General features: G+C 42.2%; 1 pseudogene; it reads right to left on the bottom strand.

Moving 5' to 3' along the window:
- Positions 1–16635: 16635 nt before the first annotated feature.
- LOC141128400 (legumain-like) lies at positions 16636–55175 on the bottom strand (annotated as a pseudogene).
- Positions 55176–72089: the final 16914 nt, after the last annotated feature.

Below are 72089 nucleotides of genomic sequence, written 5' to 3'. Positions count from 1 at the left end.
GCATGTGCGAATGTCCCAGTCGCGTCACACAGCAGATCCGGAACACAGAGCGCAGGCGCTGCCCAACCCAAAAGGTAGAATATAGGGATGGGTACCAAGGAGAAAGAAGCCTCCTCGTCCACCAGGGGTGCCCAAACGCCCAAACAAAATGCCATCACCACGAGGAGATCCACTGCCCCCAGTTGTTGATATTGCAATCACCAGATAAATAGCCAACACATTGAAGTTTTTTGTATTTTTATTTTTATCATATGTGTTACTCTTACACATCCTACAAAGATAATAAAACCTAAACATGAAAAGAAAAAAAGAGTTTAAATTAAAGCAAAGAGCTGTGTTCATACCCGGAGGACTAGTAGCTTTTTGATTATAGATCAACTTGGCCTCCTATTGGAGGATCTTTTTGTCAAAATCATCGCCTCTTTCCAGTTCAGAAATTACTTCAAGAGCAAAAAATTAAATGAAGGATGGGTCATAACTGTGATTCAAGCCTACGTGTTTGCAAATGGGTGTATATAGCAGACCAGCATACAGATGATCCTGTATGCGTCTGGCAAAAGTGTGCTTGGTCTTGCCTATATAAAAAGTGCCACAGGCACATGTAGTTAGATATACCACCCTTATTGTTGTTCGGCAGTCAGCATAGGTTCTAGACTTGTGATTACCTCTCTAGGTAGGGGGCATCATGCGCCCTCTTTAATCCACTGACACTAAACACAGTTTCCACATCTGTATGTTCCCGTTCCACCTATTGCTCCCTCCAGGGTGCCTGGCACTGAGAAATGGCTGTGTACCAGGTTATCCCTTACAGAATGAAATCTTTTATAGACTATCTTGGGTCGATTTGACACACATACTTTGTGATCACAGGATCTTCCACAAAGTGCCAATTCTGAGCGACCAAATTACAAAAGTAATCCTGGTGGGCGCTTAAGGTGGTAATTAATCTAGTAGTGTGGTATTGTTTTGAGTCCCAGTTTTAAAGATCAGTGATTCACGTGAATGGGATTTGTCCCTTTGGTATGCCTTCTTGAGGACTTTTTTTTTTTTTTTACTATATCCCCTTATTCTTAAACATCCAAAAAGAGCTCTAGCCTCCTATTCAAACTCCTCCTCCTTGGCACAGTTCCGACGCAGTCTAAGATATTGACTGAATGGAGTACTGCATACCAGGGAGTGAGGGTGAGCACTGGAGTACTGTAAGAAGGTATTACCAGCGGTTGCCTTACTGTACGAACTACTAATACATAGAGCCATCAGGATTAAGAAATAATGGCAAATCCAGAAATGGAATATTATGCATGTCTGACTGCATGGTAAACTTCAAATTGAATTGATTAACCAAGATATATGTCATGAAATCAGAAAGCTCAGCCATGGTACCTGTCCAGATGACGAGTACATTGTCGATATACCTTTGCCAAAGTAATATGTGGCGGAGATATATCGAAGCACCGTCATCTGAAAACACCCCCTCCAGGTACAGGTTGGCATATGATGGGGCACAGGATGTCCCCATTGCAACTCCCTGTACCTGGAGGTAGGAGGAACCATTAAAAAGAAAAATATTAGTAGTAAGGATATGCTCTAGCAAAGTAGCTATGAATTTGCAGAGTTTCCAGTTGTTCCTGTCCTGTTCCCGTAGGAAAGTTGAGATAACCTCAATACCCTTTTTGGTGGGGAAAACTAGAATAGAGGGCCTCAATAGCAACTAGAATAGCTCCCGGAGGGACAATAAGACCCTCAATCACCTTAAGTCGTTCCAAGGTATCTTTTAGGTACGAAGGTAGACACGCAACATGGGGCTGTAATTGACTATACATACCCATACTTACTAGCTGTTTCAGTATGACATCCTATACCCGAGATTATCGGGCATCCAGGAGGACTGGTTAGATTCTTGTGGACCTTAGGAAGGGCATAAAAGGTGGGCGTGTAAAGGTCCTTGTCAATAAGGGCCTGTTGATATGCCTGAGCCATTATTGCTTTATACTGGGACCTAGATTTGGTTAACTGCTCTATAGAGACTTGCTGATACCACTCCTTAATATTCAGGATTTTTTCACACATCTGAATGTATTGGTCCTTGTCCATCACGACCACATTACCACGTTTGTCGGACGGTTTTATGACAATCTGATTGTTCTGAGTAATATTGGAGAGGACCGTTGTTTGTGTGAGATTATACTTAGTTATTCTGTGACGTGGTAAGGAAACATTTTCAATTTGTTTTAAGGTTTGTTTAAGAAATGCCCACACAGCTGGGCAAGACTGAAGTTGGGGGAATTTTTTGGGATTTAGCTTTGAATTCAAGTGGTGTAGGTTCCACCTCTATTTCAAAGTCCTCCTCATCTGTAGGGGAAGGAACTGTAGATTCGACTCCATCTAAGCTCTCATTCTCGTCTAATAGTTGGATAAGGGTCTTAAGTGTCAGGAAGTCCTAGACCTAAAAGCCCTTATATATATCTTCCTCCCTTACTCCTATTTGTCCATTGTCCTTATCGAAGATATATTCATATGTCAAGTTTCTCGCAAATAAATGTAAGTCTTTAGTTACTGTAAATTGATCCATGTTTTGAAGGGGACAAAAACCGTAAAACAGTAGCTCTAGTTCTCCCAGCTTGTCCGCCAGACTCCTGACATTAGTGAACAAGCCACATAGTTTTTTCTGGATACATACTATCTCCTTATTGGGTGTTCTGAGGTTGCAAATAAGACTTGTTGCTAAACTTAATTCGGGTTGAGGGTCTTTAGTCAATCTACCACTTATGACCCCAATACTACCCTCTGAAATTTGTTCCACAATGGCTACATACATCTGGACCCTCCCCCCATTGCCTAATTTAAAAGTCCCTCTAACTTTTTAGCCAACCTCTCTCCCAGCCGAGCTGCACGTTCCCCATTAAGGTGCAGTCTGTCCCTGCTAAAGAGTCGGTAACCGACTGAGAAGTCGACCCAGTTCTCCAGGAACCCAAACCCCTCTTTTATACACCAGCTCCTCAGCCACTTTTTTACTTCCCTAATTTTCCGCTGTATTTCTGGTGTGGCTCGAGGTTCTGGTAGTATTTCTGAGAATACTACCTTGGAGGTCCTATTCCTCAATTTAGCTCCTAGGTCCTTAAAATCTTTTTTTAGGACACAATATCTGCCTCTGACTTTGTCATTGGTGCCAACATGCACCATGACAGCTGGGTCTTGCCCAGCCTCTCCTGGTAGTCTGTCCACCAGATCCGTGATGTGCCAAACCCGAGCGCCCGGTAGACAACATACTGTTTGGTGCTTCAGGTCTTTTTGTAACAAATTGCCCTCTCTGTCCTTCTGAGAATTGACTACCATGTTGGGCCAGTTTTTAGAATGATTCCTTTTGTTGGATTCTCCATTATTTGCAATATCGTAGTACATCATCTCCCCAATCTGCTCTTCAGGGATGCCATTCTTCTTGACAATTTGATAAGCTTGCACACGTCAGCCTGATGTCTGTAGTTTTACCAACCATAAGGGCCAGCCACCGGGATCACCCATTGCTTCCCCCATTACCTAGGTAATTGATGGGCATTGATGGTCATGGTGGCCAGGACAGCGAGGCTGAGGATTAGTGTCACTGGAAGCATCTTGGATGAAGTAACAGTACCCTGCTCCCCTCCAGTGGTCTGAGTGTTATGTCTCTGCCCTTCTACAATGGTGAGATTTACTCCCAGTATTTTGTATCTCTTCCCCTCCAACTAGGGTTAGATTTCCACATAGTAGTGTGCATTTACAAGGCCATAATGAAGGTTTTATTATAGCTGGAGCGCACATTTATCGCTCTATTCTGAAGTTAAAGTGAATGTATTTGAGTGAGTTAAAGGTTGAAGGGATGCCATGTTTTGGCTTGGTACTGGGCACATAAATGAGGTAGAATTTTTGGTTCAGTTACGTTGAGGTCATCACAGGGAAAGGCCAGCAGACCCAGAGCTCTGTGATCAGGGAATAAGATAAAGATATGGTTGTTAGGTCCACTCTTAATCACCTGCCCAGATCCTTTTCCCTTCGCTGCCTCTGTGTCACCTCTCAGAACCACCAGGAAGTTGTCAGGAGTAACAAATTCTTTTTGTGTAGTTTTTCAGCACCACTGTATACATGTCTGTCCTGTTGGACCAGTTTAGAATGATTCCTATTGCTGGATTCTTTTCATTCTCTGCAATATTTTAGTACATCTTCACCCCGATCCGCTCATCAGGGATGACATTTTTCTGGACACATTTGCCTGATTCCTGTAGTTTTACTAGCCACTGGAGGTGACCACCAGGATCACCCAGTGCTTCCCCCCCATTATTAAGGTCATTGATGGGCATGAATGTGGTCAGGGTAGTGAGGCTGATAATTAGTGTCACTGGAAGCATCTTGGATGAAGAAACAGTACCCTGCCCCCCTCCAGGGGTCTGCAGTCTGGATGTTATGCCTCTGCTCCTCCCACAATGTTGAGCTTTCCCTGCAGTAGGTTGCACCTCTGCCCCTCCCACAATGGTGAGCTTTCCCTGCAGTAGGTTGTACCTCTACCCCTCCCACAATGGTGAGCTTTCCCTAGGTTGTACCTCTGCCCCTCCCACAATAGGGATATTTACTAGCAGTTGTTTGTGCCTCTGCCCCTCCCACAATGGTGAGTTTTACTCCCAGTAGTGTTCTTTTTTTTCCCCTTCCCCCTCCTACAAAGCCATAATGGAGGTTTTACTATTATAGCTGGAGAGCACACTTATCGCTCCTATTCTGAAACTTAAGGCTGGGTTCACACTATTACAAATTCAATTTGCAAAAGCAGGAGATTGTGACCGGCTCTCTATGGAGCCAATTCGCATATCTCTGCTGCGGCTCTGGTGCAAATTTGCACCAGAGCTCTGCGCGTCTTTTGGTCCATTTTCAGGTCCAAATTCAACCAAAAATTTGGTTTAGAATTGGACCAGAAATGGTGAACAGGGACACATCGGACCCCTGCTATGAACTGCATGCGGCGTTAGTGTGGACCCAGCCTAAAGCGAATGCATATGAGTGGGTTATGGGGTTGAGGAAACATTGTTTTGGCTTGGTACTGGGCACAGACATGAGGCAGAATTTGGAATTCGGACAGGAAGACTTCACCACTGCAGCCTCAAGGAAATAAAAGAAAAAAACATGCTAAGAACTAGTTTTTGGATGGACTTGGCTTTTAAATACAATGCCTGGCTTTGTACACACTGACAGAACTATACAGCACACAGCTACATATAATAAGAAAGTAAATCTACAGAGAGAGATTAGATCATAGGAGCAGCAGGAGCATGAAGTTCCTACGAGAGCACATGGATCTCCTGAGTGGCAACAAATCAATGACAACTAGGAAGGAAGTTCAGTCTTCCTCTCTCCTCTTCCAGTTAAAGACACAACCATAAAGAGCTTAGATCGTAGACACTCCCAACCTTTGCAAAGCCAGACTCTTAGGTACAGTGACTTGTTATAATCGGTATGAGCTAATAGACAGCTGGACTTGGAGCCGAGGCCACCTCTGTGTAGAAGTAGTATGGTTCAGCCCTAACCTACACAAACCTCCATTATCCTTACTGAAGTTACATTTCCCTCCTCCTCTTCTTCTTTAAGATTGTCCTTTTATCATGCCTTGTGTTGCAAGTAGAATTCAAGCCTAAACTTAACTAGGTTTATAAATGGCCACCCCTCCTAAAAACTATACTGATTAACCTGTGTAAGAAAAATGTATATACTTACAGTACCAACACAAAGTGGCACATAATTGTGAAGTGGAAAGAAAATGATAAATGGTTTTCAAATGTTTTACAAATAAATGTGAAAAGTGTGGCACATTTTGAATTCAACCCCCCCTCAAGTCAATACTTTGGGCCCAAAGTGTCTATTTTTTGTGGCCACCATTATTTTCCAGCACTACCTTAACCCTCTTGGGCATGGAGTTCACTGGAGTCCACTTTTACTTCTCCATGGCGACATTACGGAGCTGGTGGATGTTAGAGACCTTGCGCTCCTTCACCTTCCATTTGAGGATGCCCCACAGATGCTCATTAGGGTTTAGGTCTGGAGACATGCTTGGCCAGTCCATCACCTTTGCCCTCAGCTTCTTTAGCAAGGCAGTGGTCATCTTGGAGATGTGAACCACATAAACACGTCGCAAGACTAACAACATAAAGTAGACCTGAAGTGTGCCCTGATCTGCAGGACAGTATGCCAAGAGAAGGGGGCAAAACACTTGGTTAGGGAGGTAATTATTTATTTGAGCTGATAACATCCTACAGGGCAAGCTTGCTGAAGGCCTGTGACATTTCTGCTTTCGGATTGGGGATGTATCAAGCAAAGCAAGCAAATTTCCACCTGCCTATGCTCTTGATGATGTGGTCCAAGACCCGTTTCATGACGCTGCTGATGCCGCTCCAATGCGGAAGGAATGTCCAGAAAAACGGCTGGGGTCAAGGCCTAAGTTAAGCAGGAAGATCCTAATGTGTCTGGTGAACTGATTACCACTTAAAGGGTTAGTAAGGAAAGGCAGCAACGGGCTTGACACCGAGAGGTCGGACAGATCTAACAACTGATCTAGAATGGCCACTGGGCACCAGGCATTGTGAGTCTGGAAAAGTTTGATATCTACCCCGGGACTGGACTGTTGCATTTTGGACGCCACAAGGTGCAGGATGAAGTAACTCTGGTGGCGCGTCAGACGGCGTCTGCGTAACAGCTGGCATCTGGGGCCAGTGACAGTGAACTCGCTCAGGCGTAACAAGCCATAGAAAGCCAGGTAGATGGCTGCTTGAATGATTAGGCTGGGCAGTAACCTGAAAGGGGAACGTGACAGGATGGTAGACATGTCTCTGAAAATGGCACTGGTGACAGGTAGGCACGTGCTACTGGTTTGGGGTTGTTGTCTATGAATACCGCATAGGATGGTTTTGACTGCATGGGCAGCGAACAAGGATGGTTTGGTGGGATCCTGTAAGGAAATTAAATGCTGCATGCCAGCTAAGTAGAGTCTAATGGTATTGTGTGGCAATACGATATGAAAGCAAAGATGTGCTTGAGATCTCCTGATACTGCCCCTGGGTTTTGTAGGACTTCCAAGCAGTATGGTAGGCCTTCAGGGTGTTGCAAGATAGTGATTGATTACCAAGGCGGGATAAGTGATGTGGTTGGGTCGGCTCCAGGTTCCAGCAAAAAGAATTACGCAAAGATAAAACAGGATAGTGCGTCGGCCCAGGTATTGTACTTGCCCGGGGATATAGATGCAGTGCACATTGAATTGGTGCTGTAGGGATAGTTGCACCAGCCTGCGCAGGAAGGACATGATGGCCAGCAATTTGAACCTGCCTTTATTTATGATATTTGTCGTGGCCAGATTGTCTGTGGCAAACGTGACTGTTTGCCGTGCCAAGGTGCTGCCCCAGACTGAACTCGGGAATCAGGAGGATTTCTAGAGGCCATGGTCCTGCAAACCAGTGATGACCAAAAATTGCAGCAAAATCTGTAGAGGCTGTGGCATCTGTGACTACCTGAGGTGAAGAAGAGGATGCTGATGGAATGTACATTGATATACCATTTCAGTGCTGCCAGTCTTCCACCCATACGGCAAACTTAGAAATTCGTCCCACATTGACAAATCTGCTATTGCTGCTGTATCTAGTTGAAGAATTTGGTTGGGATCTTGCACCTGCGAGAGGAAAGCTAAGAGGCGTGAGATGAAGGACCTCCCCTGAGGGATGATCCTCATGGCAAAGTTAAGCATGCCAAGCAAAGATTGTAGCTGCCTCTTGGTGCAGCCTTGAGTAACGGTATGAACGACTGACCTGTTGCGGGTCAACTTGTCGGGAAGCAGGCTGGCCTGCATAGAGCGTGTGTCGAGCGTGACACCCAAGAAGGTGATGGACTTGCCGGGCCTTACACTTTCTTTTCTGCTATGGGTACATTAAGATTATTAAATACCTATCTCAAGCTGTTTAAATCTACTGGGGGCTCGTCGGGTTTTTCGATAAGCAAGGAAGTCATCGAGATAGTGGATCACTTTCTGACAACGTGCGTGATGCGACAGGATCCAGGAAAGGGACTGGGCAAATGTATTGAACAGCCACGGGCTACTTTTAGAGCCACATGTCAACTTGGTGGCAAAATAGTACAAGCTTTTCTACTTGATTCCGTGTCACCGCCAGAAGTATGGCTCGATTGGGAGTAACTTAAATACGTCCAAGATGTCCACTTTGGACAGCTAAGCGCCTGCTCCTATTCAAATGATAGTGTGTATAGCTAGGTTGACTGACAAGTATTTAAGGGAAAACTCCTTTGAGGGTATGAGGGAGTTGAAACTTGGGATGTGAGAACGATGAGGCGCAGAAAAATCATACACTAAACAAAGTTTATTGGAAAACTTGCCCTTGACAAACCCAATAGGGCTGACTCTCCATACAGTGAAAGGTGACTTGGAAAAGGGGCCGATCGTGTACCCCCAGTCTAGTTTGGTCTGCAACAAGGTGCTGATGGGTGACTCATAGGTGGTGGCTGAGAGTAGGTTCTTGCACTCGTAGGTCATGTGGGGAAGCGTGATGAGTCCCGTGTGGAAACCTGTAGTGAACCCCTGCATGAGGAAGGCGGCCAAGGAGGGAGTCGAGTGTGAGGATAGGTAGAACCCGAGCCACCCTACGTGCACGTGGCCTAGTCATGAGGAATTAAGCTGCTTGATGCTGCACATGATTTTGGGATGTGCTTTATGGCATACGAGGCAAATGTGAAGGAGCTTGCAGTGAGAGTAGCTGCAAGTCTTGAAATTGAAATGATTACAGATAGCTGCACCCCCCAGTGCGCAGATTGGTCATCCTAACCTCTCCGCCTGGGATGGCTGTGTGAATGCCGGTAAGTTTTGAGCTGCACTAGAGGTGGAGGGATAGCCGGGGAGGCGTCTGCGACCTAGCTTGGAGCTTGGAGGACCATAGCTTGGAGGACCATATGCCGTATGGGTGGAAGACTGGCAGCACACAGTGGGGAGCGTAGGCCGGCGAAGTGGTGGCAGAATAGCTCTGTGTCGATGGTGCTCCAGTTGGTGGTAATTTGGAACTGAAAGAGTCTAGCTGCTGCCTTTGTCTAAGAGCCCTTTCACAGTGGGGCGGTTTGCAGGCTCTATTGCGCTAATAATAGCGCCTGCAAACTGACCCGAAACAGCCGCTGCTTTATATCCAGTGTGAAAGCCCCGAGGGCTTTCACACTGGAGCGGTACGCTAGCAGGATGGGATAAGTCCTGCTAGCAGCATCTTTGGAGCGGTGAAGGAGCGGAGTGTATACCGTTCCTTCACCGCTGCTGCCCATTGAAATCAATGGGATGGCGCGGCTATACTGCCGGCAAAGCGCCTCCTTTGCTGTGGTATTAAACCCTTTCTCGGCCGCTAGCTGGGGTAAAACCGCCCCGCTAGCGGCCGAATACAGACGGTAAAACGCCGCTAATAATAGCGGCGTTTTGCCGCCGCCGACGCTGCCCCCGTGTGAAAGGGCCCTTAGAATGACAGGTGGTAGTCATCGATGGGAAAACCCCCCCGTACTTGTGACCCAAATCCACTACTGCATGCAGATACAGGTCCAGTTCTTCCCTCCTGTTGGGATTGGCCATGTAAAGAAAGTCTCTAACCATCCCAAAGGATAGCACAAACTCTGTGACAGTGAGCTTGCAGTTAAGCCTAGGGTCCTTCATCTTCAGAACGACTGAGACGTCCCAACCCCAGGAATATGACTCGTCAGCCATATCGTGGACTGATACGAGGAGAGATGCTAGGTTAATGTTCTTGCTGTCAAAGATGACCTTCCTGATGCCAGCTGGAACGAGGTGGGCAGGGAAGACAGTCGTGCAGATGTCGGGCGTACCTGTAGGTGAAAGTACAGGGACGGTGATGGTGACCTTGTCTGGTAGGGGCACAGCTCCAGGGCTCCCACTCTGGCCCGGATGTCGGTGACTGCTGTTCACAGTGTGGTCACCAAGGAGTGGAGCTGAGGATATGGACTGCAGTGATGCCTGGGTGGGCTCCGATCCCGGATCTGTGGGGATGGTCTGAGACGCCATGTGCGTGCAGCTTGTCAGGCTTACTGGGGCCTGTGGCCTCTGCTGTGAGGATACTTTAGAGGTATATCCACCTGTCTTCCCGGAACCGGACCTGCCTATTATCATGCCCAGATATCTTCCACTGCTGGATAGGGTAGAATTTACACCAAATGGTCCCGTAAAATCAGATAAAATACCCAGGTTCGAGCAGAGCTCTGTTCAGGCACGTCTGCTCAGGTCTCCAGCTTGATGCCGCCCCCCCTAGAAGTGTCTTTAGAATGGACAGAATTCCAATGTTTGGCAACATTTGTAGATCTATCTTTTTCTATATCGAATAGATGATCGTATAGCCGACCTTTTAGGCGGCGTGTTGTGCGACCTACGTATTGGATGTGACAAATGTCACGTGTAATTAGATAAACCAAAAGTCGGGTATTACAATTGATAAATGACGATATGTCAAAGGTTTTACCATTAGTGCAGGATCGTACTTGTTTGCCTTTTTTGACGTAGCGACAGCAGTTGCTAGTGAGGTAGGATCACTGAGCCAGTGTAATTGAAATAACCATACACGTGTACTATTGCTGTAAAAGTGTTAAATTGGGGACAGTGAAATAAGCTGAAAAGAGGTTAGGCAGTCCATAAAGTACATATGGCATGGGTTTAGTCAGGTCCTCACAGGTAATGAATTGACATTGGTAATAATGGTGTTGTCTTCCTTATTGCCAGTTTAGTGAGCAGTTCATGGATCGTAATTCATTAGAGCATACACATAAAGCAATCACTGGATATTACTGAGTATTGAGAACATGGCCCTTGATGTAGATTGTGGTGCTGAGTAGCGGGACTCGGAGCCCCATGAATCAGGGTGCAGGCATTTAGCCAAGTTCATCAACTGTATGTTACGTAGGGTTTATCCATACATTACCAACCGATTGTAGAGGGGTCTATGCCGAGTCCTTTCCAGTGTGGCTGGCAACGTGACCAAGATATCCATGGTAACAGTGGGAATTCAAAACAGACTATAGCAACCACGTTGCATCTCTATGGCCAGTGTATTCGCCTCATAGCTGTGTCGTTCCGCCGCGGACCTTACCGGTCTTCTGGGTAGTTGCAGCCGTTGGCGCTCACTGTAACGGGCGTCCTGTCTCTCTCAGCTGTTCAACTCCCATGGTGCCGTAAAGCGTGGCAGCGCTGTTGACGTCAACACGTTTCGTTGAGGCTAGTAGCGTAGCTTCATCTCGGATGTTGATTGATGTGTAGACCACACTCCCTTTTTATTGCAGTGTTCTCGTACGGTCGCACCCAATCAGAAGTATAGATTAACAGGGAACAGTGTCTCCGTCTGGAGAAGGGTTACTTTGAGGGATTCACGCATTTAGATCAATGCACCTCTTAAACAGCCAGGAGAGAATTGATTAACAATAAAGAAATTCCTCGTGTTTCAATTACGGAGGACATGCCTTTATGGGACTTAATGTGTAAAGGGTATAGCACACAGTGGGGAATGATACTATGTACAGGAGGAAAGAAGAGGGGAAGAATAGAAGGTTAGGACAGTGTCACACAACAGGGGAGGGAGAAGTGGAAAACCAAACACCCATGGATGAGGAAACAATGACATTTTTTATATTCAGTCTAACAATCTATCATAAATTATGCATCAATTGATAACAAGTTACATTGGGTAAATTTATTAGATAGGAAATATTAGTACACCCTGGCCATGTAAAAGCAGTCATCCACAATTCCTAAGTCTCCATGAAGACCTGTAGGTTTAGTTCCTTATTATGGCATTGAAGATAGTGTCTAGATACAGAGTGCTTGGGAAAACCCTTCTTTATATTGGTAATGTGTTAATTTAAACGCACAGAAAGGGGTCGCATAGTTCTTCCAACGTATTGAATCCCACATGGGCATCGAAGTAAGTAAATGACCCCCTCTGTGGAATACGCGATTAAAGGTTCAATGGTATGTTCGCAGGCCGTACTGGTGGAAACAAAGATTTTGGTGCGTCTATGCAAGCAATCACTATACAAACAGACCCGACATCTTCTGCACTGATAAAAACCCGTTAAATTTTCGAAAAAACCTTTCTTGATGGTAGGAGGGTTGAAGATATTAGGTGCCAAACTACCTTTTGAGTGAGGGCGCGCCTCTGTAAATCACCTGGGGCCTGTCTGGTAATACTGCACTTAGCACAGGATCACTGTTCAAAATGTGCCAGTGTTTGTTGATAATTTTTTTTGATGCTACCATTTTGGACTGAATAGGTAATAAACGGGACAAGGGAAGTCCTATCATCACTAGGCAATTTAGCTGTTTCTTTAAGGAGAACTTCACTGTCCATGGCCTTAACCTCTTCAAGTGTACTTTTCAAAGTATTACTGGCATATCCCTTCTCTAAAAACCATTCCATTAGGATGTCAGCCTGTATTAAAAACTGGTCAGCATTGGTTCAGTTACGTTTGATCCTCATGAACTGACTTTTTGGCACCAATATGAGCCAGGATGTATGGTGACAACTGTCAGTTGGAATATAGGAATTCCTATCAGTGTCCTTAAAGTGAGTGGAAGTTATAAATTGTGATAATTTTCAATAGTCAGATCCTGAAAGTTAATACTGGATAAACTGGCATCCAAGCTCAAACGGATCCCCCTAGTGTTAATATTGAGGTGTTCCATGAAGGCTTCCAGATCTTCTCGACTTCCATCCCATAGGAGGAGGATGTCATCAATGTACCTTACCCACAGCTAGAGCTGGGGTTTCTGGCAAACATGGACGACATCTTCCTCCCACATAGCCATGAAGAGTTTGGCCAAACTGTGGGCATATTTAGCCCCCATTGCCACACCTCTGTCCTGGCGAAAGAAAACATGGTCAAACCAAAAATAATTATGTGTAGCTGCAAACTGCGGGAGCTCCACGAGAAAACAAATTTGCTCGTCAACAAGACCAGAGTCTCATCTGAGATAAAATTCCACGGCCCATAGGCCCAGATCATGAGGTATAATAGTATACAATAATGCCACGTCGGCTGTTACTAACCATATGTTGTCAGTGTGGTTATAATTGGACAACAAATTTATTACCTGACATGAATCTTTGAGATATGATGCCATCTTAGAAACTAAAGGTTGAAGAAAAAAGTCAATATACTTGCTTACCTGGGATGTAAGGGAATCTATCCCACTGACGATAGGACGTCACAGGGGGGCAAGTTAGGTGCTTGTGAATCTTGGGCAAATAATAAATGATAGGCGTATGTAATGATTTTTACTGTATTGGTATTGGAATTGCGTGGAGAAGGGTAGAGCAGGGAAATTCTAGCACGACCAGATGCCTTATTAAAGGCTCTTCTAAGGTGGGTTTTAGATTAACCCCTCAAAGTCGTTCACGTAGGACAGCTGGTTGTGTATAGAAATCCTCATCACGTGCGCAGTTACGGCGCAGTCGCAAGTACTGCGCATATGGGATACTGTGCACGAGAGGTTTAGGATGGGCACTTGTGGCGTGCAACAGGGTGTTGCCAGCTGTAGGTTTACGGTAGAGATTGGTCCCCAATGACCCATCGGGATTCTTGACAGTCAACAGATCAAGAAATGGGATCTGTGTGCTGTTAAAACTCACCATGAAACGTAGGTTCATGGTGTTAATATTGATAGCTTCAGCAAATTGCTTTAATAGAGATGGTGAGCCAGTCCAGACCACAAACAGATCGTCGATGAATCTGAACCGGCAGAGAACCGACTCTATGAAAGGTGAAAACTTGTCATCGGAAAAAATATGTCTCTCCCAGGCTCCAAAGGAACAAGCTTGCATATGATGGAGCACATGATGTGCCCATTGCCGCGCCTTGTGTTTGCAGATAGTGTTGGTCCTCAAATATGAAAAAATTATGCGTAAGGATGAAGGTTAAATGTTGTAAAATGAATTCATTTAGGGGCCAAGACTCCCTTCTCGTGGGGGATGCTCAAGTACAAGGGCTCGACATCAATAGCCACGAGGGACCTGGATTCCCTCAATGTGTCTGAGGAGGTCAGATTTGTTGCGGATATATGATGGTAAACCCGATACATGAGGTAGTAAGAAGCCATCTACAAATTTGCTGGCATTGTCGGTCAAAGACCCGATGCCAGAGACAATGGGTCTTCCCGGCGGCTGGGAGAGATTTTTATGTCTTTTTGGGCAATGTGTAAAAGGTGGGGGTGCGTGTATGTTTGGGGACCAAATAATTGAGGGTGTTCTTATCAATCAGGCCTTGCCAGAAGGCCCCTGTACAAAGTTCTCTGAATTCATTGACAAAAACCATAATACTGGTGAGTGGGATGGGTTGATACCAAGTAGGGTTATCCAGTACTTTAATGGCACATTATCTGGTATTGGGTATGTGACATTATCACTATATTGCCACCTTAGTCTGATGGTTTAATGATAATATCACAATGTTTTTGTAAATGTTGGAGGGCTCGCTGTAGGTCAAGTTTGGTGGAAATTCCTGCCAGTTCTTACTCTTGAAGTCTTTAATTGATGGAAAAAGGCCCAGATGGCTGGGCAAGTCATCAAATCTGGAAAATTACGTGACTTGGGTTTGAATTTGTTTGGAGCCTTGGAGGGTGTGGGCAAAAGGGAGGTAGATATAACTGTGGTCTCAGGGAGTGCATCTGTCGATTCTAATTGTGAATTCGACATGTCATCTGTGGCACCCTCGTCATATGGTAACATTAAGTCGCGTAAAGCGCGAAATTCCTCCATTGTAAAATGTCTGGTGCATTCTGTAAGTTTACATTCTAAGTTAGTATTTTGACGATTTTGGTCTAATAGAAACTTGTACGTTTGGTTCAAATAAATACAGGTCTTTGATGGTTTCAATGATGTGTATGGGGTCAAGGGGGCAAAACCCTAAACCAAGGTGTAAAACAGAAAATTCTTTAATTTGTTTTTCTGACCACACTTCCCCAATTAGGACTGTGGTCTGATTGACACCATTATTATATTACATTGAGTGTTGTACTATATTACTATCTTTATAGATACTGGATGTTGTCTCCAAACATTTTGACACCCCATAGTGTGCATATTCTATGCAATTAATGCCAGACTTACTTTACCCTTCTGATCTATGCATACCTGTATCGATCTAAGTGGGATCTGATCTCTGGGGCCCTTATTCCAATACCCTTATGGTCAGGGTAAATATGAACCCCTGTCACCTCTGCACCCCGTCTTGCTGCACTTTTAGGTTCACTTTGTTGCACACTTTTTTTCCCTCTTTTGGGATGCACCTGTTATCACATTCACATTTCTCACGGTTTGTTTTCACATTCAGCTCTCTAATGCACACATTTTGGTCCATAATTGTCCCTTTCTTGGTATAGGGATTCATATTATCTTCACTCTTCTCTTTCTTTTTTTCCCCCTTTTCTCTTTCCTCACCACTATCCCCCTTTTCCATTATCTTTTGCCTTTTCTTATCTTGTTTCTTACATTGTTCTCATTTCCCCTTCTCTCTCTTTTTTCTTTCCTCCTTTCTTTTTTTTCCTTCTGACCACTACACCCCCTTCTTCCACTTGTTTGGTTTCCTACTTGGCTATTTCTGCTTGGTTCTCTTTTCACACTTCACTGTTTATTACTTATTTTTTCACTATGGCCCCTGCTTTCCTTCACATCCGCACACAATTTTTTTTTATGACAATGGGCATATACCTGATGTTGCACAATTTTTATACCATCTCATCCAGACGCCAGCTACCTGGTGACTATATATGTCCTTCCCAATTGCCGCGGGAGACCTTGCTGGGTTGCTTTGTTCCTTGCATATACCGAAGCACTGGTAAGCAGCCCTACATATTTATTATACCTTTTTTCACCCCTCTCCCCACTTCATGATTTTGTAACATCCCCCATATGGAATTTCTATATATTATTGTATCTCTATTTCATCCGTAGATGTATTTCCTGATGAAGTGGCAAACCCGCAAAACTAGTTGAAATACCATGTCATCTGTATGCTTTTTTTTTAGTATCCCTTGTTGTTTTTGTATCTTGTATTAAAAAATTTTGTAAATTTTGTATATCTGTCTTGTATTAACGATGCATACTTTATTTACATATACCGAGATAGTCCACCTGCCTTCTTTTCTTTGGTGAGTCTGGGGTGGGACCCTCACTCCCAAATATCCTTTCTTAAATCTAATTGGATGATGGTACATTCTATAGATCTGCATACAATTTATATTGTTCTTTGAGGCAACCCACTCTTTGTATTTTCTTTGTATCCCAGCAGGAACCTTTTTTCCATGTTTCTGGAGGATTAACCTCCTGAAAATCATTTTGCCAGTCAACATACTGTTTATATGTTTCATCATCAAGCATGGCCACCTGCCATGGAAACTCTTCTTTGAGTAGGCAGTAGATGATGACACCAAACACCCACACATCAAGGCTGCCATCTACGACCAGTCCATCTGAAATGGTCAGGTTAAACTCTGGGGCCATGTAGGATTTGCTTCCACACCTTGCTCTAATCACTGTCCCTGTGACCTTAGTGAGTCCAAAGTCTGTGATGTTAACACAATAGCAGTCCTGGTCAAACACCAGAGCATTTTCTGGCTTGAGGTCCATGTGTACAAGTCCTTTCTCCGATATGAATTCCAGAGCACTGGAGATCTGCACAGCACACCTTTTTTACTGCGTCATCTGGAATTCCCACCTAGAACAAGTTCAAAAACATAATAGATGTTAATACAGTAGGGGAGAATATAAGGATAAATAAAGATTCAGTTGAAGCATATATGTATGGCCATAAAGTAGTGTATTTATTTATTTTAGGCTATGGATAGATTTTATTGTTGAAGGTGTCACCCCCAGGGAAATTTGCTTTGTCTTAATTACATTGGTTACCAAGACATTTAAAGGAAGTGATGCGAAATTTATATATTTTGTTTTAACTTTTTTTTTTTTTTAAGGATTAAATAAAGAAATGGCCATACCTAAAACTTAATGTACTTACGTTTGGAAAGATCATGGAGAACAGATCTCCAACAGGTGCCAGTTCTTGGTGAAAGACAAAGTAGTCAATGGTGGAGCAGAAGAAGCCAAAACATTGGATGATATTTTGGTGAGGAAACAGTAAGTATGAAATGCTGAATTTGTGGAGAAAAGACCACTGACTGGTTCTGTCCTTATCCATAACTTTCATTGCCATTCTTTGACCTGTGAAAAAAATGAAATAACTTAGATCAAGAACTAGAAATGTTCACTTGGTAATTTCTGTATGTTTTTAACTTGACAATATCCAACATTTTTATAAGATATGCTCCTCCCAGATTGTGAATGTATCATGCACATTTAAAGCTAATCTTCAGCCTTACCAGCACTCACCTGTACAGGAACCTCTCCAGATAGAGTCCATGTCATTTCCTGACTAGAGGACATCCAGCATCATTAGCATGGTATCACCCCTAGGCTGATTGTTCCTACTCCCTGCCTTTTTATTCATTGAACTCAACATTACATGTGATCAATATCTCATTTTGATATTTGCATAACTCCTAAGAAACAGCCCAATGCTTAGGTCTCTAAATCATTTTTCCACCATTAATATTTGAAACAACATTTTCTATTTATAGAGATGTAATAAATGTATGTATTGGGCCATATTTGCTCAATGCATTTACTTGCTATTCTTTATTACGAGTGTTGCACAGTGATTCTACTATAATGTTCCTTTTTATTTTAGAGTAAGTCTACAATTAGCGATCTCTAGGAAAAGGCCTTTAACTTGCAGATCGAATTTACATCCATGTTCATAGAGGATACTGAAATGGCGGCTAGATTGATTCACTGACCTGTTTTACTTGTCCTTCACCAAGATTACATTACCATATCCGCCTTTTCAAAACTCCTCCTCAATGAGGGACCCCACCCCCTCCCTTTTAGAATGTAAGCTCTACGAGCAGGGCCCTCCTGTACCTTTTGTATGGAACTGTACTGTAATTGTGTTGTCCCCCTTATACATTGTAAAGCGCTGCATAAACTGTTGGCGCTATATAAATCTCGTATAATAATAATGAGGGAGTACTCTTCAAAGTCTATCTGCTGTAGTCCTTGTGCATAGAAGGAGAACATTTTATCCAGAAGCCCTTCCACATTATGGTCAACAGAGGCCATAGAGTCCTGGGGAGCACAACATTAAAACTTGTTACATTAATAAGCAAAAAAGAACCTTTGAAAAGAAACTTTAGAAATGCGTTAAATATGAATACCGTTATCCGCAGTTATAAAACTATAAAAACAAAATGCCAAATAGACCTCCATATTTACATGTATAAGATTTGAGAATACATGTTGCACACTAAATTAGAGATTGAACACAACAGAAATGCATATAGCGAAAGAACCTTAAGCAAGTACCAAAAACAGAGGAAAACACAAGACATATATTGCATAAATAATTAGCAGGATATATACATAAATAACTAGCAGGATATATCCAATGGCTTCCAGTTCAATTGTGTGTGTGTGTGTGTGTAGGTGGGGGGGGCTCTCAAGAACCGGGTCAAAAGACTAATTTTATCTTTGTTACGTTCCTTTCCTGAAGGACACTTCAACATGTGGTGTATCTGCTGCCAGAAGCAGCTTGGTGACTTTTATATTTCTGGCAGACAAAGCGGACACTTCTAGCTACCTAGAATTACATTTGGGACCCTAGATAAACAGAGGGAAAAATGCCTTAGCTGGTGCAAGCTCCCCCTGTCGGTGGTAGGGAGAGTGAACTTAATAAAAATGATCTGGGTCCCACAATTGCTGTATATCTCTCAGAACTCCCCTATGTGTATCTCTAACAAATGGTTCAAAAGTGTGGATACCCAGATGCGGGATCTCATCTGGAAGCGGAAAGGAGCTAGAATCAGTTTAAATACCCTACAATATAGTAAGGATAGAGGGGGCCTGGCGGTACCACATGCCAAACTATATTTTCTGGCCTCCCAAATGCAGCAGATCATGGGGTGGGGAAGAGATGATGCCTTAGATGATCCTATTGTACAATTAGTAACCCGGGCCAACCCAGATTTGAAAGCCGGCTCTCATTTGGAAATTGATCTTCCCAGCATCCCCCCGACTGCCCCAATGGTGGGTCTCCTTAGAAAAGTGTGGGAGGCAGCCCGAGAGGCACTGAGGGTCAAGGGCCCCCTGGGATTCACCCCTCTGTGGAACAATCCAAAATACCCAGAACTTAATAAACTGGAGTGATCCACCCTATGGAAACGCAAGGGGATAACCTCCCTGACTGCGACTTCACCCCTGCACCCAACGGAGCTACTTCAAGTAAACGCCAGGAAGGGGCAGATTTCAAAAATGTACTCAGTACTGTTGTCTTCCACCCAGGACCAGGCATTGGAATCTCCCTATGGTTTCAATCTCGGCCTCCTATAGGCTATTGCAACTGTTTATTCTGCATAGAACACCAATGAAACTATATACATGGTGCCTGAGGGATTCACCCCATGTCCAAAATGTAAAACACAGCAAGGTGATTTCATTCACATGCTGGGGCGATGTCCAAAGCTCAACAGGTATTAAGATGAGGTCACACAGAATATCTCCCGGCTGGTTCAGGTACCAGTGCCCTCCACCCCTCTGTTATGTCTATTGGGAGCAATTGATGAGGAGATTTATCAGGGAAATGTACATTATGATTACTAGACTACTATACCTAGCTAGAAAGCTTATAGCTAGTCATTGGGTGGCACCTACTGTACGTACAGGGAAACAATGGATTGTATATAAACTCACTCCTGATTAGGGAGCAACTGGCCTCCTATCATCATAGGAATGCCGTGACCAAATTTGAAACTATCTGGCAGCCATGGCTGGCTGATCCGGCTCTCGCCCCCCCTCCCTTCCCACAGCTATTAATGGATAAACTATTGCAACTCTAATGCCCCGTACACACGGTCGGACTTTGTTCGGACATTCCGACAACAAAATCCTAGGATTTTTTCTGACGGATGTTGGCTCAAACTTGTCTTGCATACACACAGTCACACAAAGTTGTCGGAAAATCCGATCGTTCTGAACGTGGTGACGTAAAACACGTATGTTGGGACTATAAATGGGGCAGTGGCCAATAGCTTTCATCCCTTTATTTATTCTGAGCATGCGTGGCACTTTGTCCGTTGGATTTGTGTACACACGATCGGAATTTCCGACAACGGATTTTGTTGTCGAAAATTTTATATCCTGCTCTCAAACTTTGTGGGTCAGAAAATCCGATGGAAAATGTGTGATGGAGCCTACCCACGGTCGGAATTTCCGACAACAAGGTCCTATCACACATTTTCCGTCGGAAAATCCGATCGTGTGTACGGGGCATAAAAATGCGAAAAGTAAATGGAGAGGAGGGGTTGGGGAGAAGGGAGGAGAAAACAGTTAAATGTTTCAGTTTTGTTATGTTAAATACTTGGTTTAGCAAAATGAAAGAATAAGAAAGACTGTGTCCTGATTTGCAGGTTGTCCAACCAAGTGCTAAAAGTTTGCTTTAACGGTTATGTAATGGTGCATTGCAACATATATGGTCACATTTGAAGATATGTATAGTATGTTTTTGACAGACTGTTACTGTATTTGACCCTGTCAATGTTTTCTATGTATCTGTATGATTATTTGCTGCACCAACAAATAAAGTTTTGGTTGAAAAAACTGATTTCACCCATGTATTTTAGGACTTCTGCACTCTGACTTCTTTTAGTAGAGTCAATGGCCAACAGATCAATAAACATCCTTCGTATCCCAGTGGGAACTTCTCTCCATGCTTTAGGAGGATTATCCACCTCAAAATTCTTCTGCCAGACAACAAAACAAAACTTTTAAATTCTTCATCGTCAGGGAGGGTGTCCTGCCATGGAAACTCCCCCATGAGCAGAACATAGATGGTGACACCAAATGCCCACACATCAAGGCTGCCATTTACAGCCAGTCCATCTGGAGGGGCAATTTCATACATCTCTGGAGGTATGTAGGGTTTGCTGCCACACTTGGATCTAATCACTGTCCCTGTGACCTTAGCCAGGCCAAAGTCTGTGAGCTTAATGGAATGGCACTCCTGATCAAACACTAAAACATTGTCTGGCTTCACATTTGGGTGTATTAGTCCTTTCCCCACTATGAATTCCAGAGCATTGGAGATCTGAACAGCACATCTATTTACCACATCTTCTGGAATTCCCACCTAAAAAGAGAAAATAAAATAACTAAGAAGTCTGTTAACAAAAATCGAAGTTACTTACCGGTAACGTTTTTTCCAAGAGTCTTTCAGGACAGCACACGAGAGACCTCAGCTCCTCCCCTCTTAGGAAACACCGCCTCCACCAGACCTTTAAGTCGCCCCTTCACTCCAGCCCATCAGTTTTTGCACGAGAACCTCCGACCAGTCTAGGGAGACAAAAGAACACATAACAACCTTCATATTCCTGATGTTTTCACGTCCTAGTGGCAAGACAATATTTTGGGTGGGTACCGGTGCTGTCCTGAAAAACTCTTGGAAAAAACGTTACTGGTAAGTAACTTCGAATTTCCCTATTTTGTCTTTTAGGACAGCACACTTGAGAGGATAAGCAAGCACTTAACCTAGGGTGGGACTACTGCCTGTAGAACTTTACGCCCAAAGGCCTGGTCCTGGGCAGAGTATGGGTACAGTCTGTAGTGCTTAACGAAAGTCTTAAAACTTGACCATGTTGCTGCTCTGCAGATTTGATCGGGTGTAGCACCAGCCCACTCTGCCTGTGACGTTGCCATAGCCCTAGTGGAATGAGCCCTAATACCTTCTGGAACTTTCACCCCTTTTGCTATATAGGCCTGATTCATAGCCAATCTTAGCCATCTGGCTATAGTGTGTCTAGAAGCTTTGGAACCCATCCTTACCCCTGAAAAAGAAACAAAAAAGGAATTGGCTTTCTTAAACTGCTCCGTAACCTCCAGGTACTTTAATGCACATCTTCTGACATCTAACTTGTGGAAGACATGCTCCTGTTCCTTCACTGGATTTGAACAAAAAGTGGGTAAACAGATTTCCTGGCTTCTATGAAATTCAGAAACCACCTTCGGAAATAAGGCCGGATTGGTTTTAAAAATAACCCTATTCGGAAAAACTTGAAAGAAAGGTGCCCTCCTAGAGAGGGCTTGTAGCTCACTAACCCTCCTTGCAGTAGTGATGGCTACTAAGCAAACCGTCTTGAGGGTTAAAAACTTCACCGTACAAGACTCAATAGATTCAAAAGGGCCTGCAATACTAAGGACAGATCCCATACCGGAAAGGGGTGAGAGCTGACTGGTCTCTGCCTTCTTAAGGCTCTAAAAAAACCTGGATACCAAGGATTTACTGCTAGCTGTTGTTCAAGGAATACACTTAAAGCCGACACCTGACTTTTAAGGGTACTAAGTGCCAAACCCTTATCTGCCCCGCTCTGTAGGAACTCCACCACTGCTACTTGGCTGCAAACACTAAAGGAGCTCTCTGCGCACCAAGAATTGAATTTCTTCCAGACCTTCAAATAGATTCTGCGCGTCTCTTCTTTCCTAGAATTTAGAAGAGTTGTTACCAATCCTTCGGAAAACCCCTTACTTCTCAGCATGTCCTCTTCAGTAGCCAGGCAGCCAGATTCCACCTCTCCACCTGAGGGCAGCAGATTGGGCCTTGATAGAGTAGATCTTCCCTGACCGGCAATATCTAGGGTGTTTCCACCGCCAGCTTCTTTAGGACAGAGAACCATGGCCTCCTGGGCCAGTGTGGCGCTATCAAGATCATGTCCTCTAATTGGAATTTCCTCAAGACCGCAGGCAACAGAATGGGAGGGGGGAAGGCATAGCATTTGGAAAAATGCCAGCTCTGAGACAGAGCGTCCACCGGTTCAGGGAGAAGAAGAGGGGAGCTTTTGTGTTCTCTCCTGAAGTGAAAAGGTCCACACATGGGACCCCCCTCTTCTTTAAACTTTTAAAATCAGTGATGTTAGAATGAAAATACAAAGTGTTGCCAGTGGACAGATAATTAAAGAGAGTAAGCTACAGATAAAATAATGAGATACGTAACACCGACAGACAACCTTATGGGTTTTTTTTTGTTTTTTTTGTTTTTTTTTCCTTTTTTTCTATATACTTTTGCAGAAGACAGCCCCTATACCCACTAACCCAGGTAAAGCCACACCTTTCAATAGATTTTAGTGATCTTAAGATTTAGCCATTTTCAGTCAATGGATGGCGCTCTTAGGCAAAATCTCAAGATACTTGGTCAGCTGGAGGTCACCAATTGCCATAAAAGACAGTCGCAGCTGCCTTCCTCCCCCCTCGCCTCAATTGAGCCCTTTTGAAGTGACATTCCACTTAGTCCCTAACTTACACTACCAAATGGCCAGAGAAGAGACTTTTGTCAGAGAGCTTCTCTAGATAAAATTCCAGAGCTGGCTTATGGTGTCCTTTTTTTCTCAGAATGTCCAGGCAGTGTTCTGAAACTTTTTAAGCCAAACTGTATGTCAAAAGTTCACTGCCACATTAATAATGACAATCAATAATGTATTCTGAAGGTAAAAATCATTTTAGGCATAAAATATCTATTGCAGAGGCAGGTAGTGTTGTGGTTGGGGTTTGAACTAACTTAGATGGACTTGGCTGTGTAAGTGAAGGCTGGGGTTTGTACTGAAGATTTGTGATGTAGAATAATCATCTTAGAGTAGAGATTAGGTTTGAGGCAGCAGCTTTAGAGGGGGCAAACATCAGAGAGGGTTATTCACAACACCCATGCGCCCTCTACTGGAAGACTTTGTGTCACCTGCTGTGTCAGTGCCAGCTGTGTCAGTGCAGATTTTGGCAGACAATTATAGCATGTGTTGCTCTCTAGTGGGTATCCAAATTCACAGAGTGTACAACTGTCTCATGAAGTATGCATACAGGGAGTTGTCAGTTAAAGCACTGGTTCTTGAAGTGCTCAGCTGCTGCGGGGTAACACGATCAATCATCATTTTAAGTCTGATCTGTGAGAATCTCTTCTGTTAACTCATCAGATTCTGTCATAGAATGCATTAAGGTGAAAAAACACGGACCTTTACAACCCTTTTTAAAGAGGTCTCTTATTTTAGCAACTACAAAAACATATAAGATAAGATTGAAAAACGCACCTGTGACGCCAGACAGTCCATCAAACCAGGCTTCCTAGGGTACATGCCATGATGTTGGCTGAAAAAACATAAAACACATTTAGATACCTAGCTGAGGTTATTGTTCCTCCTAAATATTAGACATGTGCACTGACAAAAAATGTGTTTTTATCGTTTTTGTTACATTCTTTTTTTATTTTTTTGGAAATTCGGAATTTGGAAATTTCAAATGTCCAAACTTTCGAATTTCTAATTTTTGGATTTACGAATTGCTAATTTTTGGAATTTCTGAAAAATAAGAAAGAATCAGTAAAATTTGAAATAATAACTATTAAATTATAGGTATTGGAATTTCCTTACAAATTTGGCTGTTCAGCATTCGTTATTTCAGATAATTCGTAAGTTTGGATAAATTTGTACTGGTTACGTTCACAGCCAAATTTGAATGGAAATTTCAATACCTATAATTGAATAGTTATTTCAGATTTTCAGGTTTTTGAATTTTCAGATTTCATTCTTCTTGGATTTTCAAAATTCCAAATTTTTCTAATTTTTAAATTTATGATACTTAGAATATTCAAATTTCTGAAATTTTGAATTTCAGAATTTCCAAATTTCAGTAAATTCAGAAATTTAGGAATTAACAAATTTGTCAAAATTCGTTAAACGAATTTGGAACTAAACAAATTGCATGTCTATATACATGTGGCACAGACACAAGCAAACACCTGTCAGGTGTTCTACTCCCTCTCCACCCTCTTTGAAATTGCCACACAGTTAATAATCGAGTTTAGTGTTAGAGGCAAAGTAAATTGTTTGTCATGTTAACTACACACTGGAGAGAGGGTCAACCACAACTGTCAGATGTTTCTTAGCATCTGTGTCCTTGTGAGGGATACCCTGCAAAGTAGGAATTTTTGACACATTCTCTATCTCTAGCTATGTTATACGTATATGTAAAGTAACCAGCAATCAGCTGATTCCGGGTGGCAGGCCCAGCATTAGTGTTGCTGTGTCTGTGGACCGACAACTGGCGGACCTCCTGGCTTCCTCTTCTCATTAAGCTCCCAGGAATCATCCCTCGCAACACACATGTTGTGCAAGACACAACAGGCAAGGATGATCCTGGAAAACTTTGGAGGAGAGTACAGTAGCTCCTCCCCGGGCCTGGCCAAACATAAAACCGGGACTTCAGCAGGCCAATAGTGAGCTTGACAATGCCCCGGCTTTTACTTAACGCACTGTTATAGCGCTGTTATGGCTGCCCAGAAGGGTGCCTGATTGAAGCCATCAGCCACCTCCAGCTGCGGATAACCGGCATCACCTAAAAACAAAAAGAAAGAACAAAACATAAATGAGTCCTTCCCATTCCTTCATGTGAATGTTCACCGCTCCAGTATGATTACCTCTCCTGAGGTCAGCTGTCTCCACAGTTAAACAGGGTGCTGGCTCTGTTTGCAACAGAGATAATGGAAAAAAAATATAAGGCTGGATAGCCGCACACCAAATATTCACCTTTATTGAAAAGTAAAATCAAGGCATCAAAGGTGGGTACAGACTAACTGCACTGCTGCTGACGTGTTTCACACCAGGCACAGTGCTTAGTCATAGCTAGAGTGCTGGATTTACATACAGACATTATATACACCTGAGTAATTAAACAAATAGACAAGACATATATGCCATGAGTAATATAATGGGAAGCACCTGTGAACATCTAAAATCCAAGGTTTAACCATTAAACAGATGGAAAAACTCTCCATCCTGGAGATTCCACATATCAAAGACATATATAATAATAAAGGACATAAACAATCCCACACTTAGAGAAAAGAGACACCGGTGCAACCTAAAAAAGAAAAAAAAAACATATAAACTAATACTGTATGTAATAAAAAAAATATCATGCACCAACAAACAACGAGGGAAAAGACCAAGACGCCCATCCCTCCGTGTATAAATACTGGTGCGTGTAGCTCAAAGATATCTAATCCGCTAAAAGATGGTACAATCCCTCCTCAATATTAGTTCATATCCATATAATCGTGCAGTGACAAAGTTTTAGATTACTAAAATTCCTCTTTTTCTATTCACCACTAAAAAAAAGTAAGAAAGAGAAATAGAAGAAACACAAGAGGGAACATAGCAGGAAAAGAAAAAAGGTGAGCCAAGCAGAACTAAGATGGAATATGCTAGCACACAACGGACAACCATGACTCCCTATCAAGAAGCATCATAAAAATCAAAATACATGAACATACCAAGATAGGGAAATCTCAAACAAACAAAAAAAAAAAATATATATATTTATTCCAACAACACTGACATATCAAAGCAAGAATAGAACAACCAGTGTATGAGGGTATGAAAGTCACTCACAGAAGTGTGAGACATCCCACTCAAAGTTGAGGCCGGTGGGCTGCCTCATATGGAGATGGAGTATCTAGTAAACCTCTCTCTTACAGAGTAACCTAAACTTATCACCTCCCCTTTTTGATGACATGACTTTTTCAACCCCCTGGATGCGTAGGCTGCTGACATCTTTATCGTGGCATAAATTCCAATGCCTCGCTATGTTGGTGGAATGGTTTCTAGATATATCGTAAAGATGATCATATAGCCTGTCTCTAAGCCTACGAGTCGTGCGTCCCACATATTGAATGGAACATTGTTCACAAGTGGCAACATACACTACATATCTATTGTTAAAATGATGAATGAAGTTGCCTTAAAATCTCTATTTAAGGATCTAGAGTGAATCATTTCACCTCGTAAAATGTGGGGGCAGCACGGGCAAGAACTGCCCCCATATTTGGAATGCGGCTATCCAGCCTTATATTTTTTTTTCCATCCCTTCATGTGACCTTAGATGCCTGTAAAAAAATGCATGTTCTGCATAAAAAAAAATACTGTACCAATAAGCCACCCGGACGGTATTTGTCCACCCTCAAATTTCCGGAAAAGGCCGGTCTGCTTTAAGATGTAGGCATCATGGCACGACCCTGGGAAAGCCGCCTGAACAGTCATTATGCGCTGTCTGTCATCGCACACAACTTGGACGTTGATGGAGTGATACTGCTTGCGATTCCGATAGCCTGCTTCACTTATCCTGGGGGCCTGATTGTACACACGTGGCAATCGATGGCCCCCAGGATTTGTGGCATTTTTGTGCACAGTGGTAGAAAGCCACCTTCACGTCATTTCACTCATCTTCATTCTGTGGCCAGTGAATAAATTGTGGTACAAGGTCAAGAATAGCATCTATGACCTGCATAAACACCCTGGACACCGTGGGTTGGCTTAGACCCATAATACTTCCAGAAGTGGCTTGGAAGCTGCCCCGACCCAAGATGTACAGAGTCGCAAGCAACCTAACCATGCCTGGCACAGCATGACTACAGTCTGTAGATGTTGAAATTTTATGCTATATGAGCTGATAGAGGTGCATAATTGCTTCTCGCCCTAACCGAAACTTGCTACGGATATCAGAGTTCTGCATGCTTTCAAAATATGCCCGTGGGGAAAAATGCCGTGGCTGGCGAAGGTGAGCCACAGGTGCATCAACTGCCTGCTCTGCTTCCTCCTGCTCGGCTTCCTAGCAAAAGGCACCAAAGGCACCAAAAAAAGCTCTGGTCAGGAAGGGGGTAAATCCTTCCGGGGCTGAAGTGGTTAAAAGGGAAGAAGACATGAAGCCAATGATCCCTCAGACTGTGCAGACAAATTCCTTTCAATGGGATCTTCTTCTTTCCAGCTTTCACTTGTGTATTTGAGGACTTTGGTACTTTGACTTCTTTTGGTGTAATCAATTGTCAAAACGTCAATAAACATCCTTTGTATACCAGTGGCAAGCTTTCTCCATGCTTCAGGAAGGATTATCCATCTTGAAATTGTTTTGCCAGTCAACCAAAAATTTATATCCTTCATCAAGGATGGCCATCTGCCATGAAAACGCCTCTGTAAGTAGGCAGCAAATGATGACACCAAACGCCCACACATCGGGGATGGTCATCTACAACCAGTCCACCTGAAATGGTCACATCATGCATTTCTGGTGCCATGTAGGATTTGCTGCAACACCTGGATGTTATCACTGTCCCTCTAACCTTAGCAATGCCAAAGTCTGTGATCTTCACACACTGGCATTTCTTGTCAAAACATTTTCTGTCTTCAAATTCATGTGTACAAGTCCTTTCTCTGCTATAAATTTGAGGGCATTGGGAATCTGAACAGCACATCTCTTTATCCTGTCTCCTGGAATTTCTACCTAAAAAAAGAATCAAAATACAATTGAGGTTAAAAACAATCAGAATACTTATCCAGAAACAGGTAAAGTGTATGTATAGCCCTAACTTATTTAGTTTTAGACAAGAGATGACTTCTTATGTGTATGTATTTGCTATATATTCACCCTCTTTAATTGTCCTGGTGACCTCTGTTATTGAGACAAAGTGATTGAAAATTCAAAATTATAAAGTTGTCAGAACAAAAGGTAAGTGTAATGCCAAGTACACACGGTCAGACTTTACGGCAGACTTTGCAACATACTTTACGACGGACTTTCTGAATGAACGGACTTGCCTACACACAATCCACCAAAGTCTGTCGAATTCGTACGTGATGACGTACGACCGGACTAAAATAAAGAAGTTCATAGCCAGTAGCCAATAGCTGCCCTAGCGTGGCTTTTTGTCTGTCGAACTAGCATACAGACGAGCAGATTTTTCGACCGGACTCGAGTTTGACGGATAAATTTAAAACATGTTTCAAATCTAAGTCCGTCCAACTTTTGAGCAAACAATGTCCGCTGGAGCCCACACATGATCGAATTGTCCGACGAAATCCCGTCCCCCTGGCAAAGTCTGCCGTAAAGTCCGTTCGTGTGTACGCGGCAATAATCTTCCAAAATGGACACCTCTACTAATGTCAACTAAGAGTTTCCTCCCACTTCCTGTTGCATCTCCGGGAGAAGAAGTGAAGAGAAATCTCTTCCCAAAAGGACTGACAGGAGTTTTAACCTCTTTACATCTCGTACTGTAATTCTATACAAAACTAAAAATAATGTGATCATACGTATATCCTAATGTACTTAAAATTGGTAGAATCAGAGTCAGAATCTGGCTGGAGGACATCCTAGCATTATATACTTCCCAGACTGACTGCTCCAAGTTGATTCCTTGTATTAATTGGATTTCTATTTTTTTTAATATAAGTTTTCTTAGACTCAGCATCACATGTCTTCATTAGCAAATGCAGCCTGTCTAGGAATGTCCACTACTCCAGAGAGATTTACCCATCAAGACATTTTGATATTTACAAAATGCCTTCCAAGAATATACCCGCTGCTTAGTTCCCTAAATAATTCCTAAAAAATGTGTTAATGTTTTATACCTTTTTATATGTATAGAGATGTAATAAATTCTGGCATTGGGCCATATTCTTTGATGGCATATACCTGCTATTCTTCATTAAGAGTGTTGATTTTAGAGTAAGTCTACAATTAGTGAGCTCTTGGGAAAAAGTCTATATCTTACAAATCACATTTACAAAGATATACATAAATGTTTTTAGACAATATTGAAATGGCGATTAGATTTATTCACTGACCTATTTTCCCTTAATTTGCCAAGAATACTCTTCCATAGGCACCTTTTTCAAGTTCCTTCCTCATGAGGAAATATTTCTGTACCTGCTGTAGTCCTTGTGAATAGAAGGAAAAAAATTAAAAAGGTCTGCAGTCACCAGTGATACACCTCCATCCCTATATACATATGCAAAAAAAGAGTCGCCCTGGGACTTTAAATGAGGTGGTCACAGTTAGCCACTGAGTGACAAGAGTAATAGTAGTATAAATGTTTATTAAAATGAATGTACATACATGAATAATATAGCATATTAGCTCAGCCAATGGATTTGCACATAATGAAGACAATAAATAAAGTTGATACAAACGTTATACAGTATATACAAATTGACGCATCAGAAAACCTGACGCACGTTTCGCAAGATCATTGCTCGCTCATCAGGGGTGGATGCGGATGAAATAATATCTAAATAGACAAAAAGATGTATCCAGTGGTAGATGTAAGAACACTGGCCGAATGGGCCAGAGCAAAACGGCCCAATACTTACCAATGAACGAAGCCAGAGTTTCCATCGCTGAACCCCCAAACGGACGGCAGCAGCCAGAGTATGGCACGAGAGCTGAGGGGGAGAAGACAGACATCATCAAGGATGGCCATCTGCCATGAAAACTCCTCTATCAGTAGGCAGCAGATGACACCAAACGCCCACACATCGAGGATGTGATCTACAACCAATCCACCTGAAATGGTCACGTCATGCATTTCTGGGGCCATGTAGGATTTGCTGCAACACCTGGATGTTATCACTGTCCCTCTGACTTTAACAAGGCCAAAGTCTGTGATCTTCACACACCGGCATTCCTTGTCAAATACCAAATGATTTTCTGTCTTCAAATCCATGTGTACAAGTCATTTCTCTGCTATGAATTTGAGGGCATTGGGAATCAGAACAGCACATCTCTTTTATCACATCTTCAGGAATTTCTACCTAAAAACACAAAGTTGTAAGTGGTTCTCTGCATCCAACTTGACAGTCAAATTCAATATTTGGTCATTTTGGGCTTTACCAATAATGTTAAAGGACTCCTCTGCTGCCCCCAGAAGCCTGTGGTGTTCGGTGGGAGTTCTGGAGATAATCATCAAGGATTCAAACCTTTTAGTGACTTGACTACCACTTTATAATGGTCCCAAATCAGACAGCGGGGGTACAACATGTATTGTCATATCTCTCAGACACATTGGAAATAAAGCTTTTCCCAACAAGTCAGCGGATGAAGGACAACATGTTCTGTCTGTGTCCCTCCTGACATATTAGGAAAAAATATTTTTCCCAACAAGCTAGAGGGAGGCAGGGAAACTAATTTCTAGGATGTGCCGGTGACAGGAAGACAACAAACAGCCAAATCATTGGTCTTGTGCGAGCTTTAAAAAAACAAAAGTCCTGACCAGAACACTGGTGATTCCAAGTATTTCTTTGTACATCTTGAAATATAGCTCTCAGGTAATGTGTTCCACTTTTCATTTAGTACTTTCCCCAAATCTCTTGATCCTGGTGGGATGTCTAATTTTCTTAAAGGTTGCATGGAGACACTTGCAGGTTCCTTTGGTTCTTGAGGTTTTTTGCTGCCCCCAGAAGCCTGCGGCATTCGGTGGGAGTTCTGGAGATACTTATCAAGGATGCAAACCTTTTACCAATGTTGTCATGGACTAAATGCTTTTCATTCTCTTCTATATATCACTGGTGACTTGCATAGAAAATATACAGTATGGAAAAAGTTATGCATGTACCTTAAGTATTTACTTCTCATTATAAATTGATTCACCTTTTCAATGTCATTAAAGTTTAAGTTTAAATATTTAGGGTCCATAAAATATAAAAACCTAGCCACATCCTCAACCTCCTGATTTATAGTTCCAAAATTATAGGCTGCATTCACACCTAAGCAGAGGGAGTTTAGAAAAAAGAAGCTGCAACTGCCCCACCCCCGCACACTGCTGTCCACCCCCGCACACAGCTGTGTAGCTGTCTGGTACTCAGGGGGATAAGGGTCAGATCACAGGCTGCCATTTATATTTTCAAGAAAGCCACATAGCTGAAAAAAATTTAGCCACATGTGATGATGTTTCAGACGTGCCATCAGTCACAAATTCTTGTTTACCCATTGTCTACCTCTGGACCAAATATATAAGGAGAATTCATTATCAAACATAATTAGTGCCTCTGACATGTTGTCCTCCTTTGGCTCTGGCCCATCAACTCAGACTGAGATCCAGAAGCGTTTGTGTTCAAAAGGGAAGAAGACATGGACGCTGAGAAACACAGCTCTGTGACGTGTCCAGGCAAGAAGCCAATGATCCCTCAGACTGTGCAGACAAATTCCTTTCAATTGGATCTTCTTTCCAGCTTTCACGTGTATTTGAGGACTTTGGTACTTTGACTTCTTTTGGTGTAATCAATTGCCAAAAGCTCAATAAACATCCTTTTGTATCCCAATGGGAAGCTTTCTCCATGCTTCAGGAAGGGTTATCCATTTTGAAATTATTTTGCCAGTCAACCAAAAGTTTATATCCTTCATCATCAAGGATGGCCATCTGCCATGAAAACTTCTCTGTAAGTAGGCAGCAAAGGATGACACCAAATGCCCACACATCGAGGATGTGATCTACAACCAGTCCACCTGAAATGGTCACATCATGCATTGCTGGGGCCAAGTAGGATTTGCTGCAACACCTGGATGTTATCACTGTCCCTTTGACCTTAGCAAGGCCAAAGTCTGTGATCTTCACACACTGGCATTCCTTGTCAAATACCAAAACATTTTCTGTCTTCAAATTCATGTGTACAAGTCCTTTCTCTGCTATTCTCTTCTGGAATTCCTACCTAAAAACACAAAGTTGTAAGTGGTTCTCTGCAGAGTCTTATCCAGCAAGGTTGGCTTTGCTCACTCAAAATATACCTTGATTCACATTTCTTTTCCTGTCAAAGCAAATGCTGCTACTTGGTTCATCTGTGTCAATGCAGCTGGACCCCAATGATTGTAAAAGACACTGTGTGCTCGGAAGTGACATACTGGTGGTCCACTCTTTTCTCCCACTCCTACACAGTCATATTCTTGACCACCCCTGCTCTCTGCAGATGTTGAAGTACCAGAACAGCTGCCCAGATAAAATATAATATCCAAATTAACACTCAGCCAATATTTGTTAATTTTGGGATTTAAAAATACCTTTAAGATAGCACTCCTGCTGCCCTCAGAAGCCTGTGGCATTCGGTGGGAGTTCTGGAGATACTCTTCAAGGATTCAAACATTTAGTGACTTGACTACCACTTTATAATGGGCCCAAATCAGACAGCGGGGGTACAACATGTATTGTCATATCTCTCAGGCACATGGCTTTTGAAGAAGCAGTTGATGGCATTATAAATTGATTCACCTTTTTGATGTAATTAAAGTTTACATTTAAATATTTAGGGTCCATAAAATATAAAAACCTGGCCACATCCTCAACCTCCTGATTTATAGTTACAAAATGTTAGGCTGCATTCACACCTCAGCAGAGGGAGTTTAGAAAAAAGGAGAAACTGCAACTGCCCCCCCCCCCCCCCAGCTGTCCACTTCCCCGCACACAGCTGTGTAGCTGTCCGGAAACAGGGTCAGATCACACCACGCACATGGATTACAGGAACACGCTGCCATTTATAGCCTCAAGAAAGCCACATAGCTGAGAATTTGGCCACATGTGATGTTTCAGACGTGCCATCACTCACCAATTCTTGTTTACCCATTGTCTACCCCTGCACCAAATATGTAAGGATAATTTATTATCAAACATAATATAAAATATAAAAACAAAAAGTAGGGAATTGCGCTGTTTTTTGTGAACAGTTAATTTACATGTGTATAAGTATACAGTGAAATGTGTATATCCCACAGGAGCTAATCCTTCCTATTGTAGGAGGATATATAAGTGACAGGTGCTAAAAATAAATATGTGAAAAAAAAACATATACATCAATAAATGAGTAAAAAATACACAATCAATGAGCATATTACTCATCAGTCATCATTAGTAAACTTGTGCAATGCATATATAAACAAATTGATATTATCTCATAGCAATCAAAACTAAGTGTCCATAGAAAGTGACATGGTGCTCCATCCATTTCGTAAAAATCTTCTTTAAAATTAAACATGAGCAAGAAGTGCTGACATTGGTGACAGTGTTCCCCTTATGTGTTTGCACTCACCAGAGCGCCCTAATCCTGCAGGGTTACAAGCGTGAAGTGTTAATCCCAATCACAGGGTTGCAGTATTCTTCCAGTTCCTAGCTTCAAAGCACAGGACCGTCCACGGGTGGAGGAAAGGGGAAGGAGACTCCACTGTCTCCTCTCTCAAGGTAGTTCCCGACCAGGCATCCACATATGTGTGTTTATAAAAAAGAAGAAAAAACGATCCACATAGTGTCACTCCGTCTTAACTGCTTTTATTAAAAATTATTAGTAAAATGAATCCAAGGAATGAAAGTTAAAAAAGGGGAGAGGGAACTCGCAGACTCACAGCTCTCCAAACATCGCGGGGAAGCAACGCTTCCTGAAGCCGAGCTTGCGTTCCACCGATCATATGTCCGAAACCACAGCTTCCGGATATGACGTAATGAGTATCAAGTTAGTCCCGGCTTACGTGTTTCGTCACACGGACGTCATCTGAGGCGCTGCCATCTTGATACACCATACGCCTTATATCTCGGGTGTAGTTGTCACTGCAGCCAATCACCTGCTATATAACACTAACAAGCAGTAAGCATACCAAATTAGAATCTCCCATTAACGCCACCAGAGAAATTCAATCTTTTATAGCGATACTGGCGCCACCTAAAGTTGTAAAGGAGAAACACCCACATGTCTAATTTAAACTCTCCTTAAGCGCCACCTGGTGGTATAGAACAGAAAAGGTAAAATGCTCATACGGAGTAGCAGTGACAAAAAACAACCCGGTACAATCCAGATATGACATGGTAAAAATATCAATAAATACCAAGACTAATATTAATCCAATCAGTAAGTTACATAAAAACAGGCATAGCATGAGGGAATCTAATATAATGTACAAAAAATGCAAAGAAAATGTATTAATGCTATAAAAATAAAATTAAATTAATGTTAATATATTAGAAATATATTAACCACTTCAGCCCCGGAAGGATTTACCCCCTTCCTGACCAGAGCGTTTTTTGCGATTCGGCACTGCGTCGCTTTAACTGACAATTGCGCGGTCGTGCGACGTTGCTCCCAAACAAAATAGATGTCCTTTTTTTCCCACAAATAGAGCTTTCTTTTGGTGGTATTTGATCGCCTCTGCGATTTTTATTTTTTGCGCTCTAAACAAAATAAGAGCGACAATTTTGAAAAAAATGCATTATTTTTTACATTTTGCTATAATAAATATCCCCCAAAAATATATAAAAAAATCATTTTTCTTCAGTTTAGGCCGATCGTATTCTTCTACATATTTTTGGTAAAAAAAAAATCACCAATTAGCGTTTATTAATTGGTTTGCGCAAACGTTATAGTGTTTACTAAATAGGGGATAGTTTTATGGCATTTTTATTAATATTTTTTTTTACTAGTAATGGCGGCGATCAGCGATTTTTATTGTGACTGTGATGTTATGGCGGACATGTCAGACATTTTTGACACATTTTTGGGACCATTGTCATTTATACAGCGATCAGTGCGATTAAAAATGCACGGATTACTGTGTAAATGACACTGGCAGTGAAGGGGTTAACCACTGGGGGGCGGGGAGGGGTTAAGTGTGTCCTAGGGAGTGATTACTAACTGTAGGGGGATGGGCTGTGTGGGTGACGTCACTGATCTCTGCTCCGATGACAGGGAGCAGAGATCGAATGACACTTGTCACTAGGCAGAACGGGGAGATGCTGTTTACAACGGCATCTCCCCGTTCATCCGCTCCGTGAGGCGATCGCGGATATCCCCGCGGCGATCGAGTCCGCGGGACCCGCGACCCGACTCACGGAGCTGGCGGCGCGCACGCAATGGCACGGCGGGAAATTCAAATGGACGTACAGGAACGCCCATTTGCCCAGCCGTGCTGCTCTGCCGACGTACATCGGCGTGCGCTGGTCGGGAAGCGGTTAAAGAGGAGAGGGTATATATTCTGAATAACATTAAACCCATCTAGATACACTCAGGGATTGTAAAAAAGTAAAATATATTTTTTGTATATACTTAGATATATAAACATAAAAAATTGGAGTACTATATTGGAATGTATATTGGAACTCACTCTGTGTTTTAAGAATGTGGATGGTGAGGAAATTAGAGTTTCTATATTATACTGTACTATATTGGAGTTCTATATTAGAGTTCACTCTATGTGTTGAAAGTAATGGGTGATGAGGAATGTAGAGTCCTATATAAGAAACCCACTAGTTATAACAGCACATGAAATGCCTCATTACTAAAAATTAGATAAAAAACAATTAAGATCAATGTCCACATTCAACCCTCTAGGTACTAAACTCCCTAGGCGGTACATCCACTTAGTCTCGTTCTGGGATACTTTTATTCTTTTATCTCCGCCTTTCCAATGATCATTAATCAAATCAATACCATAGAAAATTCATCTGGTGGGGTCTCTGTTATGGAACTCATCGAAGTGGCTAGAAAGGTTATGTTTCGGAAAGCCTTTCCTAATATTGTTTATATATTCTCTAATTCTAACAAAGAGGCCCAGTAGTTCTTTCCACATACTGTAATCGACAGGGACATTCGATCACGTATGTGACATGGGTGCTGTCACACGTGATCAATTCCCTAATTTGGTACTCTCTTCCGGTTCTAGATTTAAAAGATATCCTTTTCTTTGGCTGTTTTTTTTACTCACACGACAGGGTAGGCATCTTTGACATCTGTAGAAACCTTTCGTTTGAGGGAACAGTTTTATAGTTTTAGGTCCGTCAACTACATTGTGTACCAGCTGATTTCTCAAATTGGGGGCCTTTTTGTAAATTAATCTTGGCTTCTTTGAGAGTATTTTCGCCAGGACTCTATCTGATTTCAGGATCGGCCAATATTTCCTGATGATGTGTTCCACCGATCGATATTGATTGTTGAATCCAGTGATAAAAGCCAGTTCCATTTGAGAGGGGTTAGTGTCTTTCTTTTTATTTTCCAATAGGGAATTTCGATCTAAATGCCATCTTCTGCCTCATCAGAGATTCTTTTTGGTACCCCTTATCCACAAATTTTTTGATCAAGGTATCTGCTTGCACATCTTCTACATTATAACAATTTCTCCATTACCTTGTCAGTTGGCCTTTCGGTATATTCTCCTTCCACTTAGGATGGTGGCAGCTGGATACTGGGATATAACCGTTACGGTCCGTTGCTTTAAAGAAAGTTCTTGTGTGCAATTCATTATTTACCTTAAAAATCTGCACATCCAGATAGTCTATTTCTTGGGGGTCACATTTCCCACTGAAGGAGATGCCATATCGATTCTAGTTCATTTCCTTTAGGAATTCTTGAAAGGAATCTGTAGTGCCTTTCCACACAATGATCACGTTATCAATATACCTACGGTAAAATCTGATTTCTGGGCGTAATCTTATATATTCTTCCCACATGTTCATAAATTTGCCACGTCTATCGTCACAAGAAGAAAATCATTAGCTTCAGTCACATGTGTCAATTCATTGATTGTGTACTGTCCCGTAGGTATGATCTTCCTTTCATCACTAGTGGTTTCAGAAAATAATCAATAATAATCCAAACACCCACACATCGAGGATGTATCTACAACCAGTCCACCTGAAATAATCACGTCATGCATTTCTGGGGCCATGTAGGATTTGCTGCAACACCTGGATGTTATCACTGTCCCTCTGACCTTAGCAAGGCCAAAGTCTGTGATCTTCACACACTGGTATTCCTTGTCAAATACCAAAACATTTTCTGTCTTCAAATTCATGTGTACAAGTCCTTTCTCTGCTATGAATTTGAGGGCATTGGGAATCTGAACAGCACAGCTCTTTATCACGTCTTCTGGAATTCCTACGTAAAAACACAAAGTTGTAAGTGGTTCTCTGCAGAGTCTTATCCAGCAAGGTTGGCTTTGCTCACTCAAAATATACCTTGATCCTCATTTCTTCTTTTCCTGTCAAAGCAAATGCTTCTACTTGGTTCATCCGTGTCAATGCAGCTGGACCCCTATGATTGTAAAAGACACGGTGTGCTCGGAAGTGACATACTGGTGGTCCACTATTTTCTCCCATTCCTACACAGTCATATTCTTGACCACCCCTGCTCTCTGCAGATGTTGAAGTACCAGAACAGTTGCCCAGATAAAATTATAATACTCAACTTAACACTCAAATCCAATATTTGTCAATTTTGGGATTTACAAATAACTTTAAGATAGGACTCCTGCTGCCCTCAGAAGCCTGTGGCATTCGGTGGGAGTTCTGGAGATACTCAAGGATTCAAAACTTTTAGTAACTTGACTACCACTTTTATAATGGTCCCAAATCAGACAGCGGCGGTACAACATGTATTGTCATATCTCTCAGGCACATTGGAAATAAAGCTTTTCCCAAAAAGCCAGAGGATGGAGGACAACATGTTCTGTCTGTGTCCCTCTGACATATTAGGAAAAATATTTTTCCCAACAAGCTAGAGGGAGGCAGGGAAACCGGTGACTGGAAGACAACAAACGGCCAAGCCTTTGGTCTTGTGCAAGCTTTAAAAAACAAAAGCCCTGACCAGAACACCGTTGATTCCAAGTATTTCTTTGTACATCTTGAAATGTAGCTCTCAGGAAATGTGTTCCACTTTTCATTTAGTACTTTCCCCAAATATCTGGATCCTGGTGGGATGTCTAATTTTCTTTAAGGTTGCATGGAGACACATGCAGGTTCTTTTGGTTCTTGAGGTTTTTTGCTTGGATGCTGGTTGTATTGCTCACAGCAACGTGTGACCAGGACTGATGAGCTGGCTTATCCAGCAAGGTGGCTTTGCTCACACAAAATATACCTTGATCCTCATTTCTTTACCTGTCAAAGCAAATGCTGCTACTTGGTTCATCGGTGTCTATGCAGCTGGACTCCAATGATGGTAGAAGGCACTGTGTGCTTGGAAGTGACATACTTTGTATCCCAGTGGGAAGCTTTTTCCATGCTTCAGGAAGGGTTATCCGTCTTGAAATAGTTTTGCCAGTCAACCAAAGGTTTATATCGTTCATCATCTAGGATGGCCATCTGCCATGAAAACTCCTTTGTAAGTAAGCAGCAAATGATGACACCAAATGCCCACACATCGAGGATGTCATCTACAACCAGTCCACCTGAAATACTCACATCATGCATTTCTGGGGCCATGTAGGATTTGCTGCAACACCTGGATGTTATCACTGTCCCTCTGACCTTAGCAATGCCAAAGTCTGTGATCTTCACACATCGGCATTCCTTGTCAAATACAAAAACATTTTCTGTCTTCAAATCCATGTGTACAAGTCCTTTCTTGGTCTTAACCTTAGAGACAAAGAAGTCGGCAAGCTCCTGGCACCAATTCTGTGACTCCTTAGGAGCAGAGCTGGTAGCTTCCGGGTGGGTTAACTCAGAAGAGATCTTAGAGTTCAGCCATGCTGTTTGCTTCCTCCCTGATTCGCTCCCGGAAATGGTCTTTTTAGCCTCTCTTATAGCCCTCTTATAAAAATAGAGGGCCTCCAAATGCAGCTCTTTATCTTCCAGATAGAACTTCCACCAGCATCTCTCCCTGGACCAAGCCCGCTGTTTGAGGAGCCTAAGCTCCTTTGTGAACCATTGCGGGCTCTTGCCCAGGGGACGAGGGTTGGATTTCATCCTACGGGGTGCTACCACATCAAGGGCCACTTCAACCAGTTCCTGGAAAATACTCAGTTTCTCTGCAGGGTCAGCCAGCTCAAAAAGATTGACTGGTTGATATCCTTAGCCACAAGATTTCCAAATCTGTCTGGGAAGACTTTTGATAGATTTCTTGAGAGGACTTTAGGGCCAGTGCGATCCGGGATATGTTTAGGTTTCCTTTCCGGTAAAGCCAGACAGAAGGAAATAAACCCGTGATATTCCCTGGGCGGCGCACAGGTTGCCGGCAATCCACTGAAAAGGAGCCAATCTAGCACATGGCCAGCAATGTGGGTAGCAGCTGTCACATGTTGCCGATACCCCAAAAACAGTTGAGGCTGGCCATCCTGGCTTGACTACCCCCCCCCCCTCCCCAAACCGCCCTCAAAGTCAGACAAAAATATCTGGAGTACTTTGCGGGTGGGGGGCCATTGATATGCCAGTAAATGTTTGAGAAACATTTTTTGAAAATACTTTATTTTAAACTGAAATAATATTTCATTTGATTTACTGCTTGTGTTTCTTTTAGCTGTCTCCTAGGTTCTCCAATGGGCTTTTCTTTTTGGCCATTTTCTTAAATAGTGCAAACATAATTTATTTGATGCATGAGGTGACAATCTCTTTAGCTAACTATTCTGTTGTGGGTTTGCTACACACACATTGTTTTTGTTGTTAATGTATGTAATGCATTAATGATAAAAATAATCATCCTTTTCAGCACCATTAATTGTTTTGAGTGACTAAAATGGCCTGATTGGGGCCAATTTTAGAGCACTGTGTGGGTTATTTACTAAAAGCAAATCCACTTTGCACTACAAGTGCACCGAAAGTCAGTGTAAACACCAACTTACTCCAAAAACTGGTATTGAGCACTGAAAGAAGAAGCCACACATTGTTGAGGATAAAACATTTTACTCCATGCACATTCACATGTGCGTTTGAAAAGGGTTTTTGAACAAACCAACATCTTTGTTTTTATGTTTGACATAAGAAATATCTTTTTTTTTTTTGCTTAAACATGCATGTTTCAAACCATAATGTACACAACTCAGGAACTTACAAAGTTCAACTTTGAAAAAGGTTTCTAGAAAACCCACTTTCCTCATGGGATTACGGCAGGTGGCAATTTCAAGGCACGCAGGGAGCCTTGTTTAGGTTTAGTGGCCTGAGGTGAGGTCACATGGCTTATAGGAGTTAGGCCATGTGAGTTTTGCCGCTGTTTATTCAGGCAAGCAGGGATTGGTTGGTTTGAGGGGAAGGTCACATGGCCTACTAGATATAGGCAATGTGAATCTTGCCTCAGAATTTTCCACAACCTCCTGCGCCTGCTTATATAGAATGGGTTCTGTGACTGGGAGCTCATTTGTCTCAGAAGGCACAGCAATGCTAAACCCCCCCCACCAAAAAAAAAAATATATATATATATATATATATATATATATATACACCGTATTTATCGGCATATAACACGCGCCGGCGTATAACATGCACCCCAAGTTTAGGAGGGAATTATAAGGAAAAAAACTTACATTTAAATGCCCATCAATGCAGCCTTGCACAGCATCCATCTGCATGCTTGTCCAGTGTCATTTGCAGCCTTGCAGTCAGCAGCCTTGGTGTGAAATACACAGAGCCAGTCCTCGGCTCTTCTCGGCGGCTCTTGTTCACTTTCGGCTCCACTCGTAGTCCCGCCCGGGATGGGCGTGACTGTGAGCAGAGCTATCTGAACCTAGCCGAGTATACGGGCGGCACTCGAGTGAAGCCGAGAAGAGCCGAGGACCGGCTCTGTATTTTGGCGCCGGCGGCGCCTTTTTCAAATCGCGGTCAGCGATTTTGAAGCTCAGGATCACAGGGGATCGGCGTATAACACGCACCTGCGATTTACCCCTGATTTTAAGGGGAAAAAAGTGCGTGTTATACGCCGATAAATACGGTATATAAAAATATTCACTTGTGTGGTGGTGTCACCTTAAAGTCAAGGGGGACAGTTGAAATCCTATGCAAGTTGACCTGAGTTTTAATGACTGGGTCTCAAAAGTGTATAAGTGAAGTTGAGTATATTCAGGAAGTTTAAAGCTGTTATTTTTTTATGATACAGCTTGAGCGTTGTAATTTCTTTCAATGTTATTTATTTACTCAATATATCTTATCTTTTAAAACAATAATTGGCTGTGTACAGTTATTATCCAGTTACCATTTATCCAATACGCCAGCCACAATTAGCTTTGTGACTGGAGTATTTCTTTATTGGTAATCTGCTTTGCTGTCTGTTTTCCCATTGTAAACTAAAATCCCAAATCCCTTCCAGGTTAGATCCTGTGTACGGGGTGTGAGATGCCTTCCAGTGTCCCCGCGGATATTTATTTATTATGATTTTGTGTTTCAAACTTCATCATACCCGGGATATCTACTAGACTCTTGGTGAACAGATTTAAGTGTGTTATTGCTAAGAATTACAGGCCTACAATATAAAACACCAAATTTCTATGCAAAATAATTGTACCGCTTTGAGACGCAAAAATATTAAATAATCATATCGCCAGGGAGGCTAAGGGTTAAGATATGGGTGGAGAAACATGGGGGAGGCTTCAAAGGTGTGACGGGGGAGGGGTGCTGCGGACACATCTCATTACTGGAAGCGTATTGGGGGGGTTTATACACATCAATCCTCAGAGTTCTTTGCCATGAGGTGCCATGTTGAACTTCCAGTGACCAGTATGAGAGTGAGAGCGATAACACCAAATTTAACACACCTGCTCCCCATTCACACCTGAGACCTTGTAACACTAATGAGTCACATGACACCAGGGGAGGGAAAATGGCTAATTGGGCCCAATTTGGACATTTTCACTTAGGGGGTGTACTCACTTTTGTTGCCAGCGGTTTAGACATTAATGGCTGTGTGTTGAGTTATTTTGAGGGGACAGCAAATTTACACTGTTATACAAGCTGTACACTCACTACTTTACATTGGAGCAAAGTGTCATTTCTTCAGTGTTGTCACATGAAAAGATAGAAGAAAAGATTTACAAAAATGTGAGGGGTGTACTTACTTTTGTGAGATACTGGATATATCTCGTTATGTATGTATCTTGTGGTGTGTATGTATATATGTGTGTGCATGTATGTATGTGTGTGTATAAAAAAAGAAATAAATTAAAGAATATAATATATATATATTAAAGTATGATGCAATACTGCCTCAAATTGAAGTTGAATCCCCCTCTGTCAGCAGTTTTAGCAACTCTACATGAGAGGAGAGAGTAAGCATTATTAGACATAGCTTGATGTACCATGAAGTATATCGTGCGTAATTATAAAATGAAATAAAAAATTAACCATGGTTAATTACTATCAAACGTATTTTTTATTTAAATTTTGAAAAGTAAGCAATGTGTAACTGTGCTAAATCAAAACATTTTACATTTTTGGCAAACAATCAATATTAAGTGAAAAATTGCAATACAATTACTTTTCTTTACTAACCTATAATGGTAAATATGTAAATATATACTTTTTGGTTTATGCTACAGAGACAAATGTTGCTTGAGGAACTATGTTCACAATATCCAGAGCCAGAAAACGATACAGCATTTCCATGTAATCCATTACGAAATATTTCCATGCTGCAATCAACAAACTCAAGAGGAAGGTGAAAAGGAACGTCTTGGGAATACGGAATGGTGCAAGTGCAGAAAATGCATTCCAATGGTGACTCCTGTTGAATTTTTTTTTGTGCTGCCAGGAAATCACCGAGGTGGCCGGCAGCATACCAGAGGGTGTTGAAGGCATTACACAGTTGGAAAGTTTCTAAACTTATAGTGAGAACGTACAAAATGTACAAGTCCATACCATCTCCCTGCATCTTGAGGGTCCACCCACTGTGTCGATCCTGACCACAACAGGTGTAGATTAAACATCCAAATTATTACTGATAATCTATTTCATGTTTAATATAAATTTAAGCATTCAAAAAATGATGTGTTGTATACTATTGTCATACAAGATTATTAAAAGTTTATCTCTACAACCAGTTAAAGCCGATTTCCGCTCATTTGTCTCTCCCCCCCCCCCCCAACCCCTCAGGTGCCTCATTTGGCACCTTTCAGGGGGAATGTGGGATTGCTTCATATGTCAGATTCATGTATTCTAATGACGTTGAAGCCTTAGAGCAGGGATCCTCAAACTACGGCCCTCCAGCTGTTGCAGAACTACACATCCCATGAGGCATTGTAAAACTCTGACGTTCACAGACATGACTAGGCATGATGGGAATTGTAGTTCCTGAACACCTGGAGGGCCTCAGTTTGAAGACCCCTGCCTTAGAGTAACATTCAATTTTATTTGTTCATGTTTTATTATTTTTTTTTTTTTACAATTATGTTAACAGTGTTATGTAAAAAAAGGAAACAGAATGAGAATATTCATACATCTTTACATGTTTGTATACTTGCATTAGGCTGTTAGATACAGTTAAAAATAAAAATTATTTTTCATTCATAATTATCTAAAAATTTCTTTTTTTGGAAGAGGATAAATATAGAGATAGATAGGAGTCGATAATGCACCATGTCATTAATGAGCACTGTTGAAAATTAGGAGAAGAAGAAAAAAACAAAACAATTTAAATAATATTAATATTATTTGGATATTCGGATTTATGTACGCCCTATTTTAGAAAAAAATTACATAACCAAATACATTTTTTACAATATTGGAATAATTTCACCAAAAAAATAAGAAACAATTTTATTAAAGAAAACACTAGTGGGTCAAGTTAAGACATTTATATAGATTCAACATTGCTATAAATTTAGTGTGTGCATATCTGTCATTATCATCTCTATCAATTTTTTCATAAACATTTCTCACAATCCCATTTTTTACAGCCACATGGAAATTCAAGGTTCTTGCTTGGCATTTGTATAGTTTCTCCAGTTTCTCCAGTTTCTAATGTTTTATTTTTTTTTCTATTGCTGGTTTTCTTATAATGTTGTTGTTGTTATTGTGGCATAACACTTCTTTATTCCTGGCCTCCTCTGAATTATAACGATAGTGTATCCGTTTTAGGTCTGTATTTTAGCATCATGTTGTGGAAGCTTTTCAATGCACCAGTCTGGCAAAAGTATGTCCTTCATTATTTGTGGATCAAGAACGATTGCAGATAGTGCATCATAAGCTTGGCTGTTTCTATACTAACCATGCCACATGTGGCTCATCAATGCTTATTTCATATTTACACTTATATTTTGCTTCTCCTAGTTTCCAACTGTGCTCATTAATGATATGGTGCATTACTGACTCCCATCTGATTTTAAATACATGTTTGTCCCCTTTGCACATTGGGCTGCACCAATAAAAATGGTTTAGAATTGAACCAATCCATGGTGTCAGTGGGCCGGTATGCTTTTTTTTGTAATGGACAGTTGTAATAGTTTTCTCTTTAGATTTTTGACAGTGCCATATGTCAAATTGGTGATTTACACGTTCATATTCTGGACCACACAACAGTTTTCTAATTCCTGTATGGCGATCTGTGCCAATAATATGCACTTCCAATTTTGCATCACAAATTCTGTCTAAGCATTTTTCGAAGCCAAATTTCTCCATGGACTCAGAGGAAGTGCTCTGAGTCACCTGCACAACTTCCATGTCCACATTTTTTTTTTTTTTTCTTTTTTAGAAATTCGCTCCATGAATGTGTATGTACAATATTTTGCAGAAAAACCTGACCAATGTCACATTGTCCCTGTCAGAAACCATGAACCAGACCAAGACAGAAGTACAGTTAAATCACACTTGTTTTATTAATAAGAATAAAAAGGTAAGTAAGCCAGCCAAGCCAGAGTTCAGTAACCAGATCGGGTAATCAGCCAGGCCAGAAGTCAGGGATCTAAGTAGAGGAACCGCAAGCAGGATAAGGAGCCAGAAGGGATGTCAGCAAAGCCAGTCTTTAAACAGGAACGCAGGAGATGGTTTCTTGTGATGTGGCGAAGGCAGGAATTAAGTGAGCTGGAGATCTTTAAGTAGGTTGGACTGATGAGCAGATCCACAACAGCTGGTTAACTGTGGAGAGAGATGAGAGCTGGCAATTAGCAACAGCTGAGTGGCCAGCTCAGAGAAGGAAGGGCTGAGCCAGCCCTGACAGTCCATCGCCCACAAGGAATAAGGGTTTGCCGTCTAACATTTTTCGGACCTCTTGCTGGTCTTTTCTCCAGTGTAGGTCGATTGCTGGGAAAATAATATGTTGTTGTGACAAGTGGAAAGAGGATATTCCAAACATTGTAATTCCCGTCAGGTCACATAACTCTTTGGATTTTGTTAAACTAGATCCCCTCATTTCAGATCTTCCCCTCAGATCCACAGCGATTGCACTTACAAGTGCACTTGTAGTGCAAAGTAGATTTTCCTTTCGTAAATAACCCCCCCATGTGTTTTACTAAAACTGAAGAGTACAAAATCTGGAGAAGCTGTGCATGGTAGCCAATGAGCTTCCAACTTCAGCTTGTTCAATTTAAAGCTTTGACGAAAAAATCCTGGAAGCCGATTGGTTTCAATGCAGAGCTGCACTAGATTTTGCATGCTCCAGTTTTAGTGAATCCCTCTGTGTCTGCAGAGAGAGATAGGGGTCTCTGCAGGGTCACTGGCGGGCATCTCACACACCATACACCGGGTCTGACCTGGAAGAGATTTACAGTAATTTACAATTCTGAAAACTCTTCTGTTCCTCTCACTAAAATGCTGTCAAATCCTCCATGTTTTATTTCTCTGAGATGTAGAAGATCACCAGAGGGGCTGACACACTTGAGGAAGGTCTATCTGATTAATGAATGTGGATCACCCCACCCGTACTAGGTGTGACATACAACCCTTCCCCCACACACAGGATCACAGAATAGAACACCGAGGATAATCCAGGAGTCCAACCAGCCAGCTTACTCTAAACTTCTAGATTTGCCATCTTCGTGTATATGTCCTGATCTACAACCCATTACCCCGATCATACTGGAAGTAATGGTGGGAAGAGGCATGTTTTTTTGTGGATGGTGGAAAGTTGTCCATGATTCTCATGAATTGGTTGACAATAAAAAATAAATCAGCAGGAAGTTTGGCTCGCCAGAATAACATGAATTTGGGTTCTGAATTGGCACATAATGTTGCACAGAAGTAATGTAATAACAGAAAAAAACGGTCTAAGATACTTGCAGGGAAATTCACATGATTAAAGGATAAGTTAATCTTTAAGAAAAAAAAAATACTAAAAAAGTGCATTTATATATTTTTTTTTCTTAGGATACAGCATTACACGTAAGATCATCAGATCTTCGGTACAATGTCAGGCTCCTGCAGACTGTCAGTGTAGATGTCTCCCCCGTACCTCCAATACAGGCAGTTACTTCATTCCAGGAAGAATCAATGAACTACAAGGATGCTCACCACCGCCCCCCTCATATTTCATTGAGAACTACAAGCCGTCATCTGAAAAGGCTTTCCGTACTTGTCTCTTCATTCACAGAATTTTGACTGGGGCCGTGTATATATGGGGGGGCGGCAGTTTTCTTAGATTAACATTTTATAAATCATCCAAGAGAGAATGACATAAAAGGGTTAATCTGTGAAAGGGAGGAGCTATATAGCTCAGTATGAATAGGTAATGGTAGAGGTCATGTGAGTGGAAAGAGCTGGAGCACATTCATTGGTTGGTGTTGGTCATGTGATGAGTGGGCGGGGTCAGTGCTGACTATATCTGGGTGGAGGGGAGAAGCAGTCAGCCATTTGTGTGTTGGGAGAAGCACATTGAAGCTCCTTGTAGGGAAATAATCTTGATTGATATATCAGCACAGAGATGACTTTTATCTCAGTATAGGGGGAGAACCAACTTGTATGTCAGTACAGGGAGATTTCTATATCAGAGACAGAGCTCAGTCCAGAGAAATCATTCATAAATAGGACTTAGTTGTCTCTTCTGATCTTCTAGAAATAAGACGAGTTATAAAGTCCAGTGTTCTGTGTAGGGAGCTGCTAATACAAAAGTTGTATTTGGAAGGAGATCCTGAGAGAAATGTTCTGGTATGTGAATGTAACCATCACCCAGCGTGTGTATAGAGCTCTATGGGCTGTGCAAACTAATTTGGTTGAGGGTTCAGCCTCAAAAAGCAATCCACCTTGTATGAAGTTGGGGATTGAAGGATAGATTTTTTTTTTTTTTTTTTTTTTTCTCTGCTCCCTCTTGTATTTTTGCAATAACAGTGCAGCAATGCCTTCAGTATACAATTTCCTTTACATTCTGGTCAGAGTAATTCTTAAAACTGTAAACCAGAAATGAAGTAAATTTTTTTGGTCTCATTGGCCTTTTCAAGCAGTAAATACAAAGCATCGTCATCAGAATCCGCACTGCAGGCTCTTCCCATATTTTGATGGGTTTTGTCATCAGCTGGGTGATGGGTTCATTACCCCCTGTGTGCTCCTAATTGTCCCCCCCCCCCCCCGCTGCTCATTGATCCCTTCCCCCTCTACTTCTCACCATCATATCGTGTACAGGAGCTCCAATAATGTGGAATAGGTGACATCACCTCTTTGGTAACAACCATGGCTTCCTTATAATTTAATACAATGGGATAGAAAAAAATAGATCTCTTATTAGTGTTGGTGTCAGGAATTGCTCCATCACTGATCGCCAATGGAGTGAAATGACATGATACAGGCACTGGAAGCTTAGTCTCCCAGGTCTTAGGATGTCTCATGGCCATGTCTAAGGACACCGCCCAATAATATATTAATGTTTAATACTCTGTGCCATCAGACACTCCACACCCCGGGACACATGTCCAGGTTCTGATATATTAAAGGTACACAGGGTTTTATTATAACTGTTATGGACCTTCATTATACTACACACACCCAAATATCTTCAGCTAAATTGAGTAGTAGTTTGCCCCGCTTACGTGAAACAGTCCTTAACTAAGACAATATTCATCCAGTCTCCAAAACTGATATAGTAAAGTAAATGGTAAGGAATGCAGCATTGTATTCACCATTCCCCAATCCCCCCCCCCCCCCCCCCCCGACTATCAATGTAGAGCCCAGGGGGTATGGAATATACATAGGACATACAGGACAAGTCTGTGTTGTTCAGTACAAACCAGGGCGCAGAATATATACAATGCAGAACAGTGGAAGACAGACTTTCCCATTCATATACTGTATATATCACCCAAAAAGTTCATCACAATCTGTAAAGCTCAACCTATTAAAAAATCCCTTTACAGAAACAATGGTTATCCAACACCCAGAGCGGGTGAGGGGAAACCTTTAGGCTTGGTAGGTAGGAACCAATAAGTCTCCCCATCGCAGATGTGGAATATATGCAATGTATCTCTTTCCATTGAGTGTCTTTAGAAATCAACCAGCATTCTGGCAATGTATCAAAGGAGCCTCAAATTCTCCAATACAGACCCAGGTAACAACCACAAAACATGCACACTCTAATCTCCCACCAGATGTCAAGAATGCATACCCCATGGTAACCTAATACCTAGAGCAAGATCCTTGATTGGAGGTGAAAAGCTTATTATAGAGAATATAAAACCAACTGCCAAAGTTATTACAGCCCGCAATACCACTGGCCACAGATAGAGACCCTCACCCAGATCTATCTGGCTGGACACACACAGGAAGATGTAATTCTTGCATACAGTCTAAGGAATTTCAGAAATGTGTGGGATTTACTTGGCTGCTCCCACAGCCCTTAGAGTGTACTAAACTATTCTGTGAGATAGAATGCTTACATTATTACTTCTCTCTCTGTCCACACAACACAGATCCCTGTCTGAGCATACAGACCCTGCCTGGCATCAGAAGCTGGGGCCGGCGTGGAGCGCACAAAGGGCGTGCGTGACGTCACGGGTCATCTGATACTTTCCGGGTACACTTCCGGGGGAGGGCTTCCACCGAGAGGAAAGACTCGTAGTGGATAGGCTACGTGCTTTGAGCTACTGCTCCTTCAATAGGCCTGAGGGGGGAGTGTCAGCAGTTTGCTATTTTTATATGCCGGTGCCGTGGGACTACAAGACCCAGCGCTGGCTAAAAACCACACAGTGCTGATAATGGCCAAGAACAATGCACAGGAGTACTATGGGGGGGAGGGGAGCACTAATGGAAGAGTGTGAAAGAAAACAAAACTATAGTGTACAGGTGATCACTACTGTTACATTGCTAATAAATTTGACTGCACTAAAAGGTAAAATAATGAACACTTAAATGTTTGTGTGTGTGTGTGTATATATATATATGTGTGTGTGTGTGTGTGTGTGTGTGTGTGTGTAAGATAAAAATAGAAAAAAAATAAAAACGTATTATATAAAAACATTAGTACATTCTATATACTAATAATATAAACTGATATTTTAAAAAAAGAGAGGTAGGACATGCATATTAGGAAAACACAAGAAGACATGTAAGTGAAGAGCATGTGTACCTGGGCACTATAGCGTGTAGTTACGTTTGGTTATATTGGCAAGAAAAGACTCCAAAAGGGTCGACTGGAAAGTGATAAATGTATCCGTGTGTGTGTATATATATAACATTGGTTGATAGGGGAAGTCTGTAAAAATGAAATGAACAAGAGGAGTGGGGCGGGGAGCCAAAGAGTTGTTAAGGAGATTATTCAAACAATATATGCATAGTAGCTTTATATATAAGAGAGCATGGACTGAAGGATAACCATGCATTCCCAAAAATGCTCATACATGAAGGCAGAAAATAAAAACTGTTGGGATGGGCTCATAGCAGTGTGTGTACCTCAATTTCCTAGTTTTAACCCGCCAGGTGTAAGGGTGCCCAAGGAGTAAATCCAATATGTTTCTTGTTGGCACAAGCGTTTTATAACGTTCGGCCGCAGGGTATGTGCCTGGAATGGATTCAATAACCCACACACCCAGACCAGCTTTAGACTGGCCGTGGTGTGTTAGGAAATGTTTAGGGACGCTGTGGTGGTCTCGGCCTTGTTCAATAAAGCACCAATGTTACCCAAAACGTGCCCTAAGCACCTTGATGGTTCAGCCAACATAGAAAAGCCCACAAGGACAGGTTAGACAGAAAACAAGTCTGTCGAACAATTGTAAAATTCTTTGAGGTTGTAATTTTTCCCTTTGACACTGAAGGTTTTTTGACCATGGCGTACGAAAAGACAAGTAAGGCAGAGGGGTTTTTTGCATTGATACATTCTTCTGAGGGGTATGAGGACAGGTTGTGATGAGGTCAGTTGAACTGACTTAATTCTGCTAGGTGCGATTTTGCTCTTAATGTTTCTAGATTTTCTATATGTCTCTTTCGGTTTGATACCAGCTGAAGTTTTCAAGTGGGGATCTTCTAAAAGAATAGACTAATGTGAGTCCAGTATTTTTTCCGTTTTCCTATGTTTATCATGAAATTGTGTAACAAAAATGTGTTGCTTGACGACAGGTGAGGAGTTATTACGACTGGTAGGAAGCCTGCGATTGTTGTTAAAAGCTGTGTCTGAGTGGAGCAGGGTATCCTTTTGTCTTGGAATTTTTTAGACAAAAGTTGGCCATGGAAATCATAATCTGAGTCTCTACTGCAGTTCCGGAGACGGCAGAACTGACTGCGGTGGATGATATTGACCCATCTGGGATGGTGGCAGCTGGTGTAATGTATGAAGGAATTGCCTGCAGTGGGTTTGATAAAATTCTGTGCATATATGGTTTCATTGTCATGGCAGAGTTAGGCCAAAGATAGGCCCGAGGTGTTAGTGTTACAATACTGTACAAAGGCGACAATGTCATCAAACGTACCATCCCAAATGATCACTGTTATCGATGTATTGACCGTAATATATTACATGTGCAGTAAAGGGGTGGTCAGCTGCGAGGTACGTGTGTTTCTATATCCCATAGTGAGATTAGCATAACTGGGGGCAAAGTTTGCCCCCATGGCTGTACCATTAATCTGAAGGTAGTGTGTCCCTTCTGACTCAAAGTAGTTGTGTTCGAAGCAGAAGACCAAAGCTTCAAGTATGAAGTTGGCTTGCCAGGGATTGGTGAGGGGGTCGTTGGCTAAGAAGTGTTCGACAGCCCTTACTCCTACATCATGGGGTATCGATGTGTAGAGTGATGACACGTCAAGGGAGAGCCACTAACAGTTCTTATTCCATGAATAGGGTTTCAGCATCTCAAGTAGGTGGGATCCATTGCATATGTAGGAAGGGAGATTCTGTGCCAAAGGTTGGAGAAATTGATCAATGTATATGAAAAAGCCACTGGTGACGCTATCCACGGCCGCTACTATTGGACGACCTGAAGGATGGGTGAGATCTTTATGAATTTTCGGCAGGTGGTAGAAATATGGAACTTTGTAGAAATTTTTCCTAAAGAACGCGGCTTCTGGTTTGGAGATTTCATCAGTAAAGGCTTTGTTGACAAGTGTAGTGGCTTCAAGTGCAAATGTGGGGTCACTAGGGAGCGTAGCATAGGTGTTGGTGTCTGAGAGCAGTCTTCATGATTCGAGGATGTAATCATCCTTCTCCTGAATGACTGTACTGCCCCCTTTGTCTTCAGGTTTGATGACAATGGACTCAGCTGCTCTAAGGCATTACGTTCCAGTGGGGGAAGGTTTAATTTGATATAAGTGTGCTTTGAAGCAGTACTGCACATGTTGATGATGAGGTTTGAGTAGACTACCTGGTAAAAGGTCTGTAGATAGGGACCCTTGTTATATGTTGGATTAAAAATAGACTTTGGGCGTAGTGTGGTGTATATGTCAGCTGTGGGTAACCTGCATCCCCTAAAAAAGAAAACAAAACAGATACTGGTCATAAATTATGGATGAAATAGTGGTGCTAATCCCCAGGTGGGGAGATGCCAGACACTCTTATCCAGCCAGTGAGCTGAATACAGACGTGACTAGAAAAAAAGTGAAAAAAACATATATTGCTAAATATCCCAAAAAGTAAAAATTAATATTAAATAAAATTATTCAATTAATTCAATATGAGCTAATATAAATTATAACACTCAGTGAAAGTGATATACAAATATATAAATCCAAGACAAAATATATAATAAAAATTGAACACAGTAAATGTCTATAAAGTCCAGAAACCAATCAATCATGAAAATATTTGAAGAAAGTCAAAAAAAAGAGTGAGGGTGACTCAAACTGCTCAGCTGTGTTTTCAAACATCCACCACACCTCTGTGACGTGAATCCACTCCCTGCTGAAATTCAAACTCACCAGCTGTTAAGGCCTCTCACTCTCGTGTTTGGCCTGACAGAGCCTCTAACCCACCTACATGGGGGTTAACATGCGAGCATACACCTCCACTGCTCCATAGGAACACCGCCGGCTACTATCTCGTAGGAGATCTTTCAGAGAATAAGTACAGTAAGCAATTTAGTCATACCAGATATTGCATGACTCCACTGGATGGTGGTCTCTGACACGACACGCAGCCTTGACGTACAGTAGGAGACTGAACTTTTGCAGAGCTTCAGCCTCAGTAAAGCCATCTAGAAGTGTGTGTTCTGAAAAATGCCCTTATATGATTCTTCGTGGCACTTTTGGCTGGTACTCGGCATATAGGCCTCCAGTGTAGGTATGTAGGTTTTCTGTAGCCATCATACCACAGCTGATTTGTTCCATTCTTGTAGATCTCAGTCATCATCTGCTCTCTAACAAAACCAAAATCATTTGTTCGTGGGAAAGAGTGGTGCTCATTAATAGGTACAACAAGGTTATATAAGTACAAATTTTATTAAAATTTAACAACATGCCTGACCTTTTGAATATTTGGCAAACCCCTATGCTGGGGGTTTGTGTTTTTTTTAAAATTGATGTAAAGAGAGCATAGAAACTGCAGCTTCAGCAATACAACAGTGTTTTATTAATTAGGCTGATATTCAGACTCTACTTTGGTGAACAATTCAATTTTATTCTGCTTTTTTTTATATGCAGATATATACTGTTACTTGTACAGATTTTCTTTGTTAAATTCTAATACAATTTGTACTTTTATATAACTTTGTTAGTGAGCACCACTCTTTCAAAAGTCCCACGGGCAAATGTTTCTTTGGTTTTGTTAGACAGTTTTTGGGTCTGAGTGCTGCTCACGTCTGAACATATGGAGGCTTTCTCTTCATCATCTGCTCCCTCCCCTTGACATGCTGTAATCTCCAACCTTCCACAGAGTGTAGTTGGACAGGTAGAACCATTGTCCAAATGTCATACAAGTACCACACTGGTTGAATTTGTTGCAGTTCTGATCCTTCGCCAGGTAATTGTGTACCTTGCAGTGCACACCCTTTATGCTGTTTTCACACAAAAAAATGCCCTCCAAGGAAACGCCCAACCTGGAGAGCCTTTTAAATAGTAACATTAGAACATATCTAAAAGAGTATACAGGTTTACCAATTCCTTTATCAAGGCTTTGGCCTCCTTTAGGGCCTTTATCCTGGTCAGTACATCCTGGGCCTCAACAGCATCATTGGTAGCCAGGAATTCCTCTTTAGGATGGCTAAGGGAACCATTTGGGCTGGGGATCAGGTCCATATTGTGTACCTGCTCCAGGGTCAATGTGAGGGGCCACTGTTTTAGCTGTACCCTGGAACTGGCTCACCTTAATCTTGGAAATAGTCCGGTTTCCATACTGCATGACATGACATGACTGGTATGGTTTGTGTAGTGTCTCCTTGGACAGATCATCCACGTCTGAGTCCTCTATCCAGCTGACACTGTAAAGATGGCAGAGGTTTGTGTGTTACTTCTTGCCATAATGAAAAGCATAAGAGGACTCGTGAGGGTTGGGGACTGTGGCAGAATAAACGTCAATATTGTTGGGTAGGTGATTCATCAGGGAGCACGATTCACAGGCCTCGATGTATAGAACCACCTTTTTGTACTACTTGTTGTCATACATGTACTGAATGGTCTTGTTCAGTTCCCTTAAGTGGAGGTCATCACTGGGAAAGGCCAGCTCCGTAATTAGTGAAGTACATAAAGATATGGTTCTTAGATCTACTCTTAATCGCCTTTCCAGATCATTTTCCCTTCACATCCTCTGCGTCATCTCTCAAAACCACCGCCAGGAAGTTGTCAGGAGTGATTAACTTCTTTGTGTTGTCCTTCAGCACTCCCACATATCTTTTCTGTTGGTTCGGTCTATAATGATTTCTTTGGCTGGATTCTCTTCTTTATCTGCCATATCGTCATGCATCACCACCACAATCTGCTCTTCAGGGGGTACCTTTCTTCTTGACAATTTGATAAGTGTGGCACACTTCAGCCTGATGTCTTAAGTTGCACCAGCCATTGGAGCTGGCCACCAGGACCACCTAGTGGTTCCCCCCATCTTCTGGGTCATCAATGGGCATGGATGTGGTCAGGACAGCGAGGCTGAGGATTAGGGTCACTGAAAGCATCTTGGATGACGTAACAGGATCCTGCTCCCCTCCGGTGGTCTGCGGTCCAGGTTTTATCATGGTGATGAGACCACAGATTGTGATTTCCCAACAAAATAAAAATAGAGACATGGATGCATGGATTGTTTTGAATAAATACTTGTATCCTTCATTATTGCATGTCAGCACCTAAAAACAGCGGCTAACGTGTTTCGGTGAATAGCCTTGATCACAGGACACATACAAATGAAAACAGAATATATAATATATTTTGTGTGTGTATATATAAATCGCTATCGAAAGTTTATTTAAGAAAAAGATCCCCACCATAACAATGATCTATACCTAGAGGCATTTTGGTTTGGAGGTCAAATATCCACCACACCTCCCGCTTGTGGTGGACAGCTCCTCCCCGTAGAGATAATTTTAACTTTTTAGACCCAGGAAAACAAAAGATGCCATATTGCCACAATGGACGCATTTAAATTGTTTAGAAACATTAGACAAGTTTTTGTCGTCATTATGAGACACCATGGAAATGTTTGCTAATCCTGGTTCTAAGAGGTCTCGAAGTGCATCCCACATATTGTTTATTACACAGTGTACATTCCACTGCATTGACAATGCTGCTAGTGCCACAATTAATAAAGTCATAAATCAAGAATTAGTATCCACCGACACAAGAAACAACATTTCTATGCTGTTTGGAATGTTTGTTACAAAAAGGGCACGTGGTGTTATCACTTTTATATGAACATGTGGTATGTAACTGACTGACAAGTTGACTCAAACATGAAGATCTCATATTTAAAGAACATATTGTTTTAAACTTTTATACTGCATGATGCTAGTTGTTCAAGATTTTTTTCTGTATGCATAAAAGGATATATAATGTATTAAAACTACATGTGTCTTTCTGAAATTCTTGAACTAGACTGATAGGGCGTACACACGGTCGGACTTTGTTTGGACATTCCGACAACAAAATCCTAGGATTTTTTCCGACGGATGTTGGCTCAAACTTATTTTGTCTACACACGGTCGCACAAAGTTGTCGGAATTTCCGATCGCCAACCACGCGGTCACGTACACCACGTACGACGAGACCTTTGGGCTCCTTTTGCTAATCTCGTGTTAGTGAAAGTTTGGTGAGAGACTATTCGCGCTTTTTCAGACTCGTGGTTTTCAGATCGTTTTCTGCCATTCAGTTTGTGCTTGTGGGTTTGTATCTGCTCTTCAGTGCGTGCAAGCAAGTTCCGCGTGACTTTAGGTAGTCATTGTATTCTTGTTCGTTCGTTACTGTTTTTCAGGTCGCTCTTCACAGGCCTTGCTGTTCTTCAGTGCGTTCTGTTACTACTTTCTGAGCAGCCGACCGTTTTCTAGCCATGTTTCGTATGCGTACTCCTCGTAGAGTTCGTGCTGTGCGGGGGCTTGGTGTTGGGGTCCTGACCTTGACACAAGTCCAGTCCGTGAACAGGGTGGGGAGGAGTTCATGGACCAAGAATTGGTTGCTTCAGCGTGACCAGTTCTCTCATATGCCTTTGATCCGTGAGAATAATCCTGATGATTTCAGGAACTTTCTCGGGATGACGGACCCCGTATTTCACCGTTTGTTGGCTTCGCTGACCCCCTATATTAGCAGGCAGGATACCTGCATGAGGCAAGCCATCACTCCGGAGCAGAGGTTGGTCGCTACCCTGCGGTATTTGGCGACAGGGAGAAGTCTGCAGGACTTGAAGTTCTCGACAGGCATCTCCCCCCAGGCTCTGGGGATCATTATCCCAGAGACCTGTTCTGCCATCATCCAGGTCCTGCAGAAGGAGTATATGAAGGTAAGATTTATCCTTTTATATCACATTTTATTGTATTGAATGTTTGCTAATATATTGTATTTCTTTCCTCATTCCCTAATTACCATGATTGTAATATGCTGTGAATGTCCCCTTTGTCCTCATGCATGCTGGATTTTTATGTAATTATTATTTTAGGTCCTTCATACATATTTGCCCTTCAATAACCTCCCCAGCATGGTGTCTCCTGCCCTATATTCACCTCATGTAGTCACTTAACAATGTATTTTATCAGCTCCATAGTAGTGCTTTACCCCAAACACCCCCTAAAATGTTTGGTAATGTTATTTTTTATTTAAATTCAGGCAGAGTGCCAGAGGCTTTTTTTGTGGTGTCCCCAAATAATTTTTAGTAACCCTCCCTCCCCCAACTAATTCAGCTGATCCCAATTCTCTATCCTCAATCATCTATCTGCTGACTTTTCCAAACCCATACACACTATACCCATCTCTTTAGTGCTCAGATTTATGGATGAATTGCCCAAAGCATGTAGTGCAAGGGCCTGCCTGTATACTTTCCAATGGTACTGTTTAAAGTTTTCGTATCCTATTATTATCTTGACAGGTAATAGCAGAATGTCCAAATGTCCTCAAATGTGTACAGTGTGTATTTATATCTTTGTATTATGACACTTCTTACCTGTCCAGTGGACTGCCAATAGTGTAACTAAGGAGGGTCTGTTCCAAGTAATACCTATTATTTAGGCATTCATCTCTCAATGAAGTGAAGAGGGTTACCTGTTCAAGATTTCCACACACCCCCTATAATGTTAGAAATGGCCCATGAGGGGGGGGGGAGGGGGAATATGATAGGTGTACCTTATACTTTGGCCTTGTTAAATTTCCCTTACTAAATGCTATCTGGAGGTTGCCCCATAATGTTTGTGTCTAATCTGCTTGCCATGTTTCTGTGAAAAAATAGTAATGTTTTTAGTGTTTTTTCCTCCAACAGTTTCCTTCCACGCCACAGGAATGGCAGACTGTGGCCTCCCACTTTGCCCAGCGGTGGGACTTTCCTAACTGCGGAGGGGCAATTGATGGGAAACACGTCCACATCGTCCCACCACCCAACTCGGGGTCGTACTATTATAATTACAAGGGGTTCAATAGTATAGTGATATTGGCGGTGGACGTGGGGAAGAATAGCCGGATGTCCGATGGTGGAGTCATTGCCCAGACGGAGTTCTACAGGCATCTCCAGAATGGCAGCTTGGACTTGCCAGCTCCAGAGGACAATGTGGAAGGACTCCCATTTGTGTTCGTTGCTGATGAAGCGTTTGCGCTGGGGGACCACCTGATGCGGCCATTCCCAATGAGGACCCTCACCCCGGAACAGAGGGTTTTTAATTACCGGCTGGCCAGAGCCCGAAGAGTGGTGGAGAACACATTTGGAATCCTGGCCAGCCGGTTCCAACTATTTCTGACACCCATCCATATGGCGGAGTATAAACTGAACCATATAATACTTGTGTGCTGTGTTCTCCATAACTTTTTAAGGAAACATTCGGCCAACTATGCTGGCTCAGTTGGGCCTGAGGCCGGAATGATACATCAAACCACACTGACGGCGCTTGAAAGCGGGCGTCCTGGCTTGCCCTCCCTGAGTGCCCGTCATGTCCGGTTACAATACCAGGAGTTCTTTGCGGGTAGGGGGGCCATCAATATGCCAGAAAATCTGTGAAGCCTTTTTATAATAAAAAAACTTAAAAAATCTTTGTGGACATTTCCTGCTTGTGTTTGTTTTAGCTGACCCTGACAGAAATGTTTTGAGTGCAGAAAATGGCGTGATTGTGTAACCTTATACAAAGCACTGTTGGCTGTTATTTACTACATGCAAAAACACATTTCACTACAAGTGCACTTGCAACTGGACTGAAACTGCACGTGTAGTGAAAAGTGGATTTGCCTTTAGGAAATAACCCCCATTTTCTCATAAAACAACAATTACATCACCCCAAAAGTGTTGTAGCGTTGAGACAATAATCCACACATTCTTGATTAACAATCTTTTTAATACCTGCACAATCGCATGTGCATTTACCAAAGGTTTTTCAGACAAACCAACATGTTTGTTGTATACCAATTTTTGTGGTGGCATTATACAAAATCAAAATGTGCATTTTATAGAAAACAGGCATGTGTAAAACCAACAAGAAAGACACAAATCTTGAACTTACAAAGTTCACATTTGGTAGAACTTGAAGGCAATATCAGACATGAGTATTTAGGAACTGTGTTTTGATATTGCGTTCAGATGGGGGGAAATCACCCCTGGAAAAGCCAAATTTGGAAGATGCACACAAATTTCCCAATGTCAACATGTGCTAGCTGCCATTACGGGGGATCAAGGGACGTGTTTTGGGGGAGAAACCCCTTCCTCATCGCTACTTTATTATTGAGGAAGGGGTTGCACCCCCAAAACGCGTCCATTGACCTCCCGTGATGGCAGATAGCACATGTTGGCACACTGTGTGCATCCTCCAAATTTGGCTTTGGGAAAAATCACAAAAACATTTAGCACATTGTAGCACACAAAAGAAGAAAGTGATTTGGAGGGGTTTTAAACTCGCCCCAAAACATCAATGATGTTTTTATATTTTGGAATAACATCGTTGATGTTTTGCTTGATGATTTCCAATTGTAAATTACACCCCATGATCTCCCCGATCAGGATCTGGGCACTTTGGGATGTGAAAGGATCTGGATCCACAACCTCACGATCACCTAAAAAGAGGAACCCCAAAATAAATTTGGTTTAAAAAAAATGCCGCCATCCATCTCTTATCTGAGCCTGTGGTCGCAGACACTCACCTGTTGTGGTGACTAGTTCCACCACGTCTTCTTCCTCCTGCTCAGCTTGTGTTGGGGGGATTTCACCTTCTTCCAGAGGGGGGGGGCCTCTGGTCTCCTCGGATGAGGGGTGTCCGAGTCTTTTCTCCCCTATGTAAAACAAAAATGGTATACTTAGCACACAGATATTTGATGGCAGAACTATAAAGATGAAACATTGCTTGGAAGTGGGGTACAATTATCTATTTTAGCAGCGTTCCAACATGTAGCTTTTTTAGTGTCCTTTGTCAAGCTTCACAGATGGAGACCCCCCTATAGTATACACTGGAGCACCTGTGTGGCCCCCTAATAAAAATGGTGTTCTTTTGTCCCACACTAGTGCTCCAGAGTCCAGATGTGAAAACAGCTGCTGAGTGTCCTCTCCTTACACAGAATCTAGTTTGCATTTCATTCTAGTAACAAAGCCATCTACACAACCCAATTCTTTGAAGACAAGTATAGGGCGTCAAAATGGTGGCCAAATGCATACGGGCTAAACAATGGTATTTTATATTTGGAACGAAAAATGTTTGATCCGAACGAATAATGTGCCCATGAACATGAAAGTTGCCATTTTAAACTGTACAACAGTTCCTAAAAGCACATGGAGCAGCACGAACGTAATAAACACAAAAAGAATAGGAACACAGCACAACTACTTACTTTTTTGCAGCACTCTCCGGATCTTTCTGTACTGCTCATGTTCTCGTAATTTCAGGTCCGACCACCGCTTCCTGAGCTGATCTTTCGATCGTCGTACCCTGAAATGCCGGTGCAGACTCCTGACCACTTTCGCCATGATCTTGGCCTTTCGGACATTGGGGTTGGGGTAAGGCCCATACTTTCCGTCATAGTCGGCCTTCTTCAGGATGTCCACCATCTCCAACAAGGACATATTTGAGTCCTTAAATCTCCTTCTGGATCTGGACGTTTCAGGCTCCTCCTCCTCTTCCTCCTCTTCCTCCTCTTCCTCCTCCTTCCTCCTCTTCCTCCTCCTTCCTCCTCCTTCCTCCTCTTCCTCCTCCGTAGATATTTTGTTATGATGTTTTTAACATGGCCAAACTCCTGTGAGTATGCTAGAAAGAACATTTGTTTCTGCTTCTCTTCTGATGGTTGTGAGCAGCACCACCCAAAAGAGCAGCCCTGTCTTTGCCAGAGGCCAAAATGCCTTATCCACGTTCCACTTGTCAAATTGACGTTCTCTTAATCTGGAAGCAATGATCTTAAATTCATTGTCAAATCCTTTCTCAGTAGAACAGTTTTGTCTGGCTCTGACATTCTCCTATTAGTATGGATCACACAGTGTGTGCCAAGTGGAAGCTGGAAGACAATAATAGGGAATTATCGGAACACACCTTGCAATAAGTCTGGGTGTGGATGGTGTCAGAATAACCTAAACTAAATTCTAGATTTAAATAGTTGTCATTCACAAAATAGATGGAGGACATATGGTTGGTTCATTGTGAATCCGCCACCTTAAAGAATGCAGGCTTACCAGATTGCCAGCTGAAAATAGCTTGTCACCCAATCCTGGGTAGTGAAGGGTCTTCCGTTGTTTAAAATGGCCATTGCAAGCAACTCACATGCCTGGCGTCTCCCGAAGTTCCAGCCTCAGATATCCAACAATCCTGATGTGTCATTGTCAGAAGACACACTGAGAGGCTCGGTCCAAAGATGAGAGGAACAAGGTGAGGGTGGATGATCTAATCAGGTATGTAAAGCCATGGGGAAAAAGCAAAAATGCACCGCCATAGGTAAAATCCGATGGTTTATTAAAGTAAAAAGGACTGGTCAATAGTCTATACAGACATATAGCACTATATTGTAGCGCGCAGTAAAACCGGCCGGTGACATCGCTCACCCTACGCGTTTTGTCACAGAGGACGTCATCTCGGGGCACGGGCGGCGTTCTAATGCACCGCTACATATAGTCAAACCAAAATAACAGACCTCAATCTGAGTCCTGGGCCGCTGATTTAATTTATATATTAAAAGTGTAGCGCTAAAGTGGAAAAATAAATGTAAAGGTATAGGACAGAAAGGATATCTTTTTGAATGGAAAAGCAAATGACCTTATCTGATCCCAAACCTGAAAGGTATGTGTGCTAAATGGTGCAGTGAATAAGGATATGACATCCAATGACAACACACCTGTGACCAAATGAAAAAGCTCTATCTTGTCAGAAAGAGCACAAAAAACGAAAAACATAAATATACTAATAAGCAATCAAAACTCATCTGTGGTGGAAAAGATTATATAATGTCAAAAAAACGTTTTTTTGACATTATATAATCTTTTCCACCACAGATGAGTTTTGATTGCTTATTAGTATATTTATGTTTTTCGTTTTTTGTGCTCTTTCTGACAAGATAGAGCTTTTTCATTTGGTCACAGGTGTGTTGTCATTGGATGTCATATCCTTATTCACTGCACCATTTAGCACACATACCTTTCAGGTTTGGGATCAGATAAGGTCATTTGCTTTTCCATTCAAAAAGATATCCTTTCTGTCCTATACCTTTACATTTATTTTTCCACTTTAGCGCTACACTTTTAATATATAGTTTACATGCACAAATCTAGTCGTTTTGTAGTGTTGGCTGCTGTTCTGACTTGTTGGATTGGCGCAGTATTTTCCTGATTTATTCGCTGATTTAATTTGGCCACTTTCATTGTGGGAAAAGATCGGGATTGGTAACATAAAAAGCACCAATACTAAGGGCAAATAATGAAACCACCAAGGTATTATAAAAAGTCTATGCTAATACGATGTAGCCATCTTAACTAAGGGTTAAAATACAAACTGGCTAAACAATATAAGAAGTCCCAAACCGTGACTAGTTCACGCCACCTTACTGGGGGTCAACAGAACCGGGACCAAAGTGATAGCTCTAAATAACAATAGATTCATGGTTTGCCCATGAGCTTCGAATTAAAACAAATAGCAGCAAAAAAACAGATAACATATACGCGCACATGTTGTCAGAAGGTGACACACCCCACCGCACATATAATGTGCGGTGAAAAGAAGGGGTGCCTCAAACGACACCATAACAGTCCCATAGGGGCCACATTCAGTGGATATTGTAATGATAATTTAACTTGCACTATTCATACCCAAAAATGAAAAAAAATGTAATTGACTCAATGATAACTGAATCAAGAGCCAAAAAGGCCTCAAGGGTCACCTTTGAGATGTAACGTAGTGATCAATCCTCACAGAGGTCCGGACGCTGGAAAAGTCAAGAGGGTTACCTTGTAAAAATTAACATAGCTGCCCAGGACTCACATCAAGTTTACAATAGATGTTAATACCTCCAAAGCGCTAAATTGCCTAAACATGAATATAATGAAAGTTAAAAAGAAGGGGGATATATATCGCTAAGAGTTCTCAATAAAGGAGTTGATGTCAATGTTTAATCCAGGGGTATAACACTTGATCTTGTGTACCCATGACATCTCCAATTTAGAGATACTCCTAACCAGACAACTCCTCCTCCACTGCATCTACATCCTTTGTATCCCAGTGGGGAACCTTTTCTCCATGCTTCAAGAGGATTATCCATCTGGAAATAGTTTTTCCATTCAATAAAATGTTTATATGCATCAAGTATGCTCACCCGCAATTGAAACACTCCTGTGAGTAGGCAGAAGATGATGACACCAAACGCCCACACACAGAGGCTGCCATCTACAGTCAATCCACCTGAAATGGTCACGTCACAAATTTCTGGGGCCATGTAGGATTTGCTGCCACACCTGGATCTTATCACTGTTGCTCTGACTTTAGAGAAGGCTAAAGTCTGTGATCTTGATGCAATGACACTCCTTGTCAAATACCAAAACATTTTCTGGCTTCAGAGCCATGTGTACAAGTCCTTCCTCTGCTTTGAATTTGAGGGTATTGAAGATCTGAACAGCACATCTCTTTATCGCATATTCTGGATATTTCACCAACAAAAAATAATCAAAATGCAATAGATGTTAAAAACAGGGTAGAATATAAAGAGACATTCAGAATACATATCCAGAAACAGGTAAAGTGTATGTATAACTTATTTAGTTTTAGACTAGAGATGAATTCTTTGTCATATGTGAATGTATTTGCCATATATGCATCCTCTTTAATTGTTCTGGTGACCACCGTCATTGAGACAAAGTGATGGAAAATCCAAAATGTTTAAGTTGTCAGTGTAAATCTTCCAACATGGACACCTCCTACTAATGTCAACTAAAAGAACTTCCTCTCCCTTCCTGTTATATCTCCGGGAGGGAAAGTGAAGCGAAATCTTCCCAAAAGGACTGACAATAGTTTTACCCTCTTAACTCCTCATACTGTAACTCTATCCAGAACTAAGAAAAACTAATTTGGCCATATGTATACCTTAATTTATTTACATTTGGTATAATCAGAGAGCACAGATCACTAACAGAAGCCAGTTATTGGGCAAACACAAAGTTGTAAGTGGTTTTGAAGATATCGCAGCATCCGATGATGTTGGAATGGGACAAAATGATAAAATGCTGAAATCCCAGAGGAAAGACTCCTGACTAGTTCTATTTGTATCCATGAACTTCAAAGCTATTCTTTAAACAGTGAAAAAAGAAGAATTTTAACTTGGATCAAGAATTGGAAAGTTGTAGCTGATCATTCTTCTATGTTCACTCGCAAATCTCAAGAATTTTAATAACTTCTGTTGCTACTGGGTTGATTATGTATTATGTTACCAGCAATCAGCTGACACATTTCAGTACTGGAGAGGTGCCTGTACAGCTCCTACTCTGATTTCACTGCACACTCTGCCGCATACACACGAGCTGACTTTTCGACCGGACCGAATCCGGCGGACAATCCAACCGTGTGTGGGCTTCATCGAACCTTCAGTGTCCTTTTTTTCTCGAAAATGTGACGGACTTTAGATGTGGAACATGTTTCAAATTTTTCCGCCGGACCCAGTTCCTATCGAGAAATCCGCTCGTCTGTATGCTAGTCCGACAGACAAAAAAACTACACATGCTCAGAAGCAAATACGAAATGGAAGCGCTCGGTCTGGTAAAACTAGTGTTCATATTGTACCCTGTTTCCCCGAAAATAAGACCTAGTGTGATTGTCGGTGCTGGCTGCAATATAAACCCTACCCCCCAAATAATCTCTAGTTAAAGTCCTTGTAGGTGTTATTTTCAGGGTAGGGCTTATTTTCGGGGAAACAGGGTAGGGCTTATTTGGGGGGTAGGGCTTATATTGTAGCCATGACCGACAATCACGCTAGGTCTTATTTTCGGGGAAACAGGGTAGGTAGCACATTCCTCACGCTGCACATTCTGTGATCGTCGAGTCCTCTTTTATTTCATCAAGATAATTTTTCAGGATTGTTAGAAAATTATTTTCTAGTGAGATTTATTATTATTATTTATTATTATTATTTATTTTATTTTTTTTTTTTGTAAAGTTACCACAAGAACATTCGATATTATTTTTATTTTTTTGGAACCTCAAGGATGTTGTTGTCCCTTGTTAATATGACATTGTCTTTTAAAAATATATTTTAATAAAAAGACATAGGTAAGTATTTTCAGAAAATAAAATATCCATTTATTCTGGTTAATAAAATAAAGATGAAGTCAATGCTGGAAAAACCAGCCTGCAGCTTCTGTCAGACCAGGCTGCCCTGCAGCCTTCCTTGGAGGCTGTGGCTCTAGTTGTTGACTTGTGGCAGAAGGAGGAGGAGGGGCTTGCTCAATTTTTTGGGTGTTGACAGTTAACTCACCATTCAGCCCCTTTTGAAGGACATCAGGAAAAATTTTTTCACACAGGAGGCGTTGGCCCTTCTCCATTTCCAGCAACCTGCTGGCTATATAGGAGCCATAGGCCTCTTCTGCTTCAGGGGGGCTCTTGAGGAAATTTGTAGCTTCTCTCATGAGGCGCAGTGATGCCTCCTCTGTCACCGTCCCCTTCCTGGGCCTTTTTGTATGAAGGTGGAGGGGAGGCACCTGGGATTGTGTGAAGCTCCTACTGGGCCCGGCCACCTTCTGGCTGACACTGGGCCCGGCCACCTTCTGGCTGACACTGGGCCCGGCCACCTTCTGGCTGACACTGGGCCCGGCCACCTTCTGGCTGACACTGGGCCCGGCCACCTTCTGGCTGACACTGGGCCCGGCCACCTTCTGGCTGACACTGGGCCCGGCCACCTTCTGGCTGACACTGGGCCCGGCCTCCTCCTGGCTGACACTTTCCACACCTCCCTCCTGGCTGAGCTCATCCTGTGTATAAAAAAGGGACATAGTTTTAGTTTTTGGTTCATCAATCACACACAATTTTCAGCTCATTACTTGCAAATTCAATGTTAATAAATAGAAAAGACTATCATTCTGACACCAGCATTTTTTCAAGCTGGTGACAAACATTTTTGTCCACTACTGTCAATTGATATCTAGACATCATTTTTTGGATAAAATCCTTAATAGGTAATCAGAACATCTAGTTAACATCATTAATATCAGGACACTAAATATGTCTAAAAATAATATACCTGGCTCCAGATGGTCACATCCAGTTCTTCCAGAATGTAAGTCCTAGGTTGGTCCTCATCAGCCTTTGCTGGGGTGGAGGGAAGGGTGGAAAGATTCCCTGGCTTCAGTTTGGTCATCAATAAAATGTAGTTTATCCGTAGTACCACAGCCTGAGTACATATTCATCATCTGCTGATGCTCCTGATCTCAGGGAAGTCTGGATCTTGTTATGCTCCCTCCTGTACATATATTCCTCAAGATCCCAATTTTCCTATCCACAATCTCCATGGTTGCTTCTGGGATGAAAGTCTGCACAAATGCCAGAAGTCTCTCCAGCATTGCCTTCCTTACTGGTTTAATGTAATATTGAGGGTGTTTGACCTCCCACAGATTCCTCATGTCCCTGTACTTCTCAATAAATTGTGTCAGAAATTCAGGGTCCCTTAAATTTAGTATTCATTTTTTCTGTAAAAGACAATAAACACTAATCTTATCCCAACATAGGCCTCAATCTTTAAAATCAGTATAGGCCTTTTCAAAGTTAATAAAATTTACCTTCGTTTCTGACACTCACAACTTCAGTTCTGCTTTCCTCCGCGCACCGAACGTGCATACGGCACATGCGTGATAGCTTTATACACACTGCACATGCGTGAAACTCCGCCTGCGTCGCCCGCCCCTAACAACATTCTTCTTTTTTCTTTTTTTTTTATTAGAAACAAAAGTTTATTGAATTTTCAGTTTGGTACACAGAAAATTATGCAAGAGAGTTGTACAATATTACATGCAGGGTAAATACGACCATACTGCTCAAACTTTTAAGTAAAAGTGTAAAAATTAGGTATCAAACTAATAAAACAAGTTCAAACGGTATCTTTGGTGTTTTTTCATGTACATTAAGAGACCGTATAATATAGATTTGCATATTAACAAAGCATAACCCAGACCGCAAGTTGCACAGGCATAGCATATATCAAGCTCAATCATGAATCACAGGTCGTGGGTGATTTCAGCCATCTATCCCAGATTATATTACATTTGGCTGGGCACCCCCTGTTCGTATAGACTACTTTTTTATATGGCAGTGTATTATTAATCTCTGCAATCCAGGCCGACAACGTAGGAGCCGCCGCCTGGATCCAGTTACGGGCTATTATTTTCCTTGCTGTAAACAGCGTTTCATGTAAGAAATGGCACAATATAGAGAAAGGGGAGCTAGTTAGGAAGCTAGTCCTGAGGGTCTCTGCCTCATCCCAAAGCCTAATGTGAAGAGAAAGAAATGCCCCAAAAGGGATACTATGGGCAGAAAACCAACACAGGATCAAAGTATGCTAAACAGATAAAAAATATATATAAATTTTATTTGATATACAAAAATAGTCCAAAAATGACATACCATTACTAAAAGCATTGAATAGCAAATGAAGAACAAGAGTATTGCACAGTATTACACGCTGCAGCAAAAACCACTTCTGAAAACTGGGAAACAGAGACCAGAAATGGCTGCATAAGGACCCAACATGTTTCGGAGAGCATCAAGATAAATTTCCTTTCATGACACTATTTCTTCCGGGGTTCAAATAAAGCGTGCTGTTGTGTTTCTAACAGAAAAAGAAAACACATATATGCATATAATAGGTATTGATTCCATACTTGTAATAATTTGGCATTATCCAGAAAGACAGACATAAAAAGCATGTATCATTTACAATCATGTACTCACAATAAATGCACGTTCCTTTGCAATGACAATGACAAGATACAACAATATTGATGATAGATGAACTCCCACATCCAAAAGTCCACTAGGTTGATTTATCAAGTTTATCAAGTGGGACATGAGTCAAAACATAACTTGGAGAGACAGGTGAGCTGGACCCGGAGAGAGTGGAGCTGTAAGTCAGAGCTCACAGGGACCACCAAGAAGATAAGGAGGGTGCGAATCTAGCAAATTAAAAAAATATATACATGCATGTCATCAGTATATATGTATATTCCTGCCAAATGATAATATAGTATAGGTGCAGAGATAGGCTTGTTAACAGTACCCAGAGTAGGAGTAAATATGTCATTTCAATGTGGATGGTAAAATACCAAAACACATAGTAATAGGTAAGAAACAAAAAAAGGAAAAGAGGAGAAAGAAAAGGGAGAGACATAGAACAAAAGAAAGAAATGGTGTGTAAATTTATCAGTATCCTCTTCAGGAAATAAGCCCAATAAACATTGTTTGGGGTCCAGGGCTACTGGCAAACCCATTTGATCATGCAAAAATTGACCGATTTGAGACCAGTATCCCTGGATCCGAGGGCACTGCCAGACAATGTGATCAAAGGTACCAAGAGCAATCAGACATCTGGGGCACCAATCAGTACGAGATGGGCAAAATTTGGCTATACGTTGTGGGGTTAGATAGGCTCTATGTATGATGTAGGTTTAGGAGAAACCAGTTTAGGAGTCTCCAATATGTCGCCCCAGTCCTCATCTTCTATTACACCTATCCCATCTGACCACTTCTGTTTAACTGAATAAGCTAATTTAGTTGTAGAGGGCATGTTAAGCATACCATAAAAGAGGGATATTATTTGACGTTGTTCATCACCGTGAGTATGTCTAGGGGGATAGTGCGGGAGGCGTGGTCCCGAACTGAGTGGAGGGAATGGCGTACCTGAAAGAAACTAAATAACATATGATTTGGGAGATTAAATTCCGTCTTGAGCTGAGCAAAGGTTTTAATCTCTCCATTATCAAGTACATGTGACATTAAATATATTCCTCAAGATATCCAGATGGAAGGATCAGGTACCTGAAGGAGCTCTGGAAGGTGTTTATTGTACCAAAGAGGGGTGTTATCATGAAATACTGGGTAGTCCAGTTTGGCTGTCACCAGATCCCAAACCCTTTTGTACTGGAATGAGAGTTTTGGAACTATGAGGAGATATTGTCGCGCCCTTCGTGAATCTGTGGAATCGGATACCAAGGCCAAATACCTGTACCTATCTGGTTTATTTATAAGTTAAAGGTGGGAAAGTTGTGCAGCTAAATAGTATGTCCCAAGATTCGGGACAGTTGGCCCCCCAATTGTTTTGAGCATTGTAATGTTTTTGAAAGTTTGCCTGGTCCCCATATAAAGGATTGTAGAAGCGTGTCCATGATTTTAAAGTATTTGAAGGGGATGTATTTTGGAGAGTTCCATATCACATACAAGATTTTTGGCAGGAGTATCATTTTAATTAAGCCTACACGGCCCATCTTGCCCATGTCTGAATCCTATACTTAATAAATGGGATTAGTGGTTCGACATTTAGAGGGATAAAATCTGCCAACAATCGGGAGATCTGTATCCCCAAATGTTTAAGAGTGCTCACTCGTACTAGGGGTAAATTAGCCTGTTCTCTCGATGGGGGAAATATGTCAATGGGAAGGATTTGGGACTTGTCCCAGTTAATTCTAATCCCTGAAAACTGTCCAAATCCCTCAATAATTCGTAAGGCCGACTGAAGGTAAATATCCCCAAATTAAAGCTGAAAGTCTGCAGTTAAAGCACATCTTATTCATTTCAAATCCATTGTGGTGGTGTATAGAGCCACAAAGATTAGAATTGTGTCGATGTCCCAATATTTATGGACCTGACTGTATGTTTGAGAATGTTTTCATAAAAAAATTATGGAGTATGCAACAACACACATGATTATGATTGATTTTATAGTCCGCCATACTGCATTAGGCTGTGGTCCGATGACCTCATATATTCTGAATAAACCATATACAGATAACAAAAGCTGATTGGCTTTTATATCCTTCGTGGAAAGACCAACTTAACATAACTATTTGATATTTTAGCATCGGGACTGAAACAGGCTAGGAGACCAAATGCTACCCAATGTGTTGGCACAGAGGCTAGAAAATCTGCAGCCCGCTGACACAATGGGAGCCAAATCCTTGTCAGTAGATATTTTGTTATGATGTTTTTAACAGAACCAAACTCCTGTGAGTAGGCAGTCACAAAAATTATGGACTGTTTATCACTGGATGTGAAAGAACATTTGTTTCTACTTCTCTTCTGATGGTTGTGAGCAGCACCAACCAAAAGAGCAGACCTGTCTATGCCAGAGGCCAAAATGCCTTATCAATGTTCCACTTGTCAAATTGACGTTCTCTTAATCTGGAAGCAATGATCTTAAATACATTGTCAAATCCTTTCTCAGTAGAACAGTTTCATCTGGCTCTGACAAATTCTCCTATTAGTATGGATCACAGTGTATGCTAGGTGGAAGCTGGGAGCCAATAATAAGGAATTATGGGCACACGCCTTGCAATAAGTGTGGGTGTGGATGGTGTCTGACACACTGTCCCCCCAACAGGGTTAGATCTAAAATGTTGATGGTGTCAAAATGACATTCAAAACTAAATTCTAGATTTCAAGAGTTGTCATTCACAAAATAAATTGAGGACATATGGTTGGTTCATTGTCTAATTATCCCAGATCAAAAGCAGGTCATCTGTGTAGCCAGTGGCGTTGCTATGGGGGTGCGGCCCGCACCCGGATGACATCCGGCTCAGACTGGCTCCGGCGCCGCATTGAGAGGGGCACCGCCGCCTCGGCTCCCTCCTTTACTCCCGGGATCTCCTCTCCTCTATGCGATCTGCGGTGAGAGTGGGGGAGGAGGGAGTGAGGCAGAAATAGACTGGCTGCCCGGGATCCGACCGTCCCCACACACACCTCCACACGGTGCGGCCTCCTCCTTGGCTGAGTTGGCTCTGAAGTGTACACAGGCAGGGAGGAAGACCCGAGGATGTGGAGGGACACCATCCATGCTACAGCACCTGCCCTGAGGTATGCAACAGGAGAGTTGCAGAGAAGGGGGGCATTGACAGGTAACAATTATGCTGCCAGCAGTGCTTTTAGGGGGGTTAGAGAATAGGTACTAGGGGTGCTCTTTGTTTTGGGTTGGAGAGGACTTGAACTAGAAGTAGGAGAGGGCAGATTTGATGTTTGACCCCCCAGCGCAATTCCTCTCCCTTCCCAAAGCACCCCCTAGCACATATCCTTTCACCCCCCCAAATCAAAGATCCTATCTCGGATTCATCCACCCCCCAATCCCATTCTGGCTCCATCCAGCTCCACCCACCCACCGATCCCATACCCACGCATCCACCCCCCTTGATCCTGATCCCATCCCAGCTCCATCCATCCCCCCAAACCTATACCCGCTCATCCATCCCCCCTGATCACATCCCGGCTCCATCCACCCCCCGATACCATCCACCCCCCGATACCATTCCGGCTCCATCCATCCCCCCTGATCCCATCCCCAATCCCACGCCGGCTCCATCTATTCCCCCGATACCATCCCCGCTCTATCCATTTCCCCGATCACATCCTGGCTCCATTCATTCCCCCCATCCCTTCCCAGCTCTACCCAGCCCCTGATCCCATACCTGCTCCAGCCATCCCCCCTGATCCTGATCCCATCCCGGCTCCATCCATCCCAATCCCATCCCGGCTCCATCCATCTCCTCAATCCCATCCTGGCTCCATCCATCCCCCCTGATCCCATACCCACTCCATCCATCCCCCCTGATCCTATCCCCACGTCATCCACCCCCCTGATCCCATCCCCGCGCCATCCATCCCCCCCGATCCAATTCCGGCTCCATCCATCCCCCCAATCACATCCCAGCTCCATCTATTGTGGTAGGTTAAGGGGGGGGCACACCGACCCACTAGCCTGCTTAGTGCCAGAGGGTGACACCATGTATTACCGCACCAGGTGACACCAACCCTAGTGACGCCACTGTATGT

The sequence above is a fragment of the Aquarana catesbeiana genome, linkage group LG01 (assembly GCF_042186555.1).
Source record: "Aquarana catesbeiana isolate 2022-GZ linkage group LG01, ASM4218655v1, whole genome shotgun sequence".
In the NCBI taxonomy this organism is placed as follows: Eukaryota; Metazoa; Chordata; class Amphibia; order Anura; family Ranidae; genus Aquarana; species Aquarana catesbeiana.
Note: the sequence above shows the minus strand (reverse complement) of the source record. Positions and strands in the feature narration are given on the sequence as shown.